The sequence below is a fragment of the Callorhinchus milii genome, unplaced genomic scaffold, assembly GCF_018977255.1.
Source record: "Callorhinchus milii isolate IMCB2004 unplaced genomic scaffold, IMCB_Cmil_1.0 Scaffold7, whole genome shotgun sequence".
In the NCBI taxonomy this organism is placed as follows: Eukaryota; Metazoa; Chordata; class Chondrichthyes; order Chimaeriformes; family Callorhinchidae; genus Callorhinchus; species Callorhinchus milii.
In genome coordinates, this window is record NW_024704748.1 from 16,514,713 (window position 1) to 16,573,737 (window position 59,025).

At 38.8% G+C, this 59,025-nt stretch overlaps 1 protein-coding gene across 4 annotated transcripts; it reads right to left on the reverse strand.

Annotated features, from left to right (window-relative positions):
- Positions 1–4,042: 4,042 nt before the first annotated feature.
- Positions 4,043–56,159, reverse strand: LOC103181153 (wings apart-like protein homolog). 4 transcript variants are annotated; one of them, XM_042336609.1, is made up of 20 exons: positions 55,795–56,159; positions 52,028–52,554; positions 44,598–45,659; positions 41,833–41,951; positions 33,100–33,174; positions 29,592–29,732; positions 28,931–29,065; positions 28,384–28,520; positions 26,043–26,154; positions 24,743–24,967; positions 22,528–22,639; positions 21,357–21,454; positions 20,801–20,877; positions 12,071–12,243; positions 10,315–10,430; positions 9,221–9,382; positions 8,308–8,518; positions 7,610–7,698; positions 6,475–6,570; positions 4,043–5,480 (listed from the first exon to the last, which is right to left on the reverse strand). In XM_042336609.1, exons 2-20 carry the CDS (start codon positions 52,530–52,532, stop codon positions 5,415–5,417), a joined length of 3,711 nt encoding a protein of 1,236 aa, XP_042192543.1. In that variant the 5' UTR covers positions 52,533–52,554; positions 55,795–56,159; the 3' UTR covers positions 4,043–5,414. The 4 variants fall into 4 exon arrangements, with proteins under 4 accessions (XP_042192543.1, XP_007895604.2, XP_042192545.1 ...); XM_007897413.2 differs by having other exon boundaries at positions 28,931–29,083; XM_042336611.1 differs by lacking the exon at positions 33,100–33,174.
- Between the last annotated feature and the right edge of the window lie 2,866 nt (positions 56,160–59,025).

Here is a 59,025-nt window from a genome sequence, read left to right on the forward strand (position 1 = left end):
TTATTATTCCCTCTTCTGGAGATGAGGAAACATTCAGGAATTCTAATGGATAGCCAACTCGAAGGTATGAAATAACTTGTTTCGTTATAGATAAAAACAATGCAAAATTGGCTACTATGAAAATATTTTTGCAGTAAAAGGTTTCTGCACATCAAGTGATCTTGCTTTTCATTCATCTGTGGTGATAGGAAAGACCTTTCCCAATTTCAAAGAGAACTATTGTTATGGTCTCTATAGACACTCAGCAAAACATTCTCAGCTGACAAAATGAAAAGACTGTGATGACTGAATTGAGCAGGCTAATTCCATTTCCAAGATGCACTGGGATGTAGGAAATCCTTGGATTGTAGCAGGATATGCTTTGTTACTCGTTGTCAGGGCCAATCGTCTTAAACGCAAAGTTATTATAGCAAATAAAGAAATGTAAAACACCAATTACCAGAACTAGTAGTTTCCATATAGCCTGCATTTCCGAATAAAAATGAAATGCATTATCATAAACATTAAAAGTACTTGTAATAGTTATGAAAAATTTTAACAAAAGACTTGAGATAGGTACACGATTTAAAAATTCCTGAACAAGTCGTGTGAATCGTAGACATTCATGATGTGGACAATTTTTTGATTAAAATGAATTGTAATTCACTTTAATGTACTTCTGTAAAAATAGCAGGTTTGACTGGGATATCAAGACATATAATGGGAATACTGTACGTGCACTATACAGCTTTTTATAACCAATTTTAAATAATGTGCAAGCTCATGTTATCAAAACCTTACCAACTGACGGTTTAGTACTGCCATGAACCAGCAGGTAAACTCTTGTAAATTTGAGGCATTGTGTAGAAAGGCTTTTCATTTGGAGAATTACCTAAATCATTTTGTAGGCAACCAATTTTTTCTTTGGTTGAGATTGTCTACACACAACTTGCACAGAATCTGTGTTCAACACATAAGGTGCAACACATTAGGACTTGACTTTTGTTAATGCACCTAACTGAGATTTGGATAATTTGTACAATGCAACTTGGTTGAGTTAACCTCGGATCAGGAAAATATATTTTCATTTACACTATCTTTCATTTACCCTAGATCAGAAAATGAAGCCTATTGAGGAAGAAAAGGGTGGCAGACAAATACTCTTCCCTCAAAAAATTGTTTCAGTTGCAATAAACTGTTCATTTGCTTTCTGATTTACAGATTTCAATCCACATTCCAAGCTAGATTTTAAAAGCACCTATGACTCAATAAAACGGTACTGAATTATATTTCAGTTGGTATTATTCAATTGTTAAGAATTAATCAAGGCTATTCAGTCATCTTGGAATTTATACAAATAAAAACATATTGTCTATTTGTTTGGCAGCGATTCATTGGTGGAATTCAGGCAGGAATGAATACATGTGAAGACCAGTCATTACTAAATGCATTTTTTGCATTTTAAAGAAAATATCAATTTTATGGCAAGGGTGGGATGTAAATATAACTTAAAACTAAACTCCAAGAGAATGCAAACAAGCTTTACATGGCTCCTTCCTGGGAAGAGACTTTGATGTGCCCCCAAACTGAAGTAGCCTGTAAAATACCCAAATGTATGGTGCATCTGTCGTTAGTTGCTTGTGAGGTGGGCAAAAAANGCATCTTTCCCATACCCAGGTATCAATCCTAGAACCCCTTCATTCAAAATTTAAGTACAATTCAGCTTGGGACTGGTATATTGCAACTAAGAAAGGTGACATGCCAAGTCTCCACCACATTATTTTGGAGCAAAAATGAAAGGGAATTATTCAGGCTTTTTACAAGTTCCTTTACAATGAAAGTACTTTGCCATCAAGTGAGATCATAGTTTAAGGAAAGCTAAGACTGTCATTTGCCAAGATCTTGATCAGCTTGTGACATCAGAAAAAGGGCTCTAGCCTACAGTAGCTTTGGTGAATTAAAAAAAGCAATCGCGGATTACTTTTGCACAACTCCAAACAGCCAATGGACAGCATTGGGAAGAGGCCTGGAAATGAAGCTAGACATTGCAAGTTGATGAAAGAGGACAGAAATATGTTCGTGAAATTAATCTAGTCTCAATAGTTCTTATTGTCTTTAACTGAATTAACTTTGTAGCTAGTAGTGAAGTACATAACAAAATCCCTCAATAAAGCCACCCAAAGCAGAGGTTAAGACTTGTAGAATACAAACCAGGCTTGTTTGACATGGCAACCAATCAGACTACATACAGGACATGCATGCAGGGGAGTGGTAAACAAAGAGTTCAGAGGTTTACTAATGTATCAAAATCACATGGCTGGATTATTGTGTGAACCTTCTGTCACTTTTTTAAAATATATTTTCTGTTCAAGGTGAGGGGTGGCAACAGAACAGAAGATTTCTCTATCTTTGCCAATTAGTTACCACAGAGGAATCCCAGGTAAGATATAACACCATTAGATGCAGAATAAATTCCCTCTACTGTACAACAATGGTTTCATTTAATTCCAGCCAGAGATGCACCATTGGATATTTATTCTTCCCACAAAAATGGCATTACTGAACATGTTATTTCAAATTTAGTACTAGATTGTGGGCAGTATGGAATTGTGGATCAAAGCTGACTTGAAATTTCATCAAGGCTGGCCAAAGTAATTTCACATAGGACCCTAATAGAGAGAAGCAAGCTGACAAGCATGTAAGATATCTATTTATCCCACCAATTCACCTACCCCACCATTTCTCCCAATCTATTAAAATAAATTATAAACTTACTGTTGGGAGAGCTTCAGGGTGACTGAGTGATTTGGATTAGTTGTTGTCTTGGATACAATTATTTTATCATTGTTGGAAAAAAAGCGTGTGAGACGCTGCATCAATAATTTTCTGCATAACGGATTTAAAAAAACATTAAATTCTCCAATAAAATCTCTATTCTCCTACTTTGCCTTTTTCAAAAAGGCAAAAGATTTTTTTTACATGGGTGACTGAAAACTGATGAAACACCAGGATAAATCACTCACAATCTCACTCCTTTTCTAATAACTTGAAATCATTCATTTACTCACAAACTATACTTATCCTATGGTTAAAATTATTTTCACTGTTCTTCACTCAATGATCCACAGCAGGTTATTTTTAATAAAAGGTGCTTAATGTGCAACATTTTTAATAATGGCTCTAACAGTCACGAAGAATGTTTGGGTTTACTATTAAAAATGCAATCAGAACTGAAACCACACAGATGATCAGGACAAAGGTGCTGAAACAAAATATTTACTGTAGTAAATTTATGAAGTATCTAATTACGAACGTCAGAAAATACAGAACAATGGTTGGAATGAGGCCTAATGAAAGCAAGTAATCCACAAGCATGTTTACCAGGAGCTAGTTCAGAATTCCAACCTGAAAAACCTGGTCAGTGGATTCCTTCAGTAGTCAACAGGTAAACTTGTGCAGTTCCCAATGTAGTTTCAATGAAAATGGAAGATGGCATTACACTTACTGTAGTATGGAGTTAAAATAGGCAAGCAATTTCAGTGCAAAGTACCCAAGTAAGTTTAAAATGTAATCTGCTCTTTCCTGTGGAAAGCCCCTTGATGACAAAAATATCCATCTTGGTTGCAGTCTTATTTCCTTTTTTATCAAGCTGTCTACTTACTTACTCCTTCAAAAGTCCAAACTACAATAGAAACAGTAGAGGACTGAAATTAAGATTTGCATCTTCATTGCTCATGCAGCTAACCTGCCAATTCTCAACTGGAAAGACCACTTAGAAACTTATCATGTTTCTCAGCGATAGACTGCCGTGCAAAAAGTCCATCAAAAGCGATTGACAGAGCAGAGATAAATGCCAGTTCCAGCTGTCCCAAATGAAGAATGACAATAGTGGGAGCGATTCACCTGTTAAAAAAAAACTGTGCTTGTTTGGGACTGCAGAAATTAAGTACCAACATCGTTCATTTGTGCGAAACCTTGAAAACCAGCTCTGTCCTTTGTGGGACTTATGTGACAATGTTGTTTTCGCTGACTGCTACAGAATAAATTCTACTGAAGCACTGTCCACTATGTCAGAACTTTTAAGACATTTTAAATTACATTTATGGCTATTTATCGGTCCCTATTCATTAAACTGAAAGATGCAATTTTTTAAATGCAGATTAATCATGACGAGTCCTCTAACATACAAGCCTCCTACTGGTTAGATCAAACAGTTTGCAACTAAAATGCAGATGCACCTCAACTCATTAAGATTCTTGAATTTGCAATTTACTTCCTTCACAAAGAAACAAAGTCAAAATAAGAGGCATAATGAATTCAGTTTTGGAGGATTAAAGTACATACTATGGATATCTTTGTTGTCTGTAAAATCGTTGTTCACCCTGATATAGTTAATCTAGCCAGTGCAAAACCTTCCTTTTTGTTTCGAAGTAGACAACTTAATTCAATTATGATGTAGATCGCTTTTTTAGGTATCAAGATTTCATCTATTTGCAGGTGATGATGCAACAGTCCCAAATCTATTCATTGTGAGGCATAGCTCATTCATTCAGGTTAATACAAGGTAAATAGACTAGGAGAATTAAAACAAAACAATTCAAAGTTTTTGTAATAATTATTCCCATTATGTAACTTGTATATATGGAACACTGGCTTGAAACCCATATCCCAGTTAGTCTGTATTAAAATGAATGATTATCAGCTATGAAATTAACTGCTATCTGAAGGAAATTAGACTGCGTGACTTGTTCAAAACCTGGTAAAATCGGTTGCGAAGGCACCACAACTGCTCATTTATGTGACCAATGATTATCGTACACAAAGTGTCTACATTAATTTGAGGTCATCATATCCAGAAAGAGTTTGGTGCAATGATCGCCTATTCCATACCCAGTTACAGCTATTTCAAAATATATGTTTGTTAAATATATTTTCCTTAATGATGATTACCATCAGTAAAAAAAATATTGCAGATATAGTCAGGCAGCATGTGAACATTTAATTCAATGCTGTGATCTTTGACCCATGTAGAATAAAACTCCAAATATAAACAGACTGATGCTGGGGCAATTCACAAATTTATCTTGCATGGGTATGGAATAATTAGGTCTATACACTTAGTTTATACTAATCTTAAAAACTAAAGCACACATTTATCCTCAGATATGGCTCGGCCCATTCTACCCAGCCAGATTCGCTCTCCTCATTTAGATAAAAGAATCCCAGTTGTAACTTCCTACTCAGATTGCACAGGAGCTATGGTCATCATCAGTAGCAAAGTCACTAATTGATAAAGCAGAGAGGGGAATTGCCCATGATGCATTCCTTTCAATATGGGGTGGGGTAAGTCTTGCTCAGGTACATTGGTGAAAATCGGTTACTCTCAGGTACAGAGCACGAAACACAGCCGGTTTGCAGCAGAAGCTCAGTATCCTCTAGCAATGATCTAAGTATTCAATCACTCGAGAGATGGATTTCTGTCCTGTCGTTCCCACAGCACACTGTAGAAGGGAAAAAAAGTAAAATCAGACACCCAAGGACCAATGTAAAAGATATGCATTTGTAAAATACTAACTTTTAAAGTTCTGTGCTATTCTGCAGTTCTTAAAATTATTTGAAGACACAAGTTGTGGTGAGAAGAATGTTTGAAGAAATAGTTTTTTTTAGGAGGGGTGCGAATCAAATGGATTTGGGGAGCATTCCACAGAGCAAGAGCCCTGTGGCTGAAGGCTAACAGAAATACACCACACAAGGAATGTTTTGTTTACATATGCAAAGGAATTTCCATTGGCATGACTGAGTTGGTACAGGATAAAAGTCAACTGTGAAAATAGATATTCACTTGGAAATTTAGTTACGCTTGAGACTTGATTTTTTTCTTTGGCAATATCAATCATGGCTAATTGAAGGTGCGAATCAACAGATGTAAACTTTCATTTTCCCCCAAAACTAACTAACCCTTAGGCTTAGTTGGCATGCTGCTTAGCAGGTGGGTTGAAAGCTGATGCAATCCACTCATTTAGTTGGGAACCACACATAATGTAACCTGGAATAGTATCATGGAAAGAACATTTTGCACAATCAACTTTGTGACTATTGTAGATAAAGTCAAGGAACATTTATTTAACCAATCAATAACATGAACCAGATTGTAAGAAATGAAATTAAAAGACAATTAATTTAGTAGAAAAGTTAAAACGCATTAAAAAAACCAAAATAAATTGACTACAAATTTTCCTGGCTTTCAGTGTGCAACAAGAATCATTTGGCCCAGCAACAATAGACCACCGAGAATTACAGCAGCAAGGGGTTGATTCAATTTAGTGGATAACCTTGATGTAAAATATCTCAACAAATAAAACTGCCTAATCTTCAAGATACATTTAGAATTGAAATAGAAAAGCTTTAGGCCAACATCAAAACAGGGTCCTGACTTCCAACAAACACTCCAAAGGGCATCTTACACTGATCAATTATTTTAAACGTTTCACTTACTGTAAGATTCATGAAACTCAAAAACTTCTTCAACATCTCAGTCATAATGGAAAAGTCTCCTTCAGGTAAATGTTCCCTCACAGTAGTGACATTCAACTAAATGAGAAAAGTTAAAATTATTAAAATTGCTAGTATCATGGATAAAAGTGGCAGTAATAATCCAACTCAAGAAAGGAGTGAAGCATTACAGAAAATATTTCCATTGATTTTCATGCCATGCTCCTCCATCCAGATTGATATAAACTGCAGATGACTTTACAAAGCAAAAGTAGTATGGAGTAAAACAGGTTTAGAAAAATTACTCTGCACTAAGAGTAAAAAACAGAAAACAAATTACATTTATACAGTGAATTTCACATTGGGAGGACATCTCAAATCTTGCACACAGCCAACTGGGAGCTTTAAAGCACAGTCGAAAAGATCGGACTTAATGCAGGTTTTGAAAGCAGGGAGGGAAGTGCAAGGAGAGGGATTCTGAAATTGAGTTCCAGAGTGTACAGGCAGAATGGCTGAAAGTTTGCCCATCAATGGTGGGAGAGATTGGATGGGGACCATGAAACATGCTGCTGCTTCTGCGTGGAGGCAGTGACTTGGGGAGTTGGATCGCAGAGGTAGAGTGGAGCAAGGAAATGGAGGGATTTGAAAGAGAACCAGAGGCTTGAATTCGATCAGCAGGGAGGTAAAATAATCTAGGAACATCATTCAAAACAGTTCAAATTCAAATCAAATGATAAAGCATTTAGTTACAACATGGGTTCGCTATACTGTGGACCCAGGGCTGGCTTCTGCGTGTAAAAAAAATATACAGCTGAGATAGGTAATCAGCACAGCACGCTACACACGTACAGCATGCAGGAAACAAAGGCAGTGGACACCAGATAACTTGAAAATCAGCCATGTTTTAATGCAGGAAACTGGCCTGCTGCTTTCTTTGCAGATGTGCAATAACATCACTGTCAGGCAATCTTGTCCTGTTACAAGGCTGGTTGGGATGTTAACTATGTAAAACTAGCGCATTAGAACAGGGCTCTACTGTATTTTCTTTGATTCAAACTCCAGTTCTGAGAAATAAGAGTTTACTTCTACAGTTTATTAATCACAGGGCAGACTCTCTAACAACCATACAGATACTCACTGGACTCTCTTGGCAGAGGCAGCCCAAAAGCAGTGCAGTGTATGAGGCCACGATGCAGTCCTCCATGTGCTTCCCAGCGTGCTGCAGGGCTGTTAAGAAGTTACAAATTAGGAGAAAAACTCTTTCCAAAATTAGACCTGATGTGAAAGTTAAAGAATGAAAAACACAAAAACAAAAAGGATTGTTTTCTCCTTGTCCTTAGAAACGTGAATAATCTCTAAAACGGAGAATTTCTGATGGTCACATTGCACAATTTTCAAATAGTAAGCTACAATCCATACATAGCTGTCTACACATAACAATTTCAGAATCCCTGATATATATTTTTTAAAATAGTGAATGGAGGGGGTCCTTGACATGGCCCATAAGGGTCTTGGGCTCTAAGTGAAATTCCCTTAGGCACCAGAAGACTAAGGTAGTTGTTAATGCAAACAAATTATTAACCTATGGAGATAAACGTTTACTTAGATCAGTTGACAGATTAACAACAACAACAAGATTCCATTTGTAGAGCGCCTTTCACGTCGGGAGGACGTCCCAAGACACTGTACAGTTGGGTCAGGACCCGAGCAGGGGGGAAATGGTCAGGGGGAGGGAAGGGAGGGAGCAAGGAGGGGGTGGAGAGGGGAGCTGAAGGCACGGTTAAAGAGACCGTGCTGAAGACATGACTTTACTCACTCAAAGTGCTCTTTCAATACCTTTATTTAGATCAATTTCTTCATCCTCCTCCTCCTTCTTTTCATTTTCACCCTCAGTCTTGGTGATGTTTTCTGACTGCACCCATTCCAGAGATCCAGCGGTCTCCTGCCATTGACCACTCTGGTCCTGAGGTGGCACTGGTGTGTCTTTAATAAAATCATCAGTCTCTGTCTCCGCTAACCGGGCTGCTCGTTCCCGCTGAAGGAACAGCTGAAGAAAACAAAACAGAATCCAATTTTTTACCCACAGCATTTGAAAACCATACATAAGTTACACAAGTGTGCTCAATACAGACATTTTATTAAGGTGAGATGGACTTATGCCAGAATGTTCATCTCCTTGTGTGAAGGAATATCTTGTTACCTCCAGATAAGTCACTTTTCCTCAGATGCTGAAATACTGACACATGCTGCCCCTGGAAGTACCTTTATTCTACCTGGGGAGACTGAAATTTGACAGAAGAATAGGAATGGTTTACTTGGCTTGGGAGATTTTACAGGAGGATTGGAAGTCTGTATGTTTTCCACTTATAATTACACATTCTCTAATTGTCTCAATTCAAAACTTTGTACCAGACCTTTCGTGCCTCTGATCATTGCACAATTGCAATTTCAGAATCCCTGAAGCATGTTGGGAGAGATAACAAGTTTTCATAATATAATAATAATCCCTGTGTTTCATATATCACCTTTTTGGACATTACTTCTAGTCTGCTTGTACCCAGAGCTCTAATAATAAGAATTAAGTCCAATTATTGTAATTTTGATAGAAATAATGTCATAAGTTAATCACATTCGTACTGGAGGTTCCTTTGGATCCTGGTAATGGGTTTTCGATTAATCTTAACCTTTTTACACAAAGTATATTCTTATCTATTCAAATTGAAGCTTTAAAAGAATAATTGACACTCACCTGGACTAAAGCTTGGATGGCACCAACTTGCCCTTCCACCTGCAAACTATCATCTCCGTCCGCAGCACAAAATGAGTCGAAGGAGCCAGGGGTTTCCATGTCAACTAAGCAATGCCTATTGCGGGCACTGTGTTCCACCAGATTAATCAGCAGGCCCAGACCCTACAAAACCATGGGAAATAAGATCAGTCTTAAGAAACCCTTCAGAGAATTTTAGTCTCTATACAAAATACACCATTGCTCATGCTTTCCAATTTGACAGCAAATGTATAGCTCTGGGTCAAGATGGGGGAGAAAGAACTCAATTCCCACTGCTTCTGTGCTAGCATGATTACAGCAATTTCAACCACTTGGGTCCCACAAACAGCCATGTTCATCTAAATTAATATAGTGGATTAATCCAGGAAAATCTGGATTGTTTTCCAGGATATCAGGAAAATCTTTAATGTTTAATGTTTACATTAACAGGCAACTGTGGTCTTAGCTTTAATGTTTCATCTAAACTTCAGCACCTCTGACAACACAGTGCTGCCTCAGTAATTAGCTTGGACTACAAAGTCAAGTACTAATGTGGAGCTTGAACTCATAACCCTCTATCAGAGGTGGCAGTGCTACCAACTGAGCCTTGCTGACACACACAAGACTTTTGTCAAGACACCACTGATGTTGGAAATTCCTTTCCCAATGCTGTGAGGTAAACCAGATTCATAGATTGGTAGTGAACAATGTATGTTTCTGCTTTGTGTACTCCATGTTGTGTTGATGGGTGTTAGTGACTAAAGGAAAATAGAACTTTGTCTAAGCTTTGTGAATTGATCCTTTTGCATTTATGAACAGTTCTAATGCAGTTTTAAAGAGATAATTAGGCATATTAGGGATGAATTGGAAAAAAAACTTATCAAATGGAGAATGATCAACTTCAAAAATGCCCTCATTGTGTTATATCAGTAAAAAAAAGACAAATGGGCTACAGTACAACAACAAATTTATATTTACATAGTGGCTTTCATGTCAGGAGGAAAGTAAAATTGATAGTAAAGTACATTATTTGAAAAACGTGTTCAGCATTGCCTGTACAGTTTGGTATTTCTTACCAGCACTCGAATATCAAATCTTTGTTCCTGAGGTATGTATTGTGGCACTTGAAGCACACAGTTCATTGTTGTACTGATTAGAGAATCCTGTTCACCAGTCTTTGTACTGCCCCATTCTGAAGAAAATAGGTAACAAAACAAACAGCAACATAATTAGTTATAATAGCATACCTACCTTAACGTCCACTAAAAAATAGAATGTATTCCTTGATTAATCTCATATAACCAATTATCAACACTTATCCAAAGTTTTGAAAAATATCTTTATCGGTTGATATTGGTTAATACCTTTCAGTCCTTCCTGGACACTGTAAATACCAGGTTTACACAAGGACTTCTAAATTTCTATAATTCTTGCAAATCTGGAAAATACATCTGCATAAATGCCACTATATGCAAACACACTGCCAAACTGAAGCATAGAAAAGGAACAAACTATTATCTGACATGAAAAANGCAAGCCCCATCATTCACAAAACCCAAAATTATATCACTAGAAGCAATGTAATATTGCTTCTTGTTGGAGATCACTGAATGGAGAGCTGGAGTTTTATTGTTAGCTTGTGCCAAACAGTTAAGTAAGAATGGTGCAGCCCCATTGTCACCAACCCCGTGTACTGCTCTTATTAGTATTCAGTCCTCACTGGTTAAAGCAGATATTAAAGACAGGAGTGTGTCTCTGTCCACTAAGAGATACAGTTGCAGAAAACAAAGAAAATATCACAATTATAGTATTTACATTCTCCTTGACATAAGCTCCATAGGCTTGTTCTTTCATTCCAAGTGTAGTTATGTCAAGGATAAAGATACTTTATTTTCCTTGGATGGTAAGACAGATAAGGTAATGCAATTTCTGCTGTGCTTAGGAATATAAAGGTAAGAACAATGAGCTTTTAAGAACCCAAAGTGATTTGACAGTTACATGCTGATACCACCATACATTCAACATCAGACATGTAACATTGATATGCGAGAATAAGCAACAACTGTCAGAAATATTAAAATACCAATGCCAATTCAAAGAGATTACTGGTGCAGGCCAGAATATTTTGGAGACTAAAGACAACTTAACTCATTTTATTAATAATTGCAATAGTTGAATTGTAAAAATTGTCAGTGTGACACGAGCAAATGCAAGACAATTTTTTACAGCCACAAAATAAACCTTGCAACTCTATCCTTCCACCTCCTCCACACTACCCATAGAGCTAAAATAAATTCTGGCATATATTTTTTTATCAGAAATGCTGAGTGAGACAAGCTGAGTCTATTGATCATGAACTGCAAACACCAAACCAGATGAATTCGATATTATTTCAATACAAGGTTTTCTTCAGAATGGTTGACCTGCTGAAGTAGAGTATGCATTTCTTGGATTTTTCATTAAAAATTACATTAATAATTGAAGACCTACCACTGGAAAAACAGCAGCACTGTGGCATTATGTTTCAGATTTTCTCATCAGCATATTAACAATTCTGAAGCAGGGTACGATTTCTCTCCCTCGTAAGAATGCTTTAGAAAAAAAAATCCTAAATCCAAACTGGAGCATGCAACTATTTTTCTTCAGGTTATTGCACTTTACTGTTACACACACTTGTTTACGTGTTCATTAATATTTCATAAGCTTGTAATACAGTGCAGCAGGATGCGGGCTGCAAACTACAATCTACATACTCCGAAGGGCCATTTCTGTTTAACTGTTCTAAGTTACTTCAATCAAGAGGGTAGGCACCAACGTTTAGCATTAACTTACCGTTGTCATTAGTCAAGTTGAGCAAGACCCCAAAGATTGCTCTCATGCAGTCCTCTACTGCTTTACCTATATGGTTGGAGGCAGTGATCTTTGGGAGACAATTGCTATTTGTTTTGCAAAAGGTGTCTGCTCGGTTATATCTTGTGATCAACTGTTCACAATGCCGCAATGCTCTGTATAGAAAACAGATAAAATGAACATCAAGAAAGGAGCTGCAGGAGGAATTCTAGAAGTTTTGTTCATGCATTTTTCAAATGCTGCAAAGCAAATCATACTAAATTGCAACTTACATATTGCATTTCACAAAGGAAAATGTCTCAAATTTTTCAGTGACAAAATGCAAGCCTGAACAGGGTGGAAGACTGATGGGGGTGAGGGGAAGGAAGTACCTGATGGTGCAACGGTCAGAGACAGGTTTACAAAAGGTTTCTGAATAGAAAGAAGGAAAGTGCAAAGTAAAGAAATTTAGGGAGAAGCCTAAATTAGTAGAACACTTCATAAAATTGTATGGCAGTTCTTCATAAAATGTTTGAGGCTGCCTCACACTACTGGCCTTCAATGAAATCAATGCAATTGAGATACAGTATCTTCAACTGAACTGGTTTCTGTATTAAAGCCAATCAGTAGCATTCATTGTATTCAAATGAGTTCTGTAATGAACTGTAAAAAACTGAAAAACTCCAGGGGAAACTAGTAACCCAACTACTACATCTGCTGAATGTTTGCCTAACTCTTCGTGATAGCTGGCTGGAGAGCAGATGGCAACAATATCTTCCTTTACATGTTTTAAATCAAGAATACACTTCCTGAAACGTTTAGATTATCCAAGGGAAACATTTTTAACAACAGAGCCTTGGGCACATGATGCCAAACAATACCCTTAAATGATTGTTCAATGTTCATGACAAGAATGATGCATGAAATTACAAAACAAGTATGAAATTAATATGACATTAAGTCAATCACATAAAAGCAAAGTGTAGACAATGAAGCCAAACCCCATATATATTTTTGAAACAAAAACAGAAGTTGCTGGGACACTCAGCAGATCAGGCAGCATCTATGAAGAAAGGAAAGTGAGTCAACGTTTTGGGTCCACAACCCTTACTCAGAACGTCAATGTGGGTGGAGGGGGGGAGGCGGGGGCGGGTGATCAAAGGCACGGTCGAAGAGAAGGGTTTTGAGACGGGTCTTGAAGGAGGTAAAGGAGGGGGTGATGTGGTGGGACTGCAGGATGGAGTTCCAGAGTGTGGGTGCAGAGTGGCTGAAAGCCTGCCCGGCCGGGGACGTGAAGCAGACTGCAGCCTGCTGAGTGGAGGGAATGGGCAGGTTGACAGGGGATTAGGAAGTCGCAGAGGTTGGGGGGAGCAAGGCCATGGAAGGCTTTTAAAGTGAGGACCAGGATCTTGAACTGTATCCTTTGTGTAATGGGAAGCCAGTTGGGCAAGGATGTGGGTGATAGGTTCACGGAGCCTAGTGCGGGAGGGGACATGGGCTGCAGAGTTCTGGATTATCTGCAGCCTATGGAGGGAGGAGTTGGGGAGACCGACAAGCAGGGAGTTTGCGTAGTCGAGCATGAATGTATAAATGTGTGTATGAGGGTCTTGGCGACCTACGGTGTGAGACAGTGGTAGAACTGGGCGATGTTGTGAAAGTGGGGAAAGGTGGAACAGGTCATGGCACGGATGTGGGATATCACGGGCAGTTTAGGATCAAACAGGACGCCAATCAAAATGACCTTGTTGAAATGTTAGTACAAAATTAGCAGTTACACATGCACCTCCAGATACTGTTATTCAAGAGAATTTAATTTAAACTGCTTGAACTCCAATGAACCCCCTGAACATTGACTGGAACAAAAGTTATTAAAAACCTTCAATCTATCACCTACTGCTACAAAATGGTTTATTTCCTAATTTTTGAATTCTTGAGTTGATTCCAACACAGATGATCTGATACACAGATTGTTACAGAGTGGTACCCTCATGTCCCCCACAAAGAGGGAGAAAGAAAACAAGTAAAACTCAGGATTCCCAGCTGTTGGTTGTAGAATGCTAACAGATGTCTGGAAGCAGGCTGCATAATGAACTCTGGTATGAGCTGGTGTTCTGCATTTTAAGAGTGAATTGCTTCTTATTAAAATGAGGCTTTCCCTCTCCATCCACCTCTCTCCCCAACCACCACACACAAATATATGTCAAGAAAACCTGACCTGGAAAGAGACAAACAAAGTGAGAACATGGTGTACATGACTTGGTTCTACATGTTCCATATACCTACTGGTACTGGGCCCAATTAGCCACTATTCTGTGAGCATTGACAGTAAGCAACACAAGGCAGCAATTCAACCTTGAGCAACATCACAACCTAGCTTAATAATGTCTATCTGACTGTTACACAGTGCAGAGATTGCTTGATAGCTATCAAGATAAGGAACTCTGACCATCTTCCTCCTCACTTTAACCCAGAGGTTATGAAGCCAGTTGTAGCGTCCCAACTCCTGGCCTGGTTGAGCCCCAAAATATTTAATTGCCACTCATTTTGTAAAAAATCTTATGTGTGTAGTTAAAACTACGCATACCCATGACTAGGATTTCAGATTAAATGACCTTGTTTAGAGATTTGTATCCAACTCTAGAGAAGTGAACTTTAGATGCTTAAGCTTTCATGCTGAACAAGAAGTAAAAATTCAAGGCTATGACGATGGGCAACATACTGTGTATGTTACTTGCTTTTTGTCAACAAATTAAAGTTTTTGCAACCAAGGAAAGAAATTGCAAAATGTTTCAGCCTTCTTTGGGCCTTTTTTTCTCCCCATTGCAGATCACAATTATAACCTAGAATTAATAATTAAATTACTTCTTTCCAGATCATTAGAGCATATGAATACTCACTAAAAAGATGGATGATATAACAATGTAGTCTTGGAAACTATTCCCTTCTCAAGGCAAATTTAAAAAGTAATACAATTAACCAATTTACTGGGGCTTGGCTACCTCCCTGACCTGTCACTTCCCTCCTTTTGTGAATGCAAATGGACACCAGCATTACCCATAATGACTGCCAAGTGCAGGAAGGGTTCATGGTGTCAGATCTGGTTCAGCATCTGTATTAGCTCTGCTCTGTACCTAATCAAATTAAGGGCAGAAGCACAGTTACAAACAGTAAAACATATTGTGTGTCACACAAAACAAACCAGGATCTTGCTCAATCCCTTGGGGCCTATTAAAAAGCAGATAATGAGACTGTATCAAGTCTTTATGATTCTCTCTCCCTTATAATATTTCCGCTTTCCTGCAGAGCTTCCTTCTTAAACTATTTTTCGTTAGTCCATGTTAACCTTCTCCACAAGTCAACGTCAGTGTTTAACAACCGAATTAATTTTCTCTTTTCCACCTCCATATTCAGAGAAATCTGCAACAACTTGTACCTTTTCAGCCTGTACAAATGACAGGAATACTTAAAAAAAGTACTAATTTCAAAGGCAAATCTTAATTTGTGAGATAAGCAGATAGGTAATTTGGCCTGTCGAGCTGCTCTGCCATTTAGCATTACATTAGTTTTAATTCCATTTGCCACTCTGGTCTTCATGTTATTTCTTTATTTCCCAACTATCTTTGCTGTTTTTTAAGCACCTCAATTGATTCTGTATTTCAAACCTCATGGAATGCATTAAACATTAAATCCTTCTTGTGAAGAAATATTTTAAGGTTTAATTATGAAACAATAGCTTTAATTTTAAGGTTATGTCCTCTTGCTCTCGATTTGTCTACCATCGCCTTAATTAGATGCCCCTAAATTCCTCAATGCCAGGAATGTAACTCAAATTTATAAAACTCCTCTCAGTGAAATTAAGCCCATCCACCGATTATTTTTATGTCACTGATCTTCGAAGACCAGTAAATACTACCTGAACAGAACACAACACCTAAATGAGGTCTGATTAATGTTTGGTACAATTGTTACAGTTATAATTACAGTAGTCCTTCCTTGCTTTTACATTCTTAATTTTGTGTAATGAATCACAGAATTCCATTATCCTTTTTGATTGCCCCTTTTCAGATACAAACAAGCTTTTAATGACCTGAGGAAATTGGACCCCTAAACCTCTTATTCTGCTAACCTGTTACCCTACACTATCTCAATTAAGGCTCGAAAATTCAGGAAGCAAAATCTTTTTCTTTTCAAGGGTTTATCGTGACATGAATTCCTTGGGATGCACACAGAACCAATAAGACCATCCAGCAAGTGGGATGGGTTGCAGCCAATCACAACTTGCATGCAAAGGGAGCTTTGACGCTGCATATTATAATTTTTACATGTTTATTAAAACACTATCTATGTAATATTTGACATGCATTCCCACATGTGGATTAATCAGGCTGAATTTCGTAGAAATGACACAAGGGGAAGGATTAAAAAGGCTGGAACACAGTTAGATGGAACCTGAAGGTGATTATGTAATGGGCAAGTGACTTGTGCAGCAACACGTAAAATTCCGAGCACATTGCTCCTTAGATTGCCTTATTAGACAGCAAACTGTTCCCTACTCTGGCAATCATAACACTAACAAAAGACCAGCAAATTAAAAAAAAAACTTTACAGGCAATTTGAAGTGGTAAATACAGACTTTACTGCTTAGGTTCATAAATAGAAAATGTTCTGCAACATATAGCACAATGACCATTTTATGAACCATATTATTGCAAGCCTGACAGTCTAGAAGTACACGTATTATTATTACATAAACAGTTAGTATTTTAATTAGCATGTAAAGTTAATATGCGATGACACTCTCATTCCTTGCTCCATCATTCACAAGCTCCAGTCCATACAAAACTTTACACGGCCACTAGCCCAGTTCTCTATCTGCTTCATGAGATCCCCATCCCTCAATGTATCGAATTCAGGATTCTCATCTGCATCATCTTTAAAACCCGTCATGCCCTAGGACCTTCTCATCTCTGTGATCTTCTCCAACCCCACTCTTTTGCTCTCCACCTTCCACTCAGCAAACTAGGGCCTGCTGTGTATACCCTGACCCACCATTGGTGGCTGAGGCTTCAGCAGCTATACCCTCAACTTAATTTCTGGAACTCCTTCACTCTAACCTCCCCTATCCATCTTTAAATTCCGACTAAGAACTATTAATTTGACTATGTCTATGGTCACCTCCCCTTCCCTTTGCTCAACAGCCAACAAGAGTTTCTGCAAAGTGGGGAAGGTCTCAAAATTAAAATTCCTGTGAAATGTATCCATTAACTGGATTAACAATACTTCCAAGAGATTATAAACAGGGTCGTCCAAGAAATGTTTTACCTCTAATTTTAGAATCAGACTAAATTACAGATTTACAAAAAAGTAGTCTTCATAAATAGTATTAAAAAAAATACATTTGAAATAGCTTAAAAAGCTAGAATTCTGGAGCAATTGAATGTGGCTAGTCGTTTTTTGAAATGACCAGATCCTATTGTCTCTGTGAATGTAGATACTTATGGTATACATGCCATGCATATATTTCTAATTTTTCTAAAAATCTGAATTTTCTGAGGTTTGTTTTCACAAAATGGTGCACAAAGAAACCTGCAGTATATTTTTGGCTTGCTTTATTTTTTTATTTTGCAATTGCGAGGAGCGCCACTCAGTGGCTTTGAGTGAACAGAAGTCAACCCAGTTTGCTTAAAGTGCACCACCTGTTGGCCACAGCAAGATATAGAACGCTGTTGAGAACAGAAGGGGGGGAAAAACATGTGTTGAATGGAGGGGGGGGAAAGATAACCGATTTACAGAAGTAAACATTCATATACACAGCAGCAAAAAATGGATTACCCCAATCATTAACCCATATTTCTTCCAAACTAAATGAACAGAAAAATATCTAATCTTCAGTCTTAGCTATGTAATTGTTTAACTGACATGGGCCAATCTCTAGAGCCCAGTGAAATACAATAAAAAATAAATTATGTTCCCCAATGCTTTGTAGGCCGCAAATATCAGTAGCAACATTTCCAGCCAGGTGTGTAAGATTTAAAATGGATACAAAATGCCAGTGATTATTTCTTGATAGAAGCCTTTGGGCCAAAGAAAAAAAGCTTCCATTCTTTAGTTGTCAAATAGAAACACATTTTCCTAAAACAAATGCAAATAGCCCAGCCTGAATTATTTGCGTTTTTTTTCAGGCTTGAACTGCTTAAATCCATACTATTGCTTAAAGCCTACAGCTTACTGAAGTAAAACCTGAACAAGAACACCAAGAGATCAACTAGATAATAATACTTTAGTGCAAAATCGTGAATTTGAACAGATTAACTAGTTTGCAATTCAAATACTGTCTTATATATTTTTTTCTATGACTGGAAGGCTCCCAGGTTGCAATCCTGCCTATTGACATAAATTAAGACTTACTATTGTTGTGCTCTCAATTATATCATTCTGTGTTCGAAGGCTCTTACTTTGGTACCTGACACACTGAGGTTATGTTTCCTGCCACATTAAAAAAATGTTCACCATAGTATTTTGCTACTGCAGAAAGCTAATCAAAAAGTGCTATCAGGATGGAATGCACATAACTGCTCTCCCACTCTTCCCTTGCTAAGTCCATTTAACATATATTAATTTTCTTTAGATTGCAAGCCTTCAGTGCAAATCACCTTTTTTTTCTCCCCACAGTGAAACCATTGAACAATGATCAACCTCCTCTTTCGATAGAGTAGAGTAATAAAAATCTAATTTCTTTCACTTCTTTAAAGAGTTTTTACTATATGTCTCAGAAGTCTAACCAACTACCACAATCTCTTACCATGGTGGATAACCATACATTATTTTTCACTTCTATCTCCTCTAATTTCAAATGTAATCTTCACATCTACTCCATTGTCTTGGGAGTGTTTTTCAAGAAAATTGGGAGTTTTCACACATCTGTTTTTTGATTTATGAGCTTGTATCTATGGTTGCTATAGTTTCTTAACAACCGCTTCTCTTCCTAACAATCACCTCTTTATTGAAGCACACATATACCTACTCGAATATTGCTATCTTCAGTCTTGGCTGGGTAACTGCGTGACACTTTAAGCACCAGTCTTGCATTCCTAAACAGAATAAAAACTAAACTCTCAACTCTCTCCCCCTCACTCTGGTGCAATCTTCCAATTTAAATTACTATGGTAATTGTTGTTCTGAGGTTTCCGTTCTGTTCTCCCCAAACTCCAAGAAACTAAGATTTTTCATCTCAGTGGCACTTCACCAGAAGCTTGGAAGTATATTGAACTTGCCAACTTATTTAATAACAACAACTTGCATTTATCATAGCAATCTTCACGCAGGGCACTAAAATACTTGGTTAGCTTCTTTAACAGCAACAAGATTACATTTGCATAGCGCCTTTCATGTCGGGAGGACATCCCAAGGCACTGGACCGTGTACAGCATTTCAGAACAGTTGTTTGAAATAAAGAAAACACTTGTGCTACGGCTTCTTGGACAATCAAGTACCTAAACCCAGTATTGGTTGCAATAGAAAGTTACAATTTTCGAGCAAGCAGTAGAAACTCCAGTGACTCTCCTAATTTTGATTCTGAGGATTGAGTTCTGGCTAGTGTTTCCCACAACGCTTAAGGACACATTGATAAGAAGGAACAAAACACAAAATACTGTAGATGCTGGAATTCTGAAACAAAAACGGAAGTCGCTGGGAACACTCAGCAACTCAGGCAGCCTCTATGGAGAAAGGAAAATGAATCAACATTTCGGGTCCACGCCACTTTGTCAGAACTGGGGGATGTTGGGAGGGAGAGGCTTTTAAGGGCTATCAGAGAGAGGAGAGGCAGGGCAAGGAAGGCAAAGGAGAAAATGGGGTAGAAGACAGAGGATGATGGATTAAAGGGGTGTTAATGATGCAAAACAAAGGGGGGAGTTGCAACAAATCGGGGGAATGGAGGTGCTAATAATGCAAACCGGTGGTGGGGGGGGGGGCGGAAATTGCAACAAAACAGGCAGACCAGAGAGAAAAGGTGTGTCTGGGACCCAGATGATGTGGTCAGAATTGATTCAACAATTTCAGGGGGAAGATGCGCTGTTATGGTCTGAATTGTTCAATAATTTCAGACCATAACAGCTCACCTTCCCCCTCCCCCTCTTCTGTGACCATTACCACATCATCTGGGTTTTTCCTAGTACACATCAATGTTGACTCAATTTCCTTTCTCCATAGATGCTGCCTGACCTGCTGAGTGTTCCCATTGATAAGAAGGAAATTGACAAAGAAAGGAAGCACTTCGAAAGGAAGCTTAAAGTGAGAAGACAGGCAGTAAAGATGCAGAAAACTACATGATCAACGATGAGTAAAACAAAATGTTATCAATCTAAGAATTTCACAGTAATTTAAATCAGCTTAAACCATGCAGCCGCATGGTTGGTTTCAAAGGGACTCTGCTTAACCCTTCCCCCAAAACCCCAAACCCAATGATAGTTTAGTAACTCGCAGAATAATCTCCACAAGTGTTATTTTTATAGGCAGTGACATTTTTGTTTATATGTTGTAATAACTCTTGCAATGATACTATCCATTTGATCTACAAAAGCTCACAACAATCAAGCTGGGTCACATTCCGTAAAGCAGCATTATCAATGAAACATTTTTTGGCACTTTTACAATCTTTCAGTGGGTGTCACTTTTCCTCAATTTTTCTTAAAAAATATAAATCCTCTTTCTTGCACCATGCTACAGACTTACCTTGCAGAAGAGATAATGAGTTGTGAATCTTTGTATGCTATAAGATAACCCTGGTTTTCTGGATTGTGAACAGTTACCTGAAGAAAAAAAAGGAAAATCAATCCAATACATTTGTAGATGGACTATTCTTGAGATTCTATACTCAATAGTCTAAGCATTCACTATAACTGTCCCAAATAGGTCTTCATGAATGGTAGAAATTGCTCTCTAAGAATCTTGAAAGCTCAAGCGACAACAAAGGAGCTGAAAGGCACAAAGAAGGTGGGAGAAACCTGCCAAGTGATTTTCGAAGCATGTTTTTGTCATCTTGTGTTGTGGACCCCCACTATACTTAACAATTGAGACCCTGCACACAGTGCGCCAGCTCCTAGTCTTTTCGCAATGTTACTTTCTGACTGCCCAGAAGAGACATGCATTGCTCTGTGGTCTCTCCTCCTCCTCTTCAGGAATATGCTTGGCCCTACAATGTGCCTCTCCAATAATAAGATAAGGTTGGAAATTCAGGATTCTGCTCCCTCCCCTCTATATTCCTACATATACCTCTGGTAATACTTACACTCTCCAACACCCGTAAACAGCGCTCTGCACCCCACAATGATGCAACCAATTTATCATCTTCTTCATGCCGATCCAATTGTTCCACACATTCTTTCACTGTTATTACCAAAGGAAACAGATTATTTAGTATACTTGTATTATCAAGGTATACTTGTATTATCAAGGTATACATTGCTGAGGAAAGTGAATCTTACTTTACCTTTCTCAGGTCAAAAGCAACAAAGATGAGGCATTAAATACACAGCATCAAGATCAAAATAGTTTTAAGTTCTGAGTGCTCTTGCTACCATTTGAGATTTTGCCCACTTTTGACCAAAATAAGCTTTTAAATTTTGCAAGACTTTCAAACAAGAGATTGTTAATTTTGCCTAGTACACTAGTAAGTGTAAAAAGTTATATTTGCTGCAAAATAAAAATAAAATTTGTCCACAAAATAAACAGTCAATTATCTTTACAATATAATCCTGTAGCTCAGTGGTTAGAGCACTCTCCTTGCAAGCGAGACACCTGGGTTCAATTCCAATCAGGGCGAAACCTTGGGTAAGTTTCCTTACTCCACATGCCTAATAATAATCCCTCCAAAAACAAAAAAATTTGGTTATTTTCAATCCATGACTGTTTATGGGACACTGCTGTGCGCAATTGGCTGCCGCGTTTCACCCACAAATATATGGTCAATTCACTTTACAGCATATTCTGTGAAGCGCTTTGAGACTTCTAGAAGAGGTGAAAAGCGCTATATCAAATGCAAGGATTTATTATTATTATTCTGTGAAGTGCTTTGAGACGTCTTGAAGACGTGATAAGGCACTAATGCCTAATGTGATAAGGCATTATTATTATTATAAATAAATAAACCACTGTCTGTGTTCAGGCTATTTTACTATCTAAATATAGTAAGGCACATGCAACTCCCTTTTTTTATTATGAAGTGTTTTCCTAACAGTTAAAGATTAGGAGCTACTCTTCTCTCCTCCTAGCTAACTGCAGAGCAGTGTTGATGATCACAGAGTAGGCATGACCCATAACATATTCCACTGGACAAAATTATCCAATTGTTGAGGGAAGGGAAAGAGGAGGAGAATGAAAAGAATGTTGAAATGCAGAAAACCTAATAATAGGTTAGAAGGTGCCCTAACTAATTTACTGAGTAGGGAAGCAACATGTACCTTTATCCACAACGTGATCTAGTCCTCCTAAGAGCCTCAGCTCCTCCTTAAACCAGTCCCCCGATCGCTTGGACGTGAGGGAAAGTAGAGTCTCCATAGCCAAGTGCCCAATCTGTCAAAACAAATACAGTTCTTAAAATTATGACACAAAAACAACCACAACAAAATCTAAGACTGTCACCACTAAATATTTGGACCGGCCCCAATTCTTCAAAATTCCTGCCTCATCCACCCCCTTATGGATTTTTAAATCCCACCTAAAGATCTACTTCTCAGACTGCGCCTATGGTCATCTCCCTCTCCCCATTGCTCAGCACCCAGCCCCACCATTATGCAGTATCACAATACCCTGCCTTTTATATAAAGACGTTATATAAATGCAAGTTGTTGCTGTAAATAGTTAAACTGCCCATTTCCCAAATGATAAACCTACTCCCTTCAACATTTTGCACTGGCCAGGGCTACTGAAGCGAAATATTTAATCACTTACTGTGGCTCTGGCTAATATCAGCTAGTTCTACAAAGACTCATGAATGAATCTAGTTTGTACAGTTAAGTAGCATCATCGTGTATTTACAGAGTCACTGACTAGTGAGAAAAGGAAAACTTTCTAAAAATATAAAATAGTTGCATATGAACCAAATCACTGCTGTGTCATTGAATTCTGGAATACATATTAAGTCTCATACTGTAGTGACCCAAACTGTGGGAGTGTGCTGAGATAAGGAGAATGCAAGGCGCTTTTCTCAAGTGCCTTCTGATGGCCAAATCAGAACAGAACAACATGTTTTCTGTTATTCTAATGTTTAATTTGTGGCACATTGCAAAGTACTGGGCCATACTCCCATGACGTATACTAAACGCTAATTACAGCTCTGGTGCATTAGTCCATCATGAGAATAAATATTTGAAAATCCTCCCACATACTATTTTTAAGGTTTACAGCTAACTTAATTAAACGTTTTGTCCTTTACTTGCTAACAGCAAATAACATGGCAGACAACAGTTTGGAACATAGGAATGACAGGACCAGAAAAGACCAATGCAGTCGAACTGGCTGGTTCAAAAGTAAAGAGTCTCCGAGCAAACAATTGATTTCTTTAGCAAATGACCATTATCATAACCACGTGAGTCACATCTAACATTACATCATTTTTTACCCCAGGACATCTTGGCAGCCAATATCTTATTCTCAATTGTAACCCCACTGAACTCAACAGAAGTCCCATTCCTCTCTAACTTGGTTAAGACGCACATTTTTTTAAAAAAGAAGCATTACAGATTCAAACTCAAAATATATTACCTACATCCTCTCCCTTACAGAATCTTGCCCAATGAAAATCAAACAATTTTACTATCACTGTGGCTTTTTACACAATTCACTAATCATAAATCGATTAACAATCCAAAACTCATATCAAAACATCCCAAACCTGTAACAATTGATCTCAATCTTCCATAATTTATAACTGCCAAACATTGCATATACATGGCTGAAATCCCAAGTATTACATAAAATAAATTAAGGAGAAAGGTTGGGAAATGTTCTATAAAAATACTAAACATCTCCTTCAAATAATTAAGTTACAGAAAAGTAAACCTTTTACCTTACGTAATCAGTGTAGCATTAAGGAATAACCTCATTAGTGTAAAAGTGAAATAGTGACAGGTATAAGCTTACAATCTAGCACATGTTCCCTTGGTGTCATATAAGTTTCTTCAGTCAGCACTGTTTACTTGGTTATGCCTCCCATCATATGAACATGGGGGTGGTGGGAAGGAGGTGGATTTGATAAATTTACCAAGCTTGGCACTATGCAATTATAATGGAAAAATCTAAGCAAAAAAACATTAAAGGCACACACTGCAAAAGCTGGCAAATTTATCAACAGGAAAAACCTTACATTTTTTCAAACATCAAGCTGTGTTACAAGAATGGGGAGGGGGAGAAATTAGGAACAGCAGTTTTTCCCCACACCTAAGCTATAAAGATCAAATGCAAAATTCTGTGTCTCATTTAAGAAGTGATAACAAAAATTAAATAACAACAAACTACATTTGTACTGCGCCCTTCACGTCTATCACTAAACATTATGTTTTTATTGGAGAATTAGGCTTGGGACTATAAAGCAAGCATCTCTAATTATTATAAATACTTGGCTGTCTGCTATTTTAAGCAGGCTATTTTATAGACATTGTAGAGCCAAGCTCTTACTGTAATGTTCTCCAAGTCTAGGTGACGGTTGTGAACAGTTTCACAGAGTTTGCGGATTTTCTCCTTGATCTTGTTCATTTCTTTCTCATTCAGCTGACGTGAGCAGGGATCCTGCTCCATCTCCAGCAGTCGAATCATCAAGTCGAGACTGGCTCTATCCAGATCCATGTTCAGTCGATCCCGGCTCAAGATATACATTAGTGCTGCTGTGCAAAGCGCTAGATTCTGATAATACAATAAATATATATGGCAGAAATCAAAGAATGGATTCATAACGTGCACATTGTAAAGAGAATTAAATATATAATTGTACATACTTCAATTAAATGTCCGCTCAAATCTCAATAGTCATAATATGATACAAGATATTTTTAAGATCACAATTTACTGCTGACAGATTGGTTGAAGTCAATTGCACGACATACACTTGGTTATTAGCGACAGGTTTGTCCACTCCACCAAATAATCAATTTCATATAAATCAAAGCAAACAATAGTGCAGGATGACAGAAGCAAGCGCAACTTAAATATATTCAGAAAATCAATCAAAGAATGGACTTATATAAAGGATACTTGGTCATTTATGGTAGTTATTATCACACAAATGGCCATGTTATAAGATACTTGTTAAATATGTTTAATGAGAATGAGGGCTTAATTTAATGATTCTCATCACAAGAAAAAAGATATGAAAAATAAATTCAAGAAAGTTGTAAGAATATGTAATGCCTATTTTTACAAATAGCTGTTTCAGCTGAATCCACATGAGGCTTTAATAAAAAACAACTACTGATTCAGAGGAGGCAGCCAAGATCTTGGAAGAAGCATGGCAGGGTATGCATTAGGAGTGATCATTTGAAAGCTAAGTTTAATAGAGCGGAATGCCATGAACTTGCACGTCTACTATCTGCATTGAACACGGATGCAAAAGTGAACTTGGGGCAGCGTTTGATACCGCCCCATCGCCCCGTCCCCTAATGTAGTTGCGGGCATGAATGAGAGATTATGATTTATCTATGCAGCACAATTGTGATCCAGTAATGCTGAAGTGTTTACAGTATTCAACAATCTCATATATGTACAGTCACGGCAAAGAAGCTCCTATCAGGTTGCATATAGTATTTTCTTCCTCTCTACCCATAAATGGAATACCCAGTGGGGCAATAACACATGTTGAGAGTAGTAGATACTCAGTAAGATGCAGTTGTGAGTTTCTTTATTCCAAATGTGAGCGGTCTAAACTCTTGTGGGTTTTCAATGCTGATACACTACATACTCATCTTTGGAATGAAAGATGTACCTGAATCCTTTGTGCATCATCCAGTGTCTTGAAGACCATGGCTACCATTCCATGAGCTCTCAGGTGCATTCGGAAACTGGGCATGGCACACTTGGTGGCCAGGCTGATAATACTGGAAGATTGTAATGAAAATAGCATGAATTTGAATCAGCAAAAACATCACCACCACTAGCAAACATATCAGTTCAACAAATTGCAATGCCTTCCATCAGTTCAGCAAGTTGCATATAGCTTAGTGCAGGATGTTCCAACTGGCGGCCCGCAGTCTGCATCTAGCCCGCCAACCAATTCCAAATTCATTGTCCGACGATCAAATACCGGCTACAGGCAGGTCCTGAGCCAAGCAGAAGACTGTCACCAGGGATCAATCTTTGCCTGGCAACATGACTGTCTAATCAGAATATTGCTTTTGAGGCCCCTGGATATTTCTGAAATCCGGCATCTAGCCCTCAGCAGCCAAAAGTTTGGACCACCCTGACTTAGTAGATAGTCGACAATTCAGTAAGCAACTGTACAAACCAACTAGGTATGCTAATTTATCATTTGAAAGTCAATATGGTTTTTCATCTCCCTTCCAAAAAAGAACCCCTAAGTTAAACTGTTTAAAGACAACTCCTACCTTGGAAAACAACTGTAAATAATGGACAAAGTACAAATTATGTTTAAGGATGATCATTGTTGCAACACTGCTGAAATATATCCCTAGTCTTAAGATGGCCTGCAATGGATATCAGGTTTTTGTTTAATAAGCATTGCAGCCTGGTAGCACGTTTGCAGCCTTAAGTCAAGATATTAAACCGAGGTTCCATCTGCCTGTTCAGGTGAATGTTAAAAGTTTCATGGTCCTATTCGAAAAGAGTTGGGAAATTTCCTAGTGGTCTGGCCTACAATACAGCATGAATTGAAATCATTCAATTCAGGGCTGTTTGTGGGACATTCCTGTCCCCAAAGCGACCACAGTCACTACAACTTTCTTCAAAACTCTCTTAAAATGGTAGTTTCTTTGAAGCATCAAACTGTCCTTGCTTGGAGATCCCCAATGTCCTTTTAGCATTATGAAACATTATCCTATGAACATTCAAATTGTTGCTGGAAGATGAACTGAAAGCTTGGAATATACAGATTTTATTACATACTCTATATGTTCACTAATCAAACAACATCACAGTTTGAAAACAACAGAAGTGCTCATAGGGGAAGTAAGCAAATTAATCAAACAAACTAGATTATTCACATGCACAGCTTGCAATCTTGCAACGAAATGTGATGACTAGGGCATTTCAATTGCATTGTTCTATTTCCCAACCCATATGTTTCTGATGGGAGCAGTTGACACATTGACTATCAGCAGGAACACAATTGTATTTTATGGCAAGTAAGGTGCGCAGCTGGTACCGAAAATAAAATGGCAAGCAATGGGTCTGCAAGGACATTTTTATGTATTTAAAGGGGCCACAATCATACAGTTTATAGTGCTGAAATATTTCTGTTGGAATAATTCTCCATCTATACATGCTTCCCAGGCTCTCAATCCACTGTCAGTAGATACCAAGTTAAACAGCTTTGTGAATAATGCAACAGTAGGCTGTGGGACATAGCAAAAACACAAACTGTTTTTATAGCATTGCACTTAAACTTACTCACTTCTCTGAAGGGCAGGGTACTAAAACGTATGTGCTTGCTGGATTCAGCTGCATTGTTCTGTAGAGTACATCAGCTGAAACTGTTCTGAGCATAATTTAGCCACAGTCTTGAATATTTAGATCTTGTGTTTTGCACAGCAAATTCTCAACCATTTGTAAAACAAATAAGTCAAGTTTGATGGGGTTTTTCAAGGAAGCTTTGCATACTTGCTGTATTGTTCTCATGGACTAAACACTTCTGAACATTTACAAACCATTATGTGATCCCATTAAAGCAATTCTAACAATGCATTGTTTAGCAAATGGCTCAGGAGGGTCAACAAATTTGTCAAAAGCCCTGTTACATGTCCTCCCAATGTGAAACACACTATATAAATGTAAATAATCGATGATGAATTCTCTTGCAGAATATAGATGGTGAATTTTAAATTTCATTTGTTTTTTACAATAAAATGTTTTATGTAAATAAAACTGCCATTCTGCCATTCTTAGCAATTTTCTTTCACATGTTAAGTCAACAGTCTCTTCCGTCCTTCAGCACATCATCACAAAGTGTTCCCAAATGTGTGGAGAAAGAAGAAACCACTTGTGTAAGGAAATGAAAGAACACAATGCCCAATCAAGATATAAATTGGTTATGTATACAATCACAGTATATCAAAATATTGCATAAAATGTACATCCAAATCGAAATGTACCTAAGGCAGCGCGTGTTGAGAGGCTGAGTGCTCTTCAGTCCACTGAGTAAATACTCAATATCATCTGTAAACTCTTGGTTTTCTCCAAATTCCACAACATCATTGAAGTGCTTCACATGCTGAACCACAGTGTATAACTGAGGAAACAAAAAATAAATTATTGTAGCAATATATAGGAGCTAAAATTGCAAAACAATAGTTCTATTCCAGAGATGCCAAAGTGCAGAACCCGGTGAGGTAAATTTATACATTAAACTGCAGAGTATAAAAATAGTATCACTGTTAAAAATTACTTCTCTATAATAAGTGGGCAGAATTATTCAGGAAGAATTACATTTGTCACATATGTCACTTGTAAAATTTGCAGCTTAACTGGTTGCAACTTGGAATTTCATTCTTCCAAACAATTTCAGCAGATGCATCAAATGTATCAACCTTTTGAGGATGTTCATTCCTCAAATGGAAGTATCTTTCATCTACACGAAGTGAACACGGAATGCTGCTTTTAGTATTAAATGCGTAAAAAAANGTGTTTTAAGTTTGATACCTCTTTGTCCTCCTTCCTACATTTCAGTGCAGTTACGATGTCCTGGTATGGTTGGGTTGGTATTGTCACTGTCTTGATTACACGTGGTGGAGGTGGAGGAGCTTTGAAGACACCTTCATCTTTCTGATCCGTCTCCTTTAAGGCAACATTGGCCTTTTAATACAATGGAAAAGACAATCAAGGACCGCAGAATATGCAAGTCAAATGGAATTTTTTTTAAGAGAGCACTTACAATTTTCTACAAGTTTTGATTACATGTACAAATTTAAGATACGGTTATGACAAAATTCAGCCATTACATCCATCATTAGTGCCATATTAACTGTCAATAATTTATTGTTTAAAAGATTAAAGTAGAAAGTATCATGATAAAAGGTGGACCTAGCAACACAAATTTAGTGCACTTAAATCTGAACATTATACTTGTGAAAACTTACAGTATGCAATAACATTCACCAGAACAATGAGAGGCAATAACAACACCGTTGAATTCTGAAGCTCATTAGTACTACAAAATAGTGATAGCAGCAATTCAGTTCTGGCATTCACTGTGACAATTATTGTTCAGATTATTCAATCATTTGTGCAGTTTTATAAGTGACAATTTCATTTATTGACTGAATGACATTGCCTGAGAATAAGTATTAGTTAAGGTACTCACCTGTGCTGTCCGAGACTGTGACAGTGGCTGTTTACTTATTGCACTCCCTGGTGCAGTGTGTGACAATGGTGGTGCTGGTGGAAGCTCTTCTGGTTCAGGCTGATTCCAGTGTCTGGCATTATATACAGCTTTAGTAGGAGACTGCACAAAAAATTTAAAACAAATACTTTTTTAGGTCAATCACACAAGCTTTTATGCACGAGTCCACGTTTGCATGCCATCCTCAACCACCACCGCCAGCAATTTGTCTCTGCAAATGGTTCTTCCGCACATGTGGTATATCCTAAGACATGGGGTCAACTTCCACACACAATTTTACTTTTCCTCCTCCAGTTGGTACCCAGGTCTACTGAAGTTCTGCTTGCTTGCTTGTCAGACATAAAGCCTCAATGAGCACCAAATTTCAGCAGCTGAATGTCAACAAGACAGAAGTCATACTGCTTGCTCCCTTCAATGTCTTCTCACCCTCCTTATCCTCCCTAGCCTATCCCTCAGATATACTGAACCTGTCCGCCACCTAGGCATCAGGTTCGATACTCAGCTGACCGACCTACTCCATGTTCGGTCCCTAACCGACTTAGGTGATTATACAATTTATAAAGATAAGACTTATGCGAGTTTTACTATATATGAAATTCATTTCACTCCAGTATTTTACAAATTCCCCTTGAGAAAAACAAATGCATCACATAATTGTTCTCAATGAGAATCAATATCAAAAGTTGTAATATATATTCATGTTAACACTAAAAACAAGCATTACAGGAATAATTACACTAGAAGATCTATCTAAAGGTTGTTTACTTAATACTGTCAAGATATGAAGATATGTAAATTCAAAGCAGATTTGTTTTGTATATGGTAAAGAAGACCAGACACACTCACCTAGACAGTATTGCGAGATAGTTTAAAAAGCACAATTTACGCATATTTTTCCTTATTCTTTGATTTGCATTTATAGATTTGGCATTGGATAGAAGCCACCATTTGTACCTTATGCCCTCCCCTGTTACTCAATCAAATGAGACTTTGCATTGCACTGAATTCCAAATTCATAACCAGAAAAGGTCTAAGACACGAGGCATCATGATCAAAGGAAAACAATAATTGTTTTTATTATAATGGAAATTCAAATCAATGTGCACCTTAAAGAAACTACCTCCAAACTAACTCATTGACTCAGGTTGATAATAGACAATACTATCTAGTACAGTTTCAAAACACCTTCAATTTCCCCTCCTGCCACCCCCAGGGAGTATGCTTAGACAATTTTCCAATTTTGTTACTTAGTACTGTCTTCTAATTGGCTGGACATTTTTGTTGGAAGAAAATCAAATTCTCAATCATTTTTGCTGATTAACAATGGTACCTGCAATAATATACTGTACAGTAATAAAATTTTTGAATCCTTTAAACAGCTACTATTTCAAGATTCTCCACTTGAACTGCTGCCTATAAACATTTCTGTAATGGTATCAAACATACTTCAAAGGGTAATAGATTTGGGAGAATCAGAGAATCTCATCTCAGTGTCAAAGCTGGTATTGCAGGTACCTCATCAGAGAATGTGGCGCATAAGGATACTGCATTGTTAATGTCCCTGGCAGCTACTTAGTCAGGAAGGATTACTGATGCTAGTGCTGTGTCAAATAGTAACATTAAGCAACATATCTGGCTGTAGAGCTCCAATTTAATGGTAAATAGCAGAATGCAAGCAATTTTCAAAGCTTTGCTACACAAAATTTCCAGGAATATTTTGGAATCTAGATTTTAAAACTAAATGCTTCAAAGATTGAGTCATTATAGTACTTGATCATTTGACAAAAACACTGATTGGTAATTATTCTGTTGGGGAAATTAAAATGAAAATTCCCATCCATAAATCTGTCACCGCAAACCATTTGCATCAGGTGACAAAGTTGTAAATATCTTTGTAGTTGAATAAACTAATGATCAGATCATTCAAATGAAGATACTCAACTCGAAACATCCTTTCCCATCCAGTATCTTTTAGAAAATTCAACATAGTTTTTGAATGCATGCTCATATATCAAGGGCTTGGTATATTTACCTTGATTGGTGTGCAGAGAGATAAGCAGTTGATGCTAAAATCCACACTTCAAACTATTGGAACCATTGGTTAATCAGGTAGGATTATGTGTCCAAGCTTTGGGCAGGACACTGGTGGTAGTACTCACACACATTTCTGCTGAGTTAGGCTGCTCATACGAAAGTTCTGAAACATGTATCCACCTCGTCAGGGCTAAACCTAAGTTTTTCAATTGTCTAACGACTAACCAGTGACGATATTCCTTGAGCTGGAAGGAAGCAGAGTTTCCTTAGGACTGATTTAGCTCCAAGGTAATATGTCTAGCAATGGAATATCAGAATAGAGTCGATCTTTGAGGTGGTCTCAGTAGTCCGGTGGATCTAAAGTACTCCGAGGCACAGTTGATAACAGACCCGCCTACCCCTGTTGTTGAAGACTTGGAGGAATAGATCAGTCACTGGTAGCATGGATTCTTCCCAATTAGTTCCTTTTAGTCCTGCAAGCCAAAGCCCTAATGGATAGAGTGGTCCTAGGTGAACAAGCAGCGAGAAGCTTGCCAGATAATGTTCCCAATGGGAAGTATCCCAACACACACTCTGAGGTCCCCAAGCCTCAAGTCTTGCCAGTCTATGCCTAAAACTTTCTGGAATTAATTATACAGGTATGTCTTTCCAGGGACAAAGTGCTCACACCATTCCAGACAAGGGAAATTTCCATCCATAGGTTTGTGGAACTCTCAATCTGGCTTGGATACTCTTAAGGACGGTGGCAAGTTTCTGCTTGCATCAGAAACATAGCTGATAATTAACATCTAAAGTCTGACTATTGTATGCAAGTTTTGTTAAAATAAAGACTGTCAAAGCCATGTCATAGCACATTTTTTGCTTTTAGTCTCCAGCTAAACTGAAGTCACAGAGAAGCTGGTAGTTATACTTGTGATTTTAGCGAGTTAAGTATATGAACAGTACAAAACCAAATTCCAATGCAACAGAATAATCATTCAATATACACACAAGACACTGAATCCAATTTTAAAAGTTGGATTGGGGGAAAAAAAACTTTTCAACATTAAGTCCCACATTTCTTCTCTCTCTCTTTGGCCCTTATCAAATGTAAATAAGCTTCACACAAACTGGAAGATTCCCACCTTGAAGCTTAAGCCAAATACTCCTTTAAGCAAGCCTGCCATTTCAGATTTCAAAAATCACCAGAGCTGCTCAGACACCATCAGTGAGCAACAGAAGCAATGCGATCAGTCTTGGGAAGCAATGCAGATCAGTATTGGGAAGCAATGCAGATCAGTATTGGGAAGCAATGCAGATCAATCTTGGGAAGCAATGCAGATCAATCTTGGGAAGCAATGCAGATAAGTATCAGGAAGCAATGCAGATCAGGACCCTTTGGAGCTTTGGATGCTGATTGTGAGGCACCCAAGCCTGAAAAAGAGAGATTAACTACCTTGTAGGATCTTCTTTGTTCTTTCTGTGTCGGAATCCTTCCCACATCGTTGATTATCCTGCACCGGTAGATATTCTGCCGGGGAAAAACAAAAATCACATAGTGATGCCCTCTTAATATCTTGTGATGCCAGGACATCACGACGTGATTTTTCCTGCTCCATGTATTTAGGAATTACCCTATTTAAGGATCAGTAATTAATTCTCACTCCAACAGCCCCAAAGTAGAAAAATCATATGAACTCAATGCAGACAGAGAATGGGAGCATAACGTGGGAAGGTGCTGCCCCTCATGGAGCAAAAAATCTAATAGATCAATTTCTCTCGTCACTAGTTCAGCAACTATTCACACTGCTGGAGATCAACTAAGTACCAACACCAAATAACAAGAGAAGATCGGGGGTTGCAGCAACAGAGTGGAGATCTTAGTTGTGCCAAACATAACAACTGACATCTTTGCCAGATCTAAACAATAATGTTTGATGAAAATTAGCAGCTTACTTCACATTGCAACTTTAACAAATATTTTCAAAGAAGGTTGACCAAGGTAGTTCAAAATGCAGAGCATGAATTAGCTTAAACTTTCAAAGAAAATGTTTCAACGGTTAATCTGTCGTTTAAAATGCATTCTACTATCCAACTATATGAGGCTGTTTAGTCTCAAGTTTTCTTTGGGACAGTTGACATCGAATAAATAAGACTGTATTAAAAGATATGACATGTTCAGTTTAATATGCTACGCCCCTCCTAGAACCAATGCAACAGTTTTGCTATTCTAGTGAGGAGAACGATAAAAGATGCAATGCCTCCTTTAAACATAGCCAAGAAGCTAGTCTGAAGAACAACTTCAGATGGAAATCACCCAGTCAGCACGTCACGTGTGATAGGGCTGAGATCTCTTGAAACCTAAAGGCAGAGTGCCATACAAGTTCAAATTTTATGTAGAACCAAGTGAAAATCTCAACTATAGATGAGTGCAGTTTTTGTTTATGGGGGCAGGGGGAGGAAAGAAAATGAGTTCAGTTGTCAGATCCCTTTTTCAAAGTGGGATATTAATGGATGCTCCTTCAGTACACTCAGATGATAAGAATATCAGGGAAAACCCCAAAGAAGGCTGCAATTGTAACACAAATTTGCAACTGTATGGCATGTTCCACGTAGGATGTACATCTCAAAGACCTTAACCAAAGCTAAATTAATTAATAAGAAGTAGCAAGCAGGAAAAAAGAGATTTAAGGATGTTGAACGAAAGCATGGTCTAAGAGATTGGTTTTAAAGGCAAGAACCAAACAAGGAAAAAAGGAGTGTGAACTTGTGTTACTTGGAATTAAAGCAATAACTAGATTTGGAAGAGAAATTTGAAGTGACCATCTCTCATTTTGGGTTTTAAGGCCTATTAGTTGATCCCTCTTCTTGGGGCAACAGTACTGATAAACACCAAGTTGTTAAAGAGAAGAATTGAAGAACTTACCCCAAAATCTGGGGCAGAAGATGGTTTATAAAAGATCGCAAAATCAGTGAATTACCACGCTATTCGCGGGGATTTCTGAAAATTGTGGTTTGTGAGAACAAGGTAGGATAATGGAATCACATTTGTGTCTCTGCTTTGAGCAACTGTACTGGAGATCAAGTAAAACATGAACAATATCCATTTCCATGAGAAAGTCAAGATAATTTACTCTCCAAGACAATTTGTCCACAGCCCTACACGAGTAACACAAGTTGGCTTTTGTCCAGTGAAGGCGAGTAGATTTTCATGTAGCTTCCCATCCCAATGATGCTTTAGGTCTCGTGGACAGTTTCAAGAAAGAACTATCTACGTAGAGATAGGTATGCGCACACTGCTGATTGTTTCATGATTCAGAAAAACGCAACTTAAATAACAGTCATGCCCATCAGAAATTATGAAGGCTCTACAGCACTCCATGCAATATTTGAAACGGCAGTGATGAAAAGAAACTTCCATCTCCTAAGCGCAGAATCAAACATCTGCTATATGCTATAAAGAATGCAACTTGATAGAATTGACTCGGAAAAACTTTGCAGAAGAAAAGTTGTAGAGATGATTTATGCAACCTGAGGTACATTTCACAGAATTCATTGTAAAAATATGAATCTCAAGAAACAGAGCAAGCCAAAATAAGGGTTCAATATTTATGCAGTAGTATTTTCCAGAAGAATAGGAACTGCTGACATTAAAAAGTATGAAAACTTTAAAACAATGGCAAGTGCAATGAAAAGGTCATCACTATGCAATTTCCCTCTGCCCTGCCATAATACCTGGCATACCTGTGGAGAATGTTGAATTAAGTCATTAGTTTTGACCGAAAACAATTGTTTCCCCCAAGTGATCTGAAGCTGATCACTGATGAAGCTTAAAAGCTGAGTCAGCTAAACTGCTTGATTGTGAGAAGTTGAGTCAAAATAACAGGTTTCGACAGAGTTGGGGCAATTATATTCAAATAATTTCATATGAAGGTAGGATACATTAAGACTACAAATTGTAAGGATAATCGTAAGAATTCTTTTACAATACGTGCTCAGAAGAGAGATGCTGAAACATCCATCTACAATCAGAATGAACATTATGCACTTATTTTCATCATACCATTTGTCTAATTCAACAAGAATTCAAGGTAGTATCTAGTTTAGAACAACCGTCTCCTAATTCAGTTTTCCAGTTTCAGAACAGCTCATAATTTAAATACCTGGATGATTCAGCTACGCAATATCAGATGTTAGAAGACCTTCCTCTATATGAACAGCTGATGGTCAGGATTTCAAAATTTCAAGCATGCTAAGTAAGCCATTTATTCTACCTAAACAATATTGTTTTCCTTGCATTAGCAATGTAATTTGAAGGATTGTTTTTTGAGTTTGCACCACGCAATTTTGCACTAGCACATCTGTAGAAGACAATATTGTAGAAAACTCCCAATTGTAATAGGTCAGCAGACTACTCAACAGTAGAATATCAGAGGTCTGTACAACTGAGGAGCAATAATACAAACATCATGCACTACATATTACAACAGTTTCTCCTAAAGACAGACTCTTCTGAACAGATGCATGTCAACTATTGTAGCATGCACACACAAGCTGGTGATCTCCTGCTTTCCTTTCATAAGACACTTAACAACAAAACTACTAAGAAACTTGTATCTGCTTTGTATTTGCATACTATCATGCTGTGATGCCAACTGTACCACTGTACAACACATTGGGATAAAAAGGCTGGGTGCAGAAAGAGCTGGAAGAGACACTGAATGCAGGTTTAAAAAAATCCATTTATTTTCTCTTTTTGATTTGCATTTATTAAGGTGAGCTATGTCAATATTGAGAACACCTGTGCTCTACTTTTGAAGAGACAGTGCCAAGTCTGTAACAACCCAGGGCAGATTCCATAAATTCCCTTTATTCTATTTAATAGATCTTATTCCCAATCGCAGGAAAGCACCAATATGAATGTTTCTATCCCCCAAAGGGCCTAAGTGAGATTGTCAATTTAGAGCCAATTTCCTCATCTTCACAGAAACTAGATTGAAACTGCCTAAACTCATTTCACATAAAAAGTGTAACATAGGACAAAGAGAGGACACTTTATTAATATCTCCAATCTGAATGGATTCAAGTACAAGATACGATTAATCTACTCTGCCATCCAGTCTACGACTTTCCTTCAAGGAATCTCAGGACCAGTTATTCAGAGCTCTCACACCATCTCCACTTCATCTCCACAAACGGCTTTTCCTCTAGCCCCCACACTGTCTTGTGAAGCGTTCCTCAGGGCTCTGTCCTTGTCCTCTCCTCTTCAGTATCTACACGCTCCCTCTTGGTGGCATCATCTGTAGACATGGGGTCAACTTCAACACGTATGCATGCGGATGACACCAACTCTCCCTCTCTCTGTCTCCACCCTCGACTCCAGAACCACTGCTATCCTGACAGAATGTCTATCAGACATCAAATCCTAGATGAGAGCTGACTTTCTACAGTGGAACGTTAACAAAACCAAGGCCCTCCTGATTGGTTCCTGTCAGTGCCTCCACACCTCAGGCACTGACAGTATCGCCATTCAAGGATGCAAACTTCACCTCACTGAGCCAGTCTGGAACCCTGGCATCTTGTTTGATCCTCAACTGTCATTTCTGCCCCACATCCACGCTATGACCTGCTTCGCCTTCCCCCACCTCCGCAACATCGCCCGGTTGCGCCACTGCCTCACTCCTCAGGCCGCCCAAACCCTCATCCACGCATACATCATACCTAGACTCGACTACGGCAACTCCCTGCTTATCAGCCTTCCCAACTCTTCCCTCCACAAGCTGCAGATCATCCTGAACTCTGCAGCTCGTGTCCTCTCCCACACCAAGCTCCATGACTCCATCACCCCCACCCTCACCCGGCTCCACTGGCTCCCTAACCCCCAGAGGATAGAGTTCAAAATCTCATCCTCACCTTTAAGGGCCTCCATGGCCCCATCTCTGCGACCTGCTGACCCCACACCAACCTATCTGCTACCTCCACTCAGAAAGCTCTGGCCTGCTCCATGTCCTCCGGCCGGCCCGCCCCACTATCGGTGGCCGGGCCTTCAGCCTTTCTGTCTCCACCCTCTGGAACTCCATCCCACATTCCCTTCGCCTCACTCCCTCCCTTGCCTCCTTCAAGGCGCATCTCAAAACCATCCTCTTCGACCACCGTCCTCTAGCCTCCCCTATCCTGACCCCCAGCTTAGGTCCAAATCCCTGAATGTCCAGCGCCTTGGGACATCCTCCCGATGTGAAAGGCACTAACAAGTGTAATTTTGTTGTTGAGAGGGTGTATAGTTTACCTTAGGTCTCCATCACTTTTTGGGTTTTTTTGGTCAATTTTCGGAATAAAATATAATTTAAATATCCAGCTTGTTTGGTCACCTCAGTAGTATGGCATCATACTACTGTACCATGCCTGTGGTGGATCTATTGTGGTACACCATCAGACAAATAAAATGCCCCAATATCCTAAAGGTGAAATGGCACCTTTGCATAGCCCCACTGCTGTAAAATGAATGTGCCTTTCAGAAATTAGATCATTGTCCTGCTATCTTGCTGAGATCAATAGCATGCTAGCTTTTGTGTTTTGCTTCCAAACTTCAGCTGACACTATCAGTTGTGACAAGGCCAGATATTTTCTCAAGGCACCAATGGTAATTGACAGAAAATGCAACACGTTTTACCCTGTCGCATGGAACCAAGGTTCAGTACTGACATGTCCATTTGTCATGCTGTCAGGGCCTGCTGGTGGGACAGAATGATGCATTTAAGCTGAACCTCAACACAAAACAGGAGTTGATAACAGTTTTAAAGACACAGTGACACCCTAGGCCAATCCACATAAGATCAAATACATAGGTCCATTTTAGTCACAAATAATAATAATTATGTTCTCCCACCTTTAGTACAAATTATGGTTTGCAGCCAAATAATTTGACTATTATGTGTTCTGGTATCAAAGAGAAAAATAAAGCTAGACTGACATTTGTACAGGAAGGGCAAAACAAACTTACATGTAAAGTGACTGTTTATATAGTATTAATCCAATGATGAAATTCCTTATAGCACAGCAAATTTGTATTAAATCACCATAGGTATTTCATAATTATACAATGGAATTTATGGGAGTAGCAGGTCAAGTGAAACATACAAGGGAAACAAAGAAATGTTTTATTGGAGGAGTAAAATGTGCAAAATTAGCACAATAAACTTCAAAACATTGGATTTTTCCAAACTGCTAAAATTAACTGTTATAGAAGGAACATAACCCAAGAGGCCATTTTTTACTTGTGGGTCAAGGTAGACGTTTGAGATCTCAGAAGCTGTCACACTAAAGACGAATCCTGTTCTCACTGGATATTCATACATGCATATTTAACATGAAAGTTCACTGATTACTGTGCGTGGGCCTGGAGATTTTTACTTCATCAGTCCAAGGACAATAAGCCAAAAAAAGCACATCCATTGCAACCTCAGTACAGAATGGGGTCTAAACCTGGAACTTTCCTGGTCTACACAGTTCAGCTCTGTTTTAGTATTATCTGAAATACAACCATAGCAAATATTTAACTTATAACAAAATAATATATATGCATTTGATAATGTGGTTTCAGGTCTTTGCAAGCGAGAGGCCGGAGTTCAATTCCAAACAGGGCGAAACCTTGGACAAGTTTCCTTACTCCACACGCCTAATAATAATCCCTCCAAGAAAAAAATAATAAATTGGTCATTTTCAATCTATGACTGTTTGTGGGACATTGCTATGCGCAATTGGCTGTCGTATTCGCCCACAGATATACAGTCAATTCACTTTATAGTATATTCTGTGAAGCGCTTTGGGACGTCCAGAAGACGTGAAAAGCACTATATCAAATGCAAGGATTATTATTATCATTATCATGGAAGCCCACTCAGTCCATGCACAACCTTGGGATTCCATTTCACACTCACTTGTACTTCAAACTCCATTGTTCCATTCTTTCATGTCTAGAATATTGCTTGTTATGCCTTTACCTCACCTAAACTCCCAATTCCTGCTTATTGCACGTCAAAGATTTTCCAATTTTATTTTGTACTCTTCTCTCCAGCCTCCGTAAGATCTCACAAATGTAAACTGTCATATTTTTCTCTTTTGTCACAGACTCAGCACAATATTTTCACTAAAATAATTTCACTCCAATGGTTCTCTGTACTGGTCAGATCAACATTAACATCTTTGTTCTAGCATTTTAATTATTTCACCTCCTCCATATCTATGCAATCTCTTCCACCTCAATTCTCCTGCACACACCCTCTGCCCTTCTGATTCTCAAGATCCTGATTCTCACTCTTCACCTCTTACTATGCATGATGGAGCTTTTAGCCATAATACTCATGCGTTGAGAGTTCTCTTCCAAACGTAATAAGACATTTCAATCAGCAAATAAGGCAGAATTCCTTTTCAGTTCACGTGCAACCAATGGACACTTACATTTGAAGTTGGCAAAGAGAAATTCAAATGACATCAGATTTGTTTTTTAAAAAAATGCATAATGGAAAGTGCACATAAGTTGGTTATGAACTTTACTAGCATCTCAGACCAAAAAGGACACTGTTCACTCCCAACTAAATGGAGCCAATTACTGCAAACCAGACCCAGTCATTAACTGAATGGCCCTTTGCCAACTTCAAGCTAAAGTCTCCATAACTCCTTGACTTTTTAATAATCTTACCCGTCGATAAAGGTCGTGTATAAATGTACACAATAAAAGATTTTTGACTTGGCAGGAGCAGATAAGCAATTTTCGCTAGTAATATACTGTGAAGAAATCAGTGATGTGGAAAACCTAAATTTAAGATTTGGTGAACATGGAACAACACGTCTCCTGGATTGTTTTCTTCATGTTCCACTGGTCCCTTTCATTTCACCAATGCACATACAAGATTATAAATAAGAGTTTCAAAAGTTTGCCAATTCTTTTAAGTTATTTTTTTTCAGGTGTATAGCTGCAGCCCACACACCTCACAGTACAGAAGGCAGCTATTCAGCTGATCATGTACTAGCACTTTGAAAAATCAATCATTTAGTCCCATTTACTTGCTTTTTATTATAATACTTGCATTTGATATAGCGCCTTATCATGTCTTTGAGATGTCTCAAATCACTTCACAGAATATAATATAAAGTGAATTGACTATATTTTGTGGGCAAAACGTGGCAGCCAATTGCGCACAGCTGTGTCCCACAAACAGTTGTATACTGAAGTGACCAATTTATTATTTTTTTTGAAGGACAAAGCGATCCGCCAATTGACTGACAACCAGATTCCAACTCACTGCTAGGTAAACAAAGGCATGTGGAGTAAGGAAACTTGGCCAACATTTCGGCCTGCCCAGGTCTCTTGCTTGCGAGGCAAGGGCTCCAGCCACTGGGCTATAGGACTCCACAAATACCCTGCAAATTTCTCCTTTTTGGCATCTATTTTGTTCACCTCTTGAAAAACAATATGGGTGCCATCTCAATCACTGCTTCTAGAAAAGCATCCCAACAAATTCCTCTTAATGTTCTCCTTTTGCTCTTTTGGTAATTATCTTAAATCAATGCCTTCTGACTCATCAAAGTTAAAGTGGAAACAATTTCCCCCTATCTACTCTACCAAAAGCAGACAATGTTAAAGTCCTCTCTCAAGTCTCCCCTCAGCCATCTCTGTGTTCCTACCCCAAATGGATGTCGTCTAATTTTCTTAATAATCTGCTATTTCAAGTTCCTTCTAAGCCTCAATGAAAATAAGATTGAAGTTTCAAAGTGCAAAACCGGTCCAATTAATTTAAATGCCATTACTGTTCATATTGAGGTATTCTCCAAACGATCATTCTCAAACTATTTTCCTACTGATGGCATGTGACAGTTCTTCTTGCTGTGTGAGGAGAACTCCAAGATTGAAGGCAACAGTTTGAATTTGTACTAAAAATCTAAATTTACAATTTTGGTAGTACCTTGATGTGACAACACACCAGTTTAAACGTTGTACTCTGTCCAGCGCCTTGGGACGTCCTCCCGACGTGAAAGGCGCTAAACAAATGTAATCTTGTTGTTATTGTTTACAGATAGAGGTCTATTCAGAAATCCAATCTCGGTAATTCAACATGGCAAAGTGAATTATCTCAAGCCACAACTTCACAACAAGGATTATCTACATACTGGAGCAGTCTGTAATTCTTACCCGTTTAGGTCCATGAAAGATTTTTCTGGTATTCTCCTTGGCTTTTTCCTGTTTGTTTACTTGTTTCCTACCAACATCGGGAAGCGTAGGATAAGACTCTTCGCTAAACTCCAGCACATCTGAAAAGTACACATAGTGAGTGCCACAACTATCAATACATAATCAAGATCACATAGAATTCTATTTACCATTTTTACAATTTTTCAAATACAATCTAATGTTGGAAATCCTAACAAGAATGAGTTTTAACTGCTCACCCTTGCATTGCAATGAGTATAAAATGTTTAAGGAGATACTGATTCCCCCAATGACTCAGTTGAAAACTCATTATCCAGTGTCAAACTGAGCTGCACAGGCCTAGAAGGTCCCACAGTTACCCCCCACGGGTCTTCAAGTGAGACACTTTAGGCATCGCATTATCATCATATTTTCATCCTAAATGCATGCATACATCTATTTCACAGCCTTGATAGCCTGAATAAATATGCACTAGTGTAGTGAACTAATCCCCCTAAACACACATATTTAGGGCAATGCCCTTATAACCCAGCCACCTTGGTCCAATCTCTCAGATCCCAAGATTACAACACAAGTAAAATAAAGAAACTGCATGGGGCCTTTTTGGTCCTTTTATGGCAAAGCAACCAAAACCAAAGACAAGTGTGTTTCAATCAATGCAAATCGACATTGCTTCTCCAGACTTTTAATCTCCTATAATATGACAAACCAAGAGGAAGAATCGTTTACCACAAAGATATTTTTAAAAGCATTCAAAATAAAATTGTTCCACAGTAGCCCGGTTAATGGTTTCCTTTAACACTTTTGTAGCATTAATGTAACTTGTCTACATAGCACTTCTAATATTGGGCCACATTCAGTAGGCAGGGCGTGCCTAAAATAAATCATACACATTTGAAACAAAAAAAAATTCTCTCCCATTTTATAGCATCCTCAGAAATGATCTGGAATCTTAAAATAGAAGTGTTTTCGTTTAAAACATCCAATTAGTCTTTCACCTGTGGAGCCTAGATTAAAATCCAATCCAGACGAATGGAATGAATATCTATAATTTGCAAAGATCGTGTATGAATTCAGTCAAGGCACCTAATCTTGTGGGTATGGGCTCTCAGCAACAAATCTTCCTTAATTAAGCAGCAGTGAGACCACAGGTTGGATGGTGCTAGAAATAGAAAAATATCCCACTGATAAGGTACACCATCAGAGAAACAGGAGGAAGTTTTACCTTGCATCTGTGTTTTATTTAACTTGGGCAAGCTCAATGATAACAATGAATACCTGAAATGGAGCAGTGTTCCACTTCCTGGAACAAACATTCCTCACCAAGACGAGCACAACATTTGCAAAAGTTAAAAAGCCCAGTAATTAGCTAACCTCAGTATTATAAAATAAATAACCTGCCCAAATATCAGTTACAAATGCCCAACACTGACAATACAAGATGTTACATTTAGCATTTCCTTAGAATCATATAATTTTTCAAAACAGAAGGCAGATATTCAATCTATTGTGTCTGTTCTCTGCAATAGCCATCTGTTTCACCCCACTCCCTGTTTTTTCACCATATTCTTTCTTATTTTTCCTTTGCTGATATTTGCCTAACTACCTTTGAAAAGCCATTATGGATCCTGCTTTAACTTTTAAATATAATGGTCACTGCTAACATTCTCTCAAAGCTAGAAAAAAAATTATACTCAACATAGCTTCTTATTACATCAAAATCTCTCAAAGCCCTTCATAGATTTTTTCTGTAAAATGTGGTGACTGTGCATTTGCAGACAGTAGCAGCCAATTTGCACACAGCAAAGTCCCACAAACAGCCATGAAGTAAATTACCAACTCAGTACGTTTCCTTCTCCTTGTATCCTCACCATATTAAAATCAAACTTGTTATGTATATTCAAAACAAATATTATTGTTACAATGCTATAAACAAAAAAGCAAAAAAAGTCTGAATTAAATACAAGAAAAATTATATTTTCCCTCTTTGACAACAAACTAGAACTAAGCGATAAGGAAGGAATGTAGAGAAAAGGGAATTTCGAACGTGAAAGCTCATCACCCTGCTACTGAAGAGAGTATCGACTCTCCCCTCCAATAATGCTGCACTCTAATGTATGGCTCTATGATACTTTGGTATTCATAATAAATTTCACCATTTCTGTATATTTTCAGATGAAAACAAATCTAATGCTAATTCAGCCATGCTGTCCCAATCAAGTACTCAAGAGTAAAGGCAATCTAGCAGATAGAGCAGCATTATGCAGAACACACTCATTTCACAACATTAACATTTCCGGAGAGGACTTTTTTTTTTGAATTTGTGAAAAACATGATGAAAGGTTCAAGAGCCAACCTAAGTAAGCATTCACACTGTTCAACTCACTATTTTTAAATAACCAAATTCTGTACTAACAAGAATTATGTCATGTACCTTTCATTATTGGACTTTTCCATCACGTGGCACATTTCAAATCTTTCCAAAACCGCAACTGCTCACCTACAACTGTATGACTTATCCAGCAGTCCTGTTTTTAAATTTGTTAAGCATTCAGGCTGAGGTTGGATTTAAGTGAATAGAAAATCACAATTTGCTTGTCTGCAACCTAGTTTAGGTTGAAAAGTTGAAAGTTTCCAACTGAGCTTTCCCAAGGTTGGTCCAATCATGCAAGTAGAAAGTATATTGATGATTTCTATATTTAACAAACTGTTCCAGCCTGTGGTATTGATCCTGACTCAACACTTACCTGAAGCAGAGCTGCTTTGAGAGAGTGTCTGGCTTCCTTGGGACTCTTCAGTTGATTCAGAACTTGAGAAGACTGACTGAGTTTCACCCGTTCGGTTTCCAGCTTTTTTCTTGGGTTTACCCTCCGAATGAGAATCCTCATCCTCATCGGAGCTTTCACTTAGATCATCAAAGCCAAAATACTTGATTTTATAGTTGGCTCCGAATGAACCTTCAATCCCCTCCTGCTCATCCTGTTCATCAAAACCAAAAAACTCCAGCTTTGCATCTTTCTTGGATTTGGACATGGTTGGTCGGAACCTAACAGTAGTTTTGCCTGATGCAGTTTCTGTTTTTTTTCTCAGCCGGCCTGCCTCTCCCAGATCTGCTGGGCTTGTGGTGAACTCGTCCATGCTCCGGTCTGTGGTGTCCTGAAGTGTGACGTTGCAAGGTGATAAGTATGATGAGGGTAATGTGATGGTGTCTCTTGCAGTCCGAGATGTGGAAGTCTTCCCTGGTGTACCTGATGAGAATTTGGTGTCTGATTTCAGACTTTCTTTACCCAATACGAGGTCAGTTTGTGAGGATTTTGCAGGACCATCAACTAGTTTATCTACAGATGACATTCCAGCACTTCCTGGTGACTGTTTTCCTTTATTAGACCTACAATATGTCCTGCAGTTCGACCTAATGGGCTGAGAGTCATTCTCTATATCCTCATCCTTTAAGCTGAGATCATTGCCCTTCCCATAAATCTCTTCTTTGTTTGGTTCTTTCTCTTCAAGATTCCGGGCAGCCACTCCCATCTTGCCCTCTCCGCTATCCAAGCTCTCATCTTTAATACAGGTTTTACGGCCCAATCCACCAACCCATGGCTTGAATTCCACCTGAGGGGAATCAGAGAGTGACCCTGAGCTCTTCATGATCTCATCCCAACTGTCACACGTATTCTTGATATCAGTTTTAAACTCAGACAGTACAGCAATGGGTACACTTGATTTCTTTTCATTATTAGTTGTATTCTTGTTCTTAGAAAAACTGTTCTTCGTAATCTCTTCTCTTATTGGATCTTGGTGCTTCACTTCTGTAAAATAAAAATGTTTAATCAAATTTAGATGAAACAACATGTATGCATATAAATTGAATAGTTAAACCCTTATGGCCTGTAATATACAAATTGCATAATCAAGGCAACAGATACTATGATTTCACAAATCTATAATGGTAAGATTGCAAAACATACACGTGTAACACAATTTTTTTAAAAACAAATGCCATAAATCTAAAATCATATTATACTTAAGAGAAATATTTCAATACAATTTGTTCCATTAATCAGTGCAGAATGGACTTTTATCCATAATGCCCAAGACTCATTGACTTTTGTTCTATTGATCCACATTTCATTAACTTCACCATAATTGTTTAAACTTTACCCACTGTGTCCAATATGTTTGTAATTCAAACTGGAGTTCAATAATCAGGTCCAAACATTTTCTAAACTGCTGCTCACATGAGTTTCTTTGCATATATTCGTTAGACCAGCAATGCAATTATAGATTCTGTCAAACTAATGTTTGGTAAGACCATTAACATAAGAGTTGTTCACAAATCTGCTAGTGGTGGTGGAAATAACTAAAATAATCAGTAATAGCACAAAAAAAGTTGACTATAATGTAATTTTTCTACTAACATTTAAATACATTAAATAAATCTCATGGCCCACTATACTGCTAATGGTTTACTGAATGATGCAGTACAGTCATCTTGTGCACTATATCTATGCTACCACACAAGTTGCACAGCAGATGACACAGGCAAATCCCCAACAACCAGCTTTGAAGTTAGTCATTGCAACTAAATGTCACAGTTAACAGCTAAGAATAAAAGTCGTACATTGATCCTGCACCCTGTGCATTCTCAACCATCAATATGTGTTTCATATAACATCCAGCATTAAAAAAATTAGCAAACAGTATCATCAGGCGACAATTCCACAGATATCTTGCCAACATAGTAAACAAGAAACAATTTTTAAATCTGTTCCCACTTGTCGAAAATAAATGAATACAAAGAAATACGTTATATTTCATTGTATACCTTCTGTATACATTTTCCTTCAAAATGGGAATCAAATAAAGATTTTAAAAAAAGTTAGGAATGCTGAAGTAGATCTGAAATTCAGTTAAATTTACAATGGTTTCATTTCTAGCTGATAGTGGGTTCATTGTGGTGGCGTGAAGTGCCCACACAAGTGATGGCAGCAACAACTAACTGGCACTATTTGCATTGCTGCGATCTTCTGAAGTTGGAAAATTCATAGTTGGATAAATTATTTTAGTTCTATTTAGAAAGCTTAAGCTCTGAGCACAATCATTGGTAATTGGTCACTTCAATCCATGACTGGTTGTGGGACAATGCTCTGAGCAACTGGCTGCCACGTTTCGCCCACAAATATACAGTCAATTCACTTTACAGTATATTCTGTGAAGTGCTTTGAAAAGTCTAGAAGACATCAAAAGATCTATATAAAATGCAAGGACTATTTTTTCTTTTATCAAGAAGCATTTCCTTTCAATAAAACTATCATGGCAGATAAAAAGTATTATCTCAATTTCCTAAGTGAAGCTTGAAGACAATTTTCCTGGACACAATGCAATGCTCAGAAAATAATAATAATAATCTTTGCATTAGATTTAGCACCTTTCACATTGGGAAGAAGTTTCAAAGTGCTTTACAGGATGTACTGTAAAGTGGAGTTATTGTATTTTAGGGGCAAATGTAAATATTGGATGCGATGGATCGACCAATGAGATACATTTCTTAATCTTTGTGTTGAAATGAGCTAGCAAAACAACAGATTCAAGTGCAAGAAACTTAATCTCACAAACCCACAGGTGCAAATGGTTCTGGCAGCAGCTTGCTCAGAATCAGATTCATACTCAAAGCCAAAGCTAAGTGGTGAATAAAGGTTTGACCTTCCAGGCACCCTTCAAGAATCTGCACATCATTTCTCAACAGGGCTTCTTGGGCCAAGGGCAGGTGGCAAGCAGGGACAGCTGCTACATAAAACCTTCAGAATAAAGGTGAAAGAAACGGTATATCCATCACTAATCAGATTAGCGATGCAACTTTGCATTTTTCTTGGGAGGTCAGGTATAAACGGAGATAGTAAGAAATTATTTTATCTATTATTTGGGCAGTTTATGTGTAATACTTACAAATGTCTAAAAGATGTTTAGAAATGTAATAGGATGATTGCTGTGTCACACCCTACAGATGTTATTGGTGATCATCACTCTAGTGAAACTACACAGTATCTCTTCATGCTTTCAAAACAGAGGGGAGAAAAAATGGGAGTCAGATAATAGCCCAAAATAAAATGGAACTAATTGATTAACAGAGAAAAACCCTTTTCTCATGTAGGAGCAGGAGAAAACACAGCTGTCAATCTCCGGAAGATAAAAATAATTAAAGGCGTAACTCAGAACGAGGATCTACAACCCATGGCTCTGCGAACAGCCCCTGGGAATTCACGTGCAAAACAATTTTTTTACAAAAGATAGCAAATGACTTCAGTTTTCTTGATATACATCTTCCCTCAATTATTTGCAAGGTCAGTATAGGCAAGTAGTGTCAAAAATAACTATCACTGATCCAAATGTTGCCCGCCTATGCCAAGAAACAAAATGTCTGCTACTGTTGCCAGATAGTGGAAGGGACATTTTGGTTAATATTTCTCTTTAATGTCAGCCCCGTCACTGGCAGTATGATTGTAAATGAAGCGGGGGTAATGCATTCAGGGGAACTGACCATTTATTTTTATTTGGAAACAGGATAATCCCTTAGGTTACTCATGCAAGTCAATGGATCACTTGGCTCAACACTGGGGCAATCTTACAAGGAGGAAGTTCTGTGGCCAACTGCTGCACATGGATGGTTTCAAGTTCCTCTGCAGCACCAACAATATGAATATGCTACTAGATTAAAATTGTGATTTGCATCCCTGCCTCCCCAAAATGGTACATTTTTTAACTACTATTTGGTTCAATCCTATAACCTCAAAATATTGGGTATCTTGTTTTAATGGCAAAACTGTTGCTGAATATTGTGTTTGTCTACATCAATCCAGATTCACATTATACAGGTAAACTCACATAAGTCATATCAGTTGGAACGATAACGTTTAATATGACTTATGCAAGTATGAATTATGGCAAACTTGTACAAGTCATATCATATATAACTTATCTAATATTATATAGAAGTTGGATTTTATATGACTAACACATAAGAAATACACAATTACTGTACCGGCTGATGACTTTAAAGCAATGGTTCGGTACCATGTTTATTAACCCATGCATATTAAAACTATGGTAGCCCATTCTTTCCATATACAGTACTGCACAGTACTGTACAATGAATTGTATAATCAAAAAGGTTTCAAAACAGAACTGTTTTATTAAAATATAAACTCTTACAAAAATTGTTTCACATGGAGCTGGGAGATTCATCAACCTTTTGCTGCTGAGGGCCAGTTGCCCTGTTTGAGAAACACAAAGCAATGCCCTCACTTCCCCCTCTCTTTTACTGTTTCTCTCTCCCCCTCATGCTCTCTTTCTTGCACAATCACTCTCCCCTCTCCCTCATATTACTCTCCCTCTTCCTCTTTCTCATTCAGCGGCATGGCTCACTATCTGGCAACAGGAAAGACTGCCAGCTAGTAAGCTGTACAGCTGATTGAGAATTTAAATGGATTTAATTAAGAAATTGAACAGACTAGGGTAAATATACAACTGAGGTGATTATATAGATCAGACTTATGCAAGTTTACCTGTATATTAATTTTGACATCTGCTGGCATTTAGAAAAGACACAAGATTTTCACATTTGCCCATGATGTATTCCACCACTTATTTAATTAGCACCAGGATGTTTTGTCTATCATGCACTCCACTTTTTATTTAATTAGCACTGGGATGTTTAGTTACTTCTACCCCATTCAGTAATGTTCACAGCAGGATCATCCAAAAAACAAAAGCCAGTTGGTCTAAAGCATTAGGACCATCCTGTTAAATTCAACTCCTAATTGTAATTCCAAAGTGAAATAGCATCCACCAAGCTGTAATACTTTCATCACAATGAACACTCAACTGAACACATAGTACTTCAAAAGGCTCACTAAATATACTACTGAAGAAAACCCATTGGTAAACTTGAAGAAGGCAGATAGAATTCACTGCAAATTAATGCAATGATATTACAAAACTGTGTCAAGTATAAACATGTCTACAAGGGTCTGCAGTCTTGGTGCTCTGGAATTTGCCATTCACACCACAGGGTGGATCCCATAACAGAAGTCCACACAAAGTTACATGTTCACAAAGTTGTGTAAGTTCGGTTGTTTGATTTTGTTGCTGTCAGATCTTCCCTTATATGGGTTACAGACAAGCTAGAAAAATAAATGGACAACTAAAAGACATATAAATGGCTTTCAAGACAGCCAAGATTTTGGCATATCAAACAATAATCCTTGTATTTGATATAGCACCTTACCATGTCATTGAGACGTCTCAAAGCGTTTCACAGAATATATTGTAAAGTGGATTGACTGTATTTTGTGGGTGAAACGCAGCAGCCAATTGGACACAGTAGTGTCTCACAAACAGTTGTGGATTGAGTAACCAATTATTTATGGGTGGAGGGGGGTGGGGAGTGGGGGGAGAGAGGAAGAGGAATTAATACATCTAGAAAGCGATCCGTCAGCCAACTAACAACCGGATTCCTACTTACTGCGAGGTGTGTGGAGTAAGGAAACTTGACTAAGAATTTGCCCCGCCTAGAAATCGAACCCAGGTCCTCTAGCTTGCAAGGCAAGCACACTAACCACTACGTTATGGGACTTCACAAATATCTAAAGCCTAAAACCCTCTGCGCTACCCCTTTTGATTCTTTGGATCTTGCTGAGTGCTAGTGGGACAGTTCTACTAGTCAGAATTGCCTCTGCCCGTAATGTAGGTGCCATGTAAACAATGGTAACACAAAGGAACAAATTCCCTCTTTTATATTTTATCCAACTTTAACCAAACTTTCACATAAACTACCATTATACTTCATTACCAAAGCATATATCAAACATATACACCAGAATAACGTGGAATCATTTGGTAAAAGTAACCCAAGATCATTACCACCTTTTACTCCAAAATAACAAATAAGGGGTAATTAAATTTAATATTTAGTAGAACTTTAATTCCTGTGGTACAAAAGAAATATATTTCAAATCTCGAGAGGTCATATTTATTTGCTTTCACCCCAAAGCTCCACTGATGGTTTAATTGCTGAAACTTAGAACTGAAGCAACCATTCAGGACTGGAAAATTCCTGGTCTAATTCAGAGAATATTAGCAAGGATGGCACTTAGGCCCTGAAAATAACCTTAACCCTTCAACTGTCTCACGTTAGAAAGGGAACAAGGGGGGGCGGGGGGGGGGTCAGCATTTCTACTTTTGTTACATTCCTGGAGGTGCCATATGACTAAATTTTGGTGCTCTCTCACAAAAGTCCAAAATACTACTTAGTAAAATATTTATTTTAAAATATCTGCACAAGGGTCACAGATCCTGGTGCCGGGAGAGGACACGACCTGCAGAGTTCTGTATGATCTGCATCTTGAGAAGGGAAGAGTTGGGAAGGCCAACAAGTAGCAAGTTGAGTAGTCAAGCCTAGATGTGATGAACACTAGATAATGATAATAATGATAATCCGCAGGAGAGATCCATTTAAATAGTAGATTGCCCTCAGGTCAGCCTCAAACCAATGTATTCACACTAGTCCGTCTGTCTCATATGCCATCATATTTTGAAACACTAATCACTATAGCACACTATAACACACAAAAATTGTTATGGTGTCAGTCTCAATAACCACTTGTGGAACACCATTCAACAGTCCTATAATCTTCTGAGTGAAAACGTTTCTTCTCAACTCTTCCAGTTCTGAATTTATGGCCACATGTTACCAATTTACCAAGCAGTGGTCTCATAAGCGATCATATTTTGAAACGCTAACCAATGCAACACACACAAGTAACAAAAATTTAAATCTTTGACGAGCCTCTTAACTCTTCAGAATTTTGAGGTACCCTCTAAACCTTCTCTGTTCCAATGGAAATTGACTCAAATTATTCCTTGTTTGTTCTATAACTCTTCATATTAGTAACCAGTTATTAATACAATGAAATATTTTAAACTACAGAAATTTAGTCATAAGTAGTATCTACTAATGAATATACATTTCTTTTTCCTTAAAATCATTTTATCCGACTATTTAGTTTCCCTTTAAAATATAATATTTCTGGATATTAGAGCAAGTTCTTTGTTGGAAAATTCCACTTAATTTAAGAGGAATTAACTGCTTATAAAAGAAAAATACTGTACACAGACTTACCTATAGTGTTCAATTTCGTGCCAGGGACTTTTATTCCTCCATCATCAGAAAACACATTCAAATTTCTGTTTGTACTCCTCTGCTGGACTGCAGCATCCAAGGATGCAAGCTTGCTAGACACAATAGCATCACCACTGTTTGGCCGGTTAATTTGACTGTTGGCCTCTAGCGGAGCGGTTACATTATCCGCATCTGTTGATTTCAAAGTCTCCACAGATTGCTGGCCCTTTGATGGGGTGATATTCCGCGATGAGACAGGGAGTGATTCATCATCACTGTCAAACCCAAAAGGGTCCTCTGACAATTCTTCCTCAACTTTCTGCCGCTTTGGTGGCTCCACTGGTTCTGGTTTCAAATTGGGTCTCTTCTGGCCCACCTGAGCCTTAAAGGTGGTTTCTCCCCATTTTGTGCTTATTTTAGCTCGTTTACCAGAGAACACCTCATCAAACTTTGAGTTGCTATTGCCTCCCTTCCTGCTGTAGGTTTTCCCATATCTTGACGTCATGTTGACACCTCTTTCATATTCTCTGTAATTATAAAAAGGATAAATAAATAAATAAGAGTGACATTCAGTTTCATTTAAATTGAAATTACATGCAAAAACTGGGAATATGAGATCAAGTGTAATAAATCCTTTCGTCAGGTAACCAGGTAAACAATGGCTTTTTAAAAATAAAAAGTTCTGTATTTCAAAAAAGTATATATTGAACATATTCCAGATCAATATATACTTCTACCTATATAAGATAACACCATTATACATCTCGTCTAACCCGCATTATATATCGTAATACAGAATACTTAGAAGCTATCCCAGCAACAGTAACATAAAACTTCAGATAAAGCAATGAAAACTCCAACACAAAACGCAAAAATTTGGACCAGGACAAATCAATGGGTGATCCTGCATAGATGTTTTTGGTAAATGGAGGTGTGCTTTTTGTCTTATAGATGAGGGTATACTTCAAAGGACCTTTATCTACACCACCAACAAAAGAATATCTATCTATCCAATTAGTATTCATTTCACTGAAACTGTTCCCTTCTTTGTGTAGTAAACCAGCATTTAAAATATTGGCCCTCTATATAATCTGTTACGAGTCTTACCTGCATAATTGCAGCTATGTAGTTCATTTATATGGATGGATGAAATTATAACTAGCATTTCCCTTTGTCCTGAATCTTGCATAATTTGTATGCGCAAACTTTAGTGTCAGTGTATTTAATATATGTTTCTAGATTAGCAAGTGCTTCAACCACTCAAAACAGGCTGACCAGGACAATAGGCGATACATAGGAAAGTTGTAATATATTTAGCAAAGTAGAGCCTTTCATAGAACACTACATACCCTTCAACTCTTCAAATGAGTGATGATTCAGGATTGTAAAAATAGCCTGTACCAATGTTATGTTTCACAGCTACAGGAAACGCTATGTAATAAAACAGGAAAAAATACCTAAGCTACAGTATTATAGCAAGCCAAGATGCAATGAGGATTAATTTTCCAATTTGGAATATTTTTGATTGTTGGTCATTTTTTGGGAAAAAAGGGTAGACTTAGTTTGCCTGTGTGAAATGAACTCCAGACCTTCATCTACAAAATCAAAAATGCCTACACTGTACAGTTCACTGAAGTTCAAACTCTATAAACATAAAAGCTTACTTAATACAAATGTTTTGATTTACCCAATAATAAAAATATTCATATAATTTTAGTGCAGTTGTTAAAAATTTCTCAATACATTTCAAAGTACGGAATGAATAGGTCCTGCAGTAGCAGTAAAATAAACCATTGAACCGCTAAATCATTTGGCAAAGCAATAACTTAACACTGATGTATAGATGGTAGAAAATAAATGCAATGATCAACTGATTTTTTAAAGTATTTATTGTAAACATACCATGTGTAATATGAAGTATCATTATTTCTTTGCTACAGTAAAAACACACTTACGATATCTCTGATAAATTACTGAACAGCAAATCACAACTTAGCTACTATTAAAGTTTCTCCAAGAACGGATCTTATTAAACCAATACTTCTCAGTATCCTGTTCAAATGCAATGCCACAAGCATTACTGAATGGGTCTTTGTATTGGTTATTGATTTCTGTGGCATAAGCACATAACTAAAGGTATCAAGTATAAAGTGTATCAATAGTTGGTTGGAATTTGCAAAAAGCCTTCCTATTATACAAAAATAATATTCCTATTATATAAAAACAAAATAATAAAACATCTTCCAAAAGAGTAGAGTAATCTTCAATACAGTATTCTGTTATCAAATTATAATATTCAAAAAATATTTAAAGTTGAGAGGAGGAAAGATGATCAATACATTTTCAAATAACATTGACAGAGAATTTAATATTTTACTGAAATCATGACTACAAGCAGCTAAACCTCAACTTGCAAAAGATTTTCAGCCCATGTCCTTGGGTAATAAATAAATTGAATTGTTGCTCAAAGGAGGTTAAACAATCTTACGATCAGAAAATACCTTTGGATCCATCAGCTAATTCCACACAATAGAATTGGTGCTTTTCTGATCATGTCATTGCTCTTAAATTAAACTTTTATACTTCAACAATCTTTTCAGTTCTTTTTCTATGGTTCTATAACACTGAATCAATAATAGACCGTACTGCAGATTTGTCATGCTTCATTAGATTGTCTTTCCTCAAATGTAATTTTTTTAAAAGCCTAATGAAAAGGTTTAATTGAAGCGATATAAAGACGATTAGATTTCTCACAAGTTTGCAGATTTCTAATCAATACAATAAGAGATAAACGGAAACTCCAATTTGAAAATATACACAATCCATTTTTGATATAGTCATAATATAATTTCTGATCTGATCATTTGACAAGTTTATTTTAATTGCTCTTGTAGGGAAAGGTTTCTACAAAGGCAATGGCATATGTTCTTCTCTCAGTCTCTGCTTTATCTGCCTTTTTAGAGCAGGCCACGACACCATGGGATCAGTCATGAAAACACACTGCACTTATTATTTGTTAATAACAAAACTCCCAAGAGTTTGGAACTCCAAAACCTCATTCATTTTCGGTTTAAAAATTGCTTCCTACAGCAGGTTAGAAACATCTGGGACCCTATCTGGGACTGACACATCGCTATTTTGATCACATTTCTCATTTCTATTGCGTGTGGGATGTCAACAGCTGTGGCACAGGTCAGCAAAAGGGGCATTATTAACACACATTAACACTTGGGAGAAAGTTTTCCTGTTATGCAAGAGGATGAATCGCTGTGTGCGCCGTGTCCTCGCTGACTCAGGTCACGTCCACTCTCTCCTGCTGTCTCTGCCCGTCCCCCCTCCCCCGACCATCACAATAACGGTTCGTATCACAACTCGAAGCCATGAGTTCAGCCCAACTCGGCCAGCTGTTAGGGCAACACCTTAAAACAACTTTGTCAGGCCGCAAGTTCCGTAATCTTTAACTTCCAACATCCCAAACCCTCTCCTTGAGGGAGGGAGGCAGAGAGGGAGGGAGGGGAGGGGGGCAGATTCTCGGTTACATCGGTCCACGGAGAAGGTATAGTTGGGGTCCGCCCGCCACGGGAAGACACCGCCGCAGGATTGACAGCCTCTTATCGCATTTGATCCCTCGTGTCTATCCCCATTACCAGTTAAGGGAAATCCCCCTGAAGCAGGAACTGGGCCCAGGCCTCGATGTCGGTGTCGCTCTCAATCCCCCCTTCCTCCTCCTCCTCCTCCTCAGACAGTGCTCGGCCCCTGTTACTCACCACCTTTCCCGACCCTCTGTGAATTCCCTCGACCGCCTCCTCCTCCTCCTCCTCCTCCTCCCGGCTCTCGTTCGACTCCCTTCCCTTCGAGTCGAGTTGGGGTGGGGGTGGGGGCTGACGGCGCGCTCTGCTCTGTTCTGCTCTGCCTTCGCCAGGCGGGATATTAACGCAGCCTCCAAATGCCCGGGCACCGAGTTCCTGTGGTTGTTGTTACCCGCGAAATCTTCACCGCTTCTTGGGGTTTTTTTTTCCTATTTATTTAAAAAAAAGTAATTTTTTTTCAAAAACTCGCCTCAGAACTCGCCACGGGCCTAAGCCAAAAAAAACACCTCACCGCCATGAACCGCGCGCGGTCACCTGACAGCCCCGGCGCCAATCCCCGCCGGGCTCACTGACACCCCGGCACCTGCTCCTGAGGCCAGCGCCGATTGGTCGCCAACTGCCGCTCGGCCGCACCAATCACAACCGCTCCCACAGCCAACCCCCCCCCCCCCTCCTACCCCACCCCCGCCTGAGCGTCTCGGGGGCAGGGGGGGTGTTGGGGGGAGGGGGGTGTGTTGGGGGGAAGGCGATGTTGGGGGAAAGGGGAGGAGGGGGGAGGGGGGGGTGTTGGGGGGAAGGGGGGATGTTGGGGGGAGGGGGGGATGTTGGGGGGAAGAGCGTGTTGGGGGGAAGGGGAGGAGGGTGTGGGTGAGATGGGGGGGATGTTGAGGGAGGAGGGTGTTGGAGGGGATGTTGGGGGGAAGGGGTGTTGGGGAGAGGGGGGGATGTTGAGGGAGGAGGGTGTTGGGGGAGGGGATGTTGAGGGAGGAGGGTGTTGGGGAGAGGGGGGATGTTGAGGGAGGAGGGTGTTGGGGAGAGGGGGGATGTTGAGGGAGGAGGGTGTTGGGGGAGGGGATGTTGAGGGAGGAGGGTGTTGGGGGAGGGGATGTTGAGGGAGGAGGGTGTTGGGGGAGGGGATGTTGAGGGAGGAGGGTGTTGGGGGAGGGGATGTTGAGGGAGGAGGGTGTTGGGGAGAGGGGGGATGTTGAGGGAGGAGGGTGTTGGGGGAGGGGATGTTGAGGGAGGAGGGTGTTGGGGGAGGGGATGTTGAGGGAGGAGGGTGTTGGGGGAGGGGATGTTGAGGGAGGAGGGTGTTGGGGAGAGGGGGGGATGTTGAGGGAGGAGGGTGTTGGGTCTGGGCGGTGATTGTTGGTGGCTGGGGAGGGGGCTGGAGCCCTGTTCTGGGGACGAGAGTCTCACTTGTTTCCTGCTCTTGTTCACCTCCTCCCTCCCCCAGTCTTGGTGTCATACTCCGCCACTGTCAAGCATCCTGGAACCCTCCTCTGCATGAGGGACGCTATATAATTGCAAGTTGTTGTTGCTCAAATACACACGATTACCATGCTGCAGCGTGGTGTGAAATAACGCCTTCACTGGTGCTCTTCGGTTTGAAAACAGTTACTAATTTCCAAACAGGATATTATCACAGGAGCGCTGACACAGTGGTGTAATTGGATGCTGAGCGGTTGGGTGGGGGGAGGGGTGATGACGTGAGGTGAGGTACAGAGAGCTGTCCTGACAGAATGTCTGTCAGACTTCCAAGTCCTGAATGAGAGCTGACTTTCTTCAGTTGAAAGTCAACAAGACCAAGACCCTCCTGATTGGCTCCCGTCAGCGCCTCCACGCCTCAGGCGTTGACAGCATCACCATCCAAGGAAGCACAATCCACCTCACTGAGCCAGTCTGGAACCTTGGTGTCTAAGGCGCAATACAAATGTAATCTTGTTGTTTGACCATCAACTATCCTTTCTACTCCATATCTGTGCCATGACCCGCTCTGCTTTCCCCCACCTCCTCAACATCTCCCTGCTCTCCCACCATCTTACTCCGCCTCCTGCCAAAACCATTCATAACATCTACGCTTGACTACGCAAACTCCCTGCTTATCAGCCTCCCCAACTCCTCCTTCCATAGGCTTCAGATCATCCAGAACTCTGCAGCCCGTGTCCTGTTTCACACCAGACTCCGTGACCCTATCACCCCCATCCTCGTCCAACTCCACTGGCTTCCCATCACACAGAGGATACAGTTCAACATCCTGGTCCTCACCTTCAAAGCTCTCCATGGCCTTGCTCCCTTCTACCTCTGCGACCTCCTAACCACCTACCAACCTGCATGCTCCCAAAGCGCAGCGGGCTCCAGCCTGTTTCCCGTTTCCTGCCAACCCCCACCATTGGCAGGCGGGCCTTCAGCCACTCTGCCCTCATCCTCTGGAACTCCAATCTGCAGTCCCTCCAACTCGCCCCTTCTCAAGACCCATATCAAGACCTTCCTCTTCGACTATGCCTTTGATCACCTTCCTAACACCCATGCCCTCCACCCTCCCCGATACCGACCCTCAGCTCGGGTCCGAAACACTGATTGTCCAGAACTTTGGGACGTCCAAAGCAGTGAAATTGGATCAACAAAACAACAATTTGTACTTATATCACGGCCTTCATTTGGACTAGCGTCTTAAAGGGTCATGGAGTTCCAGAGATTAGGGGCATCATGGCTGAGGCTTGGCTACCAATGATGGTGTGGAGGGGTTAGGTGTTGCGCAGCAGGCCTGTGCTTCGGAGAAGGTTGCTTTCCGGTGGCAGATCCCCTCCTTGAAACTTTTATTGGTAAACATTTTCAGATCAGCGGCTGAGCTGGGGGCAAGTCACAAGCAAGCTGCCTGCCTACGGAAATTGTAGGTCCAGTGCTGACCCAGGGCTGAATAAAGATGTGTCCAATGCCTGGATGTGAATGCGAAAGTGCCTTGGGACATGTAGTCCACCTCTGGATAATCACATTATGTCTCCAATTGCATGCTGGAAAATGTAGTTCTGCTCCAAACAATATTATCTACCTATGATTTACAAAGTACTCTGGTACATGTAGTTCTGTATGATCTAAAATTAAAAAAGTTGGCTGGGAAATGTAGTCAGGAGTTTCAGGACATACTTTTGAGAAGTGAATCCTTTTTCCACATTCCATATTTTATCAAAATAAAGCTCTGTGCATTACTTTTGGTATTGGAAGGCAGAATCTATCACATCATTTTCTATTACTCACCAACTGCTGAAATAAAATATATTTTTCAGCATTCAAACAGAAACTGAAGTGAGATTTTAGACATCACTTAAGGAACTTAAGAAACCTTAAGATTGTGACATTGTTTCTAATTAGTGGATATACCTACTTTTTACATGGTTTTCAATGATA

Excerpts from the sequence above, each read along its gene's own strand:
- LOC103181153 (XM_007897413.2), bottom strand. The coding sequence starts at position 52,532 with ATGACGTCAAGATATGGGAAAACCTACAGCAGGAAGGGAGGCAATAGC. Across the intron at positions 26,155-28,383 it reads CTCAACACGCGCTGCCTTAG|TATTATCAGCCTGGCCACCA; the intron begins GTACATTTCGAT and ends ACAATCTTCCAG. Across the intron at positions 8,519-9,220 it reads CCATCCAAGCTTTAGTCCAG|CTGTTCCTTCAGCGGGAACG; the intron begins GTGAGTGTCAAT and ends TGTTTTCTTCAG.